The 72,089-nt window shown below is 39.9% G+C and overlaps 1 protein-coding gene and 1 non-coding gene across 2 annotated transcripts; both read left to right on the top strand.

The window, feature by feature from the left end:
- Positions 1-46,237: 46,237 nt before the first annotated feature.
- On the top strand, positions 46,238-46,344 carry LOC133793367 (small nucleolar RNA R71). The gene has a single exon (XR_009874812.1). It is a non-coding gene; the product is annotated as a small nucleolar RNA R71 (small nucleolar RNA).
- Positions 46,345-51,441: 5,097 nt separating this feature from the next.
- On the top strand, positions 51,442-60,880 carry LOC133788884 (kinesin-like protein KIN-12E). The gene is made up of 22 exons (XM_062226520.1): positions 51,442-51,879; positions 52,167-52,322; positions 52,413-52,496; positions 52,635-52,754; positions 53,192-53,305; positions 53,417-53,509; positions 53,808-53,897; positions 54,025-54,095; positions 54,360-54,434; positions 54,530-54,617; positions 54,758-54,816; positions 55,393-55,456; positions 55,598-55,663; positions 56,293-56,451; positions 56,531-56,635; positions 56,750-56,985; positions 57,476-57,545; positions 57,641-57,691; positions 57,802-57,864; positions 58,041-58,100; positions 58,184-58,263; positions 58,582-60,880. The coding sequence occupies exons 1-22, from the start codon at positions 51,607-51,609 to the stop codon at positions 60,629-60,631; spliced, it is 4,227 nt and encodes a 1,408-aa protein (XP_062082504.1). The 5' UTR covers positions 51,442-51,606; the 3' UTR covers positions 60,632-60,880.
- Positions 60,881-72,089: the final 11,209 nt, after the last annotated feature.

Genomic DNA, 72,089 nt, shown 5'->3' with positions numbered 1-72,089 from the left:
TCCCTCCAACCAGCATTCCCCTTGCTAGAGTCAGCCTCATTATAGTCATGGTTATCTCTAAACTGTGGCCGACTATGGCGCGATCAGCTGCTCACGCTGTTTCCTCCTCGGGCTGGCATCTCTCGAGCATCAGGGGGAGGCATGCACTGGTCATTGGCTCCCCGTGCATTATTATGTCGTGGGGGCCCCTGACTGCAGAATCTGAATCGTTGTTCCTTCTGTTGGCAGAAGGATGCTGCCCCCTGCTCGGTGGATTTGGCTCTTCGTCCCCTGGGCGTCTAGGGTTGCGGGGCAGTTGCCCGGCCCTATTTTGCCTCTGGCATTGGGGATTTCCTCGACCAGCTTGAGATGGAGGATGCTGCTCAGAATCTCGAATTGGGACATCATCCTGAGCGACAGGTGGCTGCTCCGGCCTTTGAGGACTTGCTGGCTGGAGTGGAGGACTTGGATTGAGAGCCCGCTGAGGTGGCGCACTCAATGGCTGATCCGGTTGAGAGGCCGGTGCAGCCTGTCCTCGAGCCAATTAAATGGCTGCTTCAAGAGCAGTCATGGCATCCCTCTGCTGACGGTCCATGTCTGCCTGCCACTCATTCAGCTCTTGCCGCTGATGCTCAATCTCCCTTTGCTGCAGTGCCATGGTCTCCGCTGCATTCTCCTAATTGGCCTTCATATTGGCCAACTCGTCCTACAACACCCCCAGTGTTTCCCTCAGTGTCTCCGAGTCTAATTCCTCCTCCCCGAATTCCAAATGTGGTTCATTCTCAGCCACATTTGGAGGAGGAGGTTAAGATAGTGCAGCGCCAGCGGTCTGTCTAGCTTTCTTGGATGTCTTCACCATTTGATTTTCTTAAAGCTTCTTGATCAAACTCTCAATGAAAGCACCAGAATGTTGACCCTCGATTTGGCCAACGACACGGAGTCAGAATAACGACAAAGAAATAAGAAGGCAATCAAGAATGTAATCCAATGGTAAGAAATGACACAAGTAATTTATAGTGGTTCGGCCCCAACAATGTGGTAACAACCTACGTCCACTTAGTGTTATTATTGATGTTGAATCCCAATGTCGTGATCAAAGAACTAGGGTTCTTGAGTTTCACAAGCCTTAGGAGAATTACAACTTTTTGGTGGATAATTACACTATGCTTTTCTCTCTGAATACAAATATTAAAAGTGTCAAGAGTCAAAAAGCCCCTTCCTTCAGCCTTCTCATTCATATTTATAGGCTCAAGGGGGTTACATGGGCCAATGGGCCTTAATTATCCTTAATATCAGCATATCAAGGCAATAAAGAAAAAAGATCATAAATGTAATTATTACAAGATTACATATCTTTAAAAGAAATAGACTGAAACATGCGACTAGGTTGGTCACATCTAATCGCGAAATCTGATGAAGCAACAAGGAGTTGGTCGATAGTCGAACAGCACCTCTTTACCTCGATGCCGCCACGTGCCAACCACGTGTAATAAATTCTTGCCACACCATCAGGAGCCATTTTTGGGTAAACAATTTTATTTTAAAACATGAGCTCATTTATGTATTACAAATATTACTTTAAAGTTTTCAATAAAGTTATGAATTTTTCTCATGTATGTTCTCTTCAAAGTAGTAGTTATGCCTAGTAGGGTTAATGATCTAAGTTTTAGAAATAGTTGGGTCATTACAGTTGGTATCAGAGCAACGGTCCATTTACATGAAATTCTCCTTAATACACACGCTCAAGGTCCGAATCTAACCGCCAATGCAAGTATTTATGTTTTAGTTATTATGTTTATGTGTTTTAGCTAACAGTTTAGTCTTATGTTTTCAGTTAAAGATATGGATGGAGCTTTATCATATAACGATATCCGAGCCATTAAGGCCTTAAAAAGGATTAAAGAACCAAGAAATGCAGCAGGAATATTGGAAAGAATCACTCGAAGATTTCTTTTATTCCATAATCAAATAGTTCATCTCCAAACAACTAAGCAAATAATGATGAGAGCTAGAAGCAATATATTTTAGTAATTATGCTTTTTAGAGATTTTCCTTTTGTAAATGCTGCTTTGGAAGAAATATGAGAGACAATAGATGTTGAAGATGAAATACCACCGGCTATGAGATATTATTTTCTCATAATTTGGTTTACCTCTAAGATGGAATTCCAATTCACACAAGAACAAAAGAATATAATTTTTACGAATCTTCCAAGAGGAATTTTTTAGGCTCACGAAAATGATGACTATGAAGAAATAGATGATGATATGTTAGATGAAGGATCTGATGTAGAAGATCCTGATTTTTAGAATATATTAGTTTCTTTATTTATTTTATTTATTATTTTGCCTTTATGATTGTCCTTAGTGAAAACTGTTTTTCCAAATTAATATCATTGTTATTTTGATGACATGTATGAGTTTGATTTTATTTTGCAATCATAATAAATAATAAATTTAATAAATAATGACTAAGTTCGGTGAGGGTGGATACAAATCAATGAACCAGGGTTCTATATTGAGAGTTAGGGGGCCATAGTAGTGGGAACGATTTTACTGATCCCAGCCCTCCCTCAATATGGTTAACTTTGGAACAAGTCATATAGGATAATTAGAAACACACTTAGAAAATAATAAAGATGACTTATTTTTCTAAGTTTAGAAACACACCGTAATTGTAAAAAAGGCTTATATAATTTTTTTTTTCATAAGAAGTCATAATTAATAGATTTGAGTTATGTTTGCTTAGATTAAGTTTTAGAGCCTATTAAGGTAAGTTCTAACATGTTTTTCTCGACTATTAGAACTCTGCTGAAGATGTCGTTCAGAAGATCTGCTTGCAACAATGGCAATGCCTCCAACATTGTTCCTGAGACGAATGAAGCCCCTCCAGTTTGAAGAAGGGGAAGGCGTGCAACCAATGCTGCTGTTAATGAAGGTGCGCCACTGCCGCCGTTCGACAACACTGCAGAAATTGCCAGGCTTCGATAGCAAGTTGAGGAATTACTGCAGCAGCAGCGACAATAGGCTCAACCTCAGCTGCAACCACAGCCTCAACATATGGCTCAAGCACCCCATTAAGTAGGTCCTTATGTGGGATGGCCAATGGCGAACTATGTGCCATATCCAGCTCAGCACATGGAGCCAATTTACGAGTGGCTTTGAAAGCAGCACGCTCCAAACTTTGAAGGGACAATCGACCCCTTCAAGGTGGAAGAATGGCTCAGAAATGTAGAGCCGATCCTTGTACACATGAATCTCGGCAACGTGGATTGCATATCCTGCGTTTCGTCTCTGCTCAAGAAGGATGCTAGAATATGGTGGGACCTAGTGCAGCAGACTCGCGATGTCGCCACCATGACTTGGACCAGATTTGTGGAGCTGTTCCACAAAAAGTACTGCAACTCAGCTGTCATCGCTTCAAGGGTCGAGGAGTTCTCTAGTCTAAAGCAGGGCAACTTGACGGTAGAAGAGTATGCTCGGCAGTTCGACCGATTAGCTAAGTTTGCATCAGAAATGGTTCCAACTGATTTTCTGAGGGTGACCAAGTTCATTAGAGGGCTTCGACCAAAGATTGAGCTAGGGGTTAAGCTTGCAAACCTGGGAAATACTACTTATGCCAATGTTATAGAAACGACAATAGAAGTGGAAAGGCTATAGGCGAATGTTAGTAAATAGGAGGCTAGTAAGCCTGAGCCTAAATAGTCAAATCAACCCCAGAATGGTCAGAACAGCCACAACAACAACAACCAGCAGTCCAACAATAGTAATGGTTAGAAAAGAAGGCATCCTCACAACAAGCAGTCCGACAACGATAAAAGGGCACAGACAAACAATGGAGGCAATAGGTCGGGTTATGTAGAATACCCGCAATGTGTTAAATGCCAAAAGAAACATCCGGGTGAATGTCGTGCAAACACTAAGGGATGCTAAAACTGTTGTCAGGAAGGTCACCAAAAGAAAGAGTGTCTGCAGCTCAAGTCAGAAGGAAAAAGAGACGATAAGATGGTTCCTGCCAGGGTTTTTTCCTTAACCCAAGGAGAAGCTGATGCTAGCAATAAAGTGGTTACAGGTCAGGTTTCTATCCTCAATAATGTATGTTTTGTATTATTTTATTCGGGAACCACTCATTCATATATCTCGTTAGGAATGAAAGGAAAATTAGACAAACCTTGTGAAAGATTTAGAACTAGGTTTGAAACAGAATTACCTTCGGGTGAAATAGTCCTATCATCACGGGTAGTATGAGGCGTACCAATCAAGATTGAGGATGTAGAATTAGAAGGAGACCTGATAGAACTAGAGATTAAATACTTCGACGTGATACTGGGAATGGATTGGCTAGCAAAGCATAGCGCAACCATCGACTGCAAATGCAAGAAAGTAACGTTTGAGACTCCTGGCAGCCAGAGACTATGTTTTATGGGAAAGGTTCCAGGTCTACACACACCGCTTATTTCATCACTCAAAGCTCAGAAGATGATAGAAAAAGGATGTCAAGCATTCTTAGCCAGTATTACGGATGTGGTAAAAGAAACACCGCTAAAAGCTGGAGACGTTCATATCGTAAAGGAATTTCCAGAAGTATTTCCTGACGACTTACCAGGGTTGCCGCCGACTCGGGAAATTGACTTCACAATCGAACTAGTATCGGGCACTGAAACTATCTCCAAGGCACCATACCGGATGGCACTTACTGAACTCAAGGAGTTGAAGACGCAACTACAAGAACTCTTAGACTTGGGATTCATTAGACCAAGCCATTCGCCATGGGGAGCACCGGTTCTATTTGTGAAGAAGAAGGACGGGAGTATGCGGATGTGCATAGATTACCGCGAGATGAATAAGGTGACGATTAAGAACAAGTACCCACTATCGCAGATTGATGACTTGTTTGATCAATTCCAAGGAGCGACCGTGTTCTCAAAGATTGACCTACGGTCCAGGTATCATCAGCTCAAGGTACGGGAAGAAGACATTCCTAAGACAGATTTTAGAACTCGTTATGGGCATTACGAGTTTCTAGTCATGTCTTTCGTTCTTACCAACGCTCCAGCTACGTTTATGGATTTAATGAATAGGGTCTTTAAGGACTACTTGGATAAATTCGTCGTAGTATTCATTGACGATATCTTGGTATACTCAAAGGATAAAGTCGAGCATGAGAAACATTTAAGGTTAATCTTGTTGCGACTAAAGGAACATCAACTATACGCCAAATTCAAGAAATACGAATTTTGGCTTTCACAGGTAGCATTTCTCAGCCACATAGTATCCAAGGACGGAATTACTGTAGACCCATCTAAAGCAAAGGCTGTGAAGGATTGGTCAAGACCAAAGAATACGTCTGAAGAAAGAAGTTTTCTGGGACTAGCAGGTTATTATCGGAGGGTTGTAGAGGGTTTTTCCAAGATAGCCACTCCACTTACCAACCTGACCCGGAAGCAGCAAAGGTTCAACTAGACAGATAAGTGTGAAGAGAGTTTCCAGTTGCTTAAGGATAAGTTATGCTCAGTACTAGTACTTTGTGTACCAACACCCAATGACAAGTTTGTAGTCTATTGCGATGCGTCGAAGCAAGGATTGGGTTGTGTGCTGATGCAAAATGACAAGGTGATAGCCTATGCCTCAAGGCAGTTGAAGGATTACGAGCAACGCTATCCAACACACGATATGGAGTTGGCAGCGGTGGTCTTTGCATTAAAAATCTGGCGTCATTATCTTTATGGAGAACGGTGTGAGATTTATACGGGCCAGAAAAGCCTAAAGTACTTCTTCACGCAAAAGGAGCTTAACATGTGGCAGCGCAGGTGGTTAGAACTAGTAAAGGATTATGACTACAAAATTTTATACCACCCAGGAAAGGCAAACATAGTTGCTGATGCACTAAGTAGGAAGAATTATGGAAGTCTAGCAGTGATAGCTGGAATAGAAAAGCCGCTACAGCAGGAGCTGATCAATGCTGGAATAGAAGTAGTCATTGGTAAACTGGCTAACTTGTCCATTCAGTCAAGTCTATTATAAGATATACGGATTGGGCAAGTGCATAATGACACATTAGTAACACATATGGATGCAGTTAGAGAAGGGAAGGCCACTGATTTCTCAATATCAAGGCAGGGGTTATTAAGATATAAGGATAGGGTATGCATGCCAAACGATCAAGGGATTAAGGTGAAGATTTTAGAAGAAGCGCACAATACCCCATACTCAGTTCACCCAGGGTCGACTAAGATGACTCACGACATCAAGGCAATGTATTGGTGGTCAGGAATGAAGAAAGATATAGTGGAGTACGTGTCTAAATGTCTAGTATGACAGCAAGTGAAAACAAAAGTGAGCAATGTAATGATGAGCTAGAATTATTAATTCATCCTATAATGCAAATGCAATATAATGTCTTAGAGGAATGCATTAATAATAAAACTTTGTCAACCAAAACTTTAGAAATGAACATATGATTTTTCCAAACCTATATTATATGGGTTCTTAAAACTAAATTAGACATATTCTTATGAAAATCTAGAATTAAGAATACTAATTAAGCATTAAAGCTCCAATGGGTCATACAAGGTAAATAGTATATCCCTATACCATCTACAAATCACACTTATTCAAGATGAAAATTAGGCAGCATTCAAGTATTTCCACTAATCCTATTTTCTCCAAAATCAAGATTAGCTATGAAACCTACAATTGGTGATCAAGCAAAGGTAAGTCTACAATATTGAGTATCACCTGAATGAACAAACTTTAAATACTAAAAACATTCATAAAACATTAATTAAATCCACAATCCAAGTTCATCAATAACTCTAGCTACAAGAAAATTAGTTCATGCTCAAAAACACAAAAATACCCATAATCAACATGTCCATGAGTTTACAAATAGAGAAAAATAGAAAAATAGAAATACAAAAGAGTAAAGGGAAAGAAGAAACTATGTAGATGAATCATTCTTCCTTATCCTTCTCTCTTCTTCTTCTTCTTCTTCTTCTTCTTCTTCATTCTCTCTTTGTGCAATTCTTTCTTTATTGTCAACTCTTGAATCATTCTTCTATAAAATGGTGGTTGATTTCTTATTATGGTGCAAGGGTACAATCTTTGTCCAAAATTAGAAACCCCAATTCTCTTCATGTCCACTTTTAGGCCCACCTCCAAATGGTTCATCACTATTCAAACATAAGCACGCCCATGTGGCAATTTTTACACTCCATGCCAGCTGTCAAAGCCACTTTGCACTGACTTTTTCCAACTAGGCTATAGTTGTCCACGTAGCTCCAGAATGTTGCAGCAATATTTTTAGCAATTATGCACATTTAAGCATTTTCCAATTTCTTCTTGCTAACATTTCTCTCCTTTTGCTTTCCTTGATACTTTGAACTCCTTTTACACAACAAATGAAAGCAAATTAATTATTTAATTCCAAAATAGCTAAAAACAAAACTCAACTCTAAAATTAAACTACACAAGACATAAAGATGAAATTAACTAAAAATTCAACAACTAAATGCTCAATTCATCCCTCTTTTCTTATAAAATCAAGTTTAAAAGTATAATAAATAACTCTATATCATAGAGTTATCACACCCCCAAACTTATGTCATTACTCTCTGCAAGCCCACGCCCAATCTCCACGAGGGCTCGAGAGGCATTCTGTCCAAATCATGAAATGGCACACTCTAACTGCCCAGAATGCTAAAATTCATGCTACAGCAAACTAGGCATTTTTCCAATTGTGAGCCATCACCAATTTTCTCCAAGGGCTCATGGAGCCTGTTGTCTTGCAGCCCCAAAACTACATTTTTTTCACCCCCAAATCACCATCTTTTTACACCCTAACATCTGCAACACAAAATTAACACCAAAGACCAAGTGAAAGAACATCAAGAGAGCAAGGAAACCCATTTTCAAATATTCAATAAAGATAATGTAATGAACTTAACTAAAATACTAAAAAAAATAATAACAAAGTTTAGAAACTTGGGTTGCCTCCCAAGAAGCGCTTGATTTAAAGTTGCCAACTTGACTTTTGGAGAGTTCATCATCAAATAGTGGTTTTCTCCCATAGAGAGTGGCATACGCCCTCACACATGGGTCTCCATTGTGGGTGCCCTCAAGCTTGGCGAGATTTGAAATTGACGAGCTCCAATGCTCAACGTGAGTTTCTTTGGAAGAATAAGCATGATGGATGCCAATGAATGATGCTAATGGAGGTGGAGGTGGTGGTGGCCAATAAGGATCGTCATATGTGTACTCTTCCATTACCATGAGCTCACTATATTGAGGACTTAGTACTTCTTTCATGAAGGGTGGTGGTGGATTTAGCCTTTCTTCACTACTTTGCTCCAACAATTTATCCACATTTTGGGTAGATATATCATTCAACATTACTATTTTCTCTCCTTTTTCTTTTTCACTTTGGATTGAAGAGGGCTCCACTTGATGCCTTCTTTCATTGGTAGCTCCATCTCCTTACCACTCCCCAAATTGACCTCCTCACTTGTGTTTCCCCCCTTGAATTTTTCCAATCATGAAGTACAACACCATGGGGTCTATTGCACAACTCATTGGCCAATAATCCCATGTGATTCTCCAAATTCCTCAAAGATGAAGCTTGGCTTTGGATCAAAGCATCGTTTTTAGCCATAAAATTCATCATCAATACCTCCTATGAACTTAATTGAGTCGCTTGATGAGGTTCCTCTATGATGACGTTTTGAAAATCCTCCAATGTCTCCTCCCATGGTTCTTCAGTGAAATCTTCAAAAGTAGGCTCCATAAGGCTAAAATTGATCAAAAAATGGGATTGCTTCTTATGGACTCATTGAGAATGATTCTGATCTAGAGTAGAGGACTGAAAATCCTCATGTCACCAGGTGTGGACGGCAGGCATGCCTATATTTCTTAGTTCTCCAAAACTTGGCTGGTTATTGGAGAATGCAAACAATACCACTCATCATATTCGTCCATGTCTTCCAACATCCAATAGGCTTCTGTTGATGGTGAGAACTCGTCAAGTAAGTTGAGTTGGAAAAAATTATCAAGTAAAGATAGTCAACAAAAAAGCTGTAGAAATTTAAGTAATAACTCAAGAACAATGACAGAACAACAATGGAGAAATCAATCTTTCATTCACTCTCAAGCACTTGCTATAGTAAATTTTCCAACCCCCTCCCATGTGGGAGTGGGGTTCATTATATAGTGGGCTCTAATGGCCCTGGGTACATGGTGGTCCAGGGCACCAGATGGTACAGGAGTACACTATCAGGAGAGTGGTATCAGGCGTAGTGGTGTCGGCTCTAGTACACCGTCAGGGTCCATGGGAGCACCTCAGCTTTTGTACCCGGACCTGACTCCACTACTTGTCTCGTATGGGTGTCAGAGACGTGGTGGTGGTGTATCCACTCCTTGTACTATTCCCAACCGCCACTACTTGTCGGGTACCGGTGTCAGGCCTGTCCCATGATCCTTGCAGGCATGTACGTACCCCTTTAGAGGTACCTTGTTCGTACTCTTTTTGTCTCTTGTGGGCCACCTTGAACACTGGCATCATGCACGCGTGGCCCTTGGGTCGTGGCCCTTTGGGGCGAGGCCACTGGGTGTGCTTAGTCCTTGGGTGAGGCCCTTTGGGGCGAGGCCACTAGGCACACGTGGCCCTTGGGTCGAGGCCCTTTGGGGTGAAGCCACTGGGCGTGCTTAGTCCTTGGGCGAGGCCCTTCGAGGCGAGGCCACTAGGCATGCGTGGCCCTTGGGACGAGGCCCTTTGGGGTGAGGCCACTGGGCATGCTTAGTCCTTGGGCGAGGCCACCCTATGCTTGCATGTTACTTGGGCGTGGCCCTTGAGGGCAAGGCCACCCTGCGCGCGGATCAGGTGGTGTCGCGCAGCCAGCGCGCGCAGATCCTGGTGGCGTCGCGCGCGTGGAGCAGGGGCGTCGCGCGGAGTAGAGGCATCCTACAAGTACCATATTTTTAGCATTCACACTTCCCCCCCAGTCTAGGAGAGTATCTTTAGGTGCTCTTGTAGACTATTCTCATTGACTCTTATAAATAGGCCTTCATGCAAGGCCTCTTATTTTCACCTTACTTCCTTGGCTTAGTGGTTTGGAGAATCCTTCCTCTTTCAAGAGGTAAGGGGTTCTATCCCCCACAACCTCACTTTTGCCATAGTTTCATTTGTTTTATTTTTTTCACTTCATTTTCATCATTCACCTCTTTTTTTTTTCTCTTTTTTTTTTATATATACGCTAATTTTTGGCATGTCTATTTGGAAGCTAACACATCTTTCTGGTCTATTCTTGCAGACGTGTACCTTCGACCCTTTGGTGCTTTTTGGCCCTCGACCTCCTCTCGACCCCGAAAACACTCCATCCTATCCGCTTGAGGTATATATATATATTATTTTTTTTACATTCATCGGGTCCAAATTAGCATTACTCAGGATGGGATCCTTAGCCTGAGCTTGTAGTGAGTTTGACCATATGCATGCCCCTCTTTTTTACACCCTGTAGTGGGCCATTTAGGACGTTTGTATATAGAGATATTAAGTCTATTCCTTTGTGTTTTGTAGCCATCCCCTCGGTTATACGTGAACCCCTTTTTGCTGTTGGGACGAGGTCTCATGGCCAGTGACGACCCATCCGACATACCTCCAGGGGTTGAATTTATTGACCTATCCTTAGATTCAGAGTCCCCTAAGGAAAACCCCCACCAGGACTATGACTCCTTAAGGCAGGCCCGTATCCGCCATCTTGAGTACATGGCCGAACTTAGGCGTAAAATTTGGGTGGTGGAGAGCCAAATTGACTCGGTGTCGAGAGGAGACGGAGCACCTTTCCCCCCAGACCTTAGTGACCATGTAGCGAGCCTTAGGATGACCCTTTTTGAATTGCAGTGGGAGTTGGAGTTTATGGAGGGACACCTTCCGCCCGAACCTCCCAACCCATCCACGCCTGATAACAGTCATGGGGCTACCTCCGCTTCTCCTCAGCCCCTAGTCTCAGTTTTTCCTAGCCCAGCGCTTCCGCCGTCGCTCCCTCGATGGAAAACTCTTGCTAGGAAGAAAAAATGGAGGGTCAAGTGTTCTGTCTCTTCCTCACATTTTTCTTTTGATTTTGCAGATATGCCGAAGGCACACCGACAGGTATCTATCCAGGAACAGGACGACGCTCCTTTACTGGCGTCCGGGCTGGTGTCGCATGTGTCCGAGAATAAACTGAAAGAAATTATGAAGCATTATCGTGTTCCCCTAGAATACGCCTTGTACGCTCCCCAGGAGGCATGCCGGGCCGACCGCCCTAGGGCCGGCCTTGTGGCCTTGAGCGAGCACATTTTGAAGGCGGGTGGCACCATTCCCTTGCACCCGTTTTTCATAGCGGTCCTTAACTACTTCGACCTGGCCCCCCTTCACCTGTCACCCAACAGTTGGTTGACCCTAAGTTGCCTTTTTGTGGCGTTCAAGGAACTGGCTAAACGCGCTCCTACGGTGCAAGAGGTGCACTTCCTGTACAACCTCATGGCATCCCCCAAGTCTAAGGGCTTCTACTATCTGCAAAAGGCCAATAACGAGCTCCCCTTGATAGATGGCTCAGTGTCCAATACGGGGTCTTGGAAGCAAGAATTTTTCTTCGTAGAGGGCCCTCTCTCTGTCCGTGAACATTTCCGCGCCACCCTCAGTAAGTACCCTGGTCCTTCTTTTCTTCTTGTTAGAACTTACTGTTTTGTACTCACACTTGCACTGACAATGGCGTGGATCATGCAGAGCAGTTTGTTGTTCCTTCGGTCGTTGGGTCGGAGGCGGACACCGTGAATGACCTCATTAATGCTGACCCCGCCATGAAGAAGGCGACATTCTTATTCACCATGGCAAATCTCAACCGCCACCAGCTGTCCCCGATCTCGGACCCCAAGTTCCTGTGGTCGATTCCTGGGTCTAAGAAGACAATGGCTGCGCTGGCTGAGCCTTTCCCAGACGATGGTGAGGCTGAGGAGGAGCCGGGGGAAGCCCCCCTTGAATGCGGGGGACCTCACCAGCGATCCTTGTCCCCCGAGGGATGCCCCCCTTATGACTCCTATGACCAGGACATGGCCTTCCAACCTCGAGACCAGCATGTCGCACTGGGGTGTTATGTTTCCCCTGACCCTGAGGGCTACGACGCCTTCCCTCAGGCTCCTCTCGACCCTGGATCATCAGGGACTTACTATGCCGACCTTGCGAAGCCTCCTTCTGATCTACCAGAGCCTCAGTTTTCCACTTTCACCGCGCCCCCTCCCGCTTCGGCAAGCGGGTCGTCTGTCCTCATCCAGCCAGGTGCCCCTGGTACGAATGGGGAGCCCTAGGTGACTCGGATGGCAACGTCTTACGAACAGCAATACACCCAACTTGCCTCGAGCCTCCCCGTATCCGACTGGAATGGCCTTGGGAACGTGACTCAGTCTGACCTTGGGGAGAACCTAAGGCGCTCCATGACTTGGGTGAGTCCCCGCACCTTGCGTCAGCCCAATTATGTATAGGTGTTTATGCATATATATATATTGTCACTTATTGTTGTTGTTGTTAACTTTCTTGTGCAGGCCTATACTGTGGCTTTGCGGTTTGCCGACTCGGCTGGCCATCTCTCCGTGTCGTGCACCGAGAGGGACCATCTTGCAGCACGGGTTCAAGAGCTTGAGAAAGAGCTTAATGAAACCAAGGCTAAGTTGTCAAGGGTCCGGACCAAATTTTCCAACTTGTTACTAAAGAGGAAGAAAGTAAGTGCCAAGGCCAAGGAGCTACAAGACCAGGTTACCAGCTTGGAGCGTGAACTCCAGGGAGCCAAGGCCCTCGCGGCCGCGTCGTAGCAGAGAGTTACCCAGTTGGAGGCCGAAGTCAAGGCCCTCAGGGCTGAACTCCAGTCGTCGCAGGAGAGAAATGCTTCCTTGGAGGTGGAGAAGGCTACCGTCGAGCACAAGTCCATAGACCGTGCCCTTTATAACGTGTGGAGGCAGGATCCTAATTTCGATTTCTCTTCTTTCGGTGAGCACGCCGTCGCTCGAGCGGCCATGTGGAGTGCCCGTGGTAGGAGGCCCTAAAGTAGTTATTTCATAACATTTGCCAGCTAGCCCTCCATGGGTGTACGCTCTCTTCCTTTTTTTTGTACTTTGGGCCTTTGTAATATGACTGTCATTACTATTTTTCTTTGGTAACTCTTGTACTGTCTTCAAAACTTTCTTTTTCAATGTATATATACATGTGTTGCTATTTATCTTTTATTCTATTGCATTTGAGGTCCTTTTGAGCCTGTATGATGGGGTTTGGTTGGTTCCCCTCTTTTATTCACCAGGCTGGAGGTCCTTTGGAACCCATGTGAAAGGATTCACTGGGACCCCTTTTGGCGCCTCTTGATTACTTTTATAAGGATATTTTGACCCCTTGGGTCCTAACTATCCTTTTATATATTCTTGCGCGCGCTTATTATTTGTTGCGAGAAGCGTCCTTCTCGTCGTTATTCATAGTACTATTTTTGCAAGGGTCTCTTTTGGGACCCTTTTTGGCTAGGCGGCTTGGTGGCCGCTCTAGACTTATTATTGTCATTACCATACATTTTTTTTTTGTAAGTCCCTATGGCCTCCTTGATGTTCACAAGGGTAGCTAATCCTTGTGATCCCAGGAGATGCCTTGTCAGGACTTCACTTAGGGCCCTGATATAAGGGGTCCTCTTTAAGGTCATGGTCTCTTTTTTAGGAGGGCGAGGTTTAGGATCCTCTATTTTAGGAGGGCAAGGGGTCCTTTTAGGATCCTCCGTAAGAGGGTCCTTTTGAGGTTCCCCCTGCCAGTTGCATGTTTTCGCCTCCTGTCCTGCCCCCCAAGTGCTTGGTGAAATTTATTTCGGCAGGCACTTTGGCTCATGCCCGTGTAGCGAAGAAAAGTACATACGAAGTTGCAAACAGTTTCATTCATAAAATTCTGGCTACAGCGATACATATGAGATTTTCATAGAAAATAAAATAAAAAAGACTCACACCTACTCAGGAGGTTATCTAAGTAACCTCTTTGATTCTTCTCTACCATACTAAGATAGCGTGCAACACTTGTCCTTTTAGCACCGGGCGTGGGCGTCTTACTGGTAGTACTTCCTAAGGTGCTCCGCGTTCCATGCTCGAGGTATGATTGTGTCGTCCATGCGCGCCAGCTTATAAGTGTTCGGGGGTATGCACTGAGCAACCTGGTAGGGCCCCTCCCAGTTCGCCCCTAGCACTCTTGCTCCTGGGTCTTGCGTGTTAGGGAGTACCTTCCTCAGCACCAAGTCGCCAACTCTGAAAGTTCTCTCTCTCACCCTTGAATTGTAGTACCTTGCGGCACGCTGTTGGTATACTGCCACCCTCATTTGTGCTTTTTCTCTCTTCTCTTCAAGCATGTCCAAGCTCTCGGCCAGAGCTACGCGGTTGGCCTAGTCTCCATACGCCTGTACCCTGAGGGACTCAACCTGCATCTCAACCGGGAGTACAGCCTCGCATCCATAGGCCATGGAGAATGGGGACTCTCCAGTAGTCGTGCGTGGGGTGGTTCTGTAAGCCCACAGCACATGTGGTAGCTCCTCTACCCAGGCTCCCTTAATCTTTTCTAGCTTTGCCTTCAAGTTCTTCTTAAGGACCCTTTTTATGGCCTCCACCTGTCCATTGGCATGTGGGTGTACGACCACGGAGAAACTTCTCCTTATGCCCCTTCCCCTACAATACTCCTCGAAATCTCCCCCCTCGAACTGGGTACCGTTGTCAGAAATAATTTTGTAGGGTACTCCATATCTACAAACAATGAATTTTTTGACGAAAGAGGTGATGTGCTTGGTTGTTATCTTCACGAGGGGTTCTGCTTCTACCCACTTAGTGAAGTAGTCCACTGCTACCACCACGTATTTCGCTCCACCCCTGCCTACAGGAAGAGTGTTGATCAAGTTTATCCCCCACATAGCGAAGGGCCAGGGGCTGTTCATGCTGGTCAGTTCACTTGGGGGTTTCCGAGGGTAGTTGGCGTGCCTCTGGCATTTGTCGCATTTCGTGGCAAAGTCATGCGCATCTCTCTCCATGGAGGGCCAGTAGTATCCTTGTCTAATGGCCTTCCTAGCTGTGGCGGGTCCGCTCTCGTGGTTGCCACACTCTCCCTCGTGTATCTCATGCAACACTTTCAACGCCTCCTCCCCTTCCACACATCGCAGGAGTGGCATTGAGAACCCCCTCTTGTATAGAACCCCTTCTACCAAGGTGTATCTAGCGGCCTTGTACACCAACCTCCGGGACTCGTTTTTGTCAGCAGGCAAGGTTCCTTCCTTCAGGTATCTCTTAATCGGTTCGATCCATGACACCTTCGGGGCACTAATCATATGCACATCCGCGTTCCCGATGCTGGGTTTGGGCAAGTACTCCACGGGTATCGACTCCAAGACATCACCGTCCCTGGTGGAAGCCAGCTTCGCGAGTGCATCAGCATGGGAATTCCTTTCTCTGGGGATTTGCTCTATGCTATATGCCACTAACCGTTCTAGATAGCCCTTTACCCTTTCCAAGTAGGATGCCATCTTGGGTCCCCTCGCTTGGTATTCCCCCTTTACCTGGTACACCACCAACTGAGAGTCGCTAAAGATACGAAGGCGCGTCACTCTCAGCTCCTGGGCCAAACGCAAGCCAGCCAGGAGCACCTCGTACTTCGCCTCGTTATTGGAGGCCTCAAACCCGAACCGAATCGCGCAATACATTTTGTGTCCCTCGGGCCCTGTCATCATGATGCCTTCTCTGGATCCTCCCTCATTGGACGCCCCATCAACATGCAAACTCCATTCCTCCAGACCCCCTCGCTCTTCCTCTATAACAGGCTGCTCCCCTTCTTCATTTCTTCCTCCATTCGGCTGATGGGTGAACTCCCCTATAAAGTCTACCAGCACCTGTCCATTGATGGAAGCTCTTGGGGTATACACAATGTCAAATTGACTCAACTCGATCGACCATTTCATCAGCCTCCCTGAGGTCTCAGGTTTATGTAAGACCTGCCTCAAAGGACTGTCCGTCAGGACTTCAATCACGTGCGCATGGAAGTAAGGCCTCAACTTCCTCGAGGCCACAACTAACGCATAGGCCAACTTTTCAATCTCTGGGTATCGGTTCTCCGCGTCCACCAAACGCTTGCTGATATAGTACACGGGTTGTTGCTGCTTCTTCTCCCCTTTAACCAAGGCTGAGATTATGGCGTGCCCAGACACTGCCAAGTACATGTATAGCCTCTCGCCTTTCTCAGGTTTCGCTAACAGGGGTGGCTTCCCCAAGTGTTCCTTCAGCTTGATAAATGCCTCTTTGCATTCCTCATCCCAAGCGAACTTTTTGCTCCCTTTGAGGATGTTAAAGAAGGGGAGGCACTTATCGGTGGACCTTGAAATAAATCTATTAAGGGCCGCCACCCTTCCCGTTAAGCATTGCACTTCCTTCTTGTTCTTTGGCGGGCTCATCTCTATCATGGCCTTTATCTTATCGGGATTGGCCTCGATGCCTCTAGAATTGACCATGAAGCCCAAGAATTTTCCTGAGGATACACCGAAGGTGCACTTGACGGGATTCAACTTCATTCGGTATTTCCTAAGTGTGTCGAACATCTCACCAAGGTCCTTGTTGAGCTCTGTTGCATTCTTGGTCTTTACTAACATATCATCCACATACACCTCCATGTTCATCCCTATCTGGTTGGCAAACATCTTATTTACCAACCTCTGATAAGTGGCACCCGCGTTCTTCAACCCGAAGGGCATCACCTTGTAATAGTAGAGCCCTTTATCTGTAATGAATGACGTGTGCTCTTCATCTGCTGGGTTCATTGGGATCTGGTTGTACCCCGAGTAGGCATCCATGAAACTCAGTAATTCATGTCCTTCCGTCGCGTCTACTAGCTGATCTATCCTTGGGAGTGGGAAGCTTTCCTTAGGACGAGCTTTATTCAAGTTCAAGAAATCGACGCAGGTCCTCCATTTCCCATTTGGCTTCGGAAAGAGTACTGGGTTCGACACCCACATAGGGTAAAAAGACTCACGGATGAACCCGTTGGCCTTCAGCTTGTCAACCTCCTCCTTTAATGCTGCGTACCTTTCTGGGTCTAGCGCTCGCCTCTTCTGCCTAACGGGCCTTGCTTCTGGGGAGATATTCAGATGGTGGCACATCACACCGGGGTCTATACCCACCATATCCTCATGACTCCATGCGAATACGTCTAGATTATCCTTGAAAAATCTTATCAACTCCTCATTCACGTCATTTTGCAGGCTTCTCCCTATCTTCAATTTTCTTAACGGTTCCTCCGTCACTGTAACCTCCTCTACTTCCTCCACTGGTTCTGCTCTTGACTCATCCACGACTCGAGGGTCCAGCTCCTGTGGACCCCCCGCGGGCATACGTAGTGCCTCATGTATCACCATGGCCATTGTTTCCCGCGGTTTCACAGGCGCACGGAGTGAGGTGTTGTAGCACTCCCTTGCCTCTTTCTGTTCTCCCTTCATACTAGCGACCCCTCCTAGAGTTGGAAACTTGACAACCAGGTGATATATTGAAGTTATGGCTTTTAATTCTCTTAGGGATGGTCTCCCCAATACCGCATTGAAAGCTGATGCACAATCTACTACGACAAAGTTAGCCATGATTGTAGTCTGTCGGGGTTGCTCCCCCATGGTGAGTGCCAATTCGATCATCCCTAGGGGTTGCACTGAGTCCCCCATGAATCCGTATAGGGATGATTGGCAGGGCTTCAGGTGACGAATGCCCAGTCCCATCTTTTCCAAGGCAGGGCGATATAGGATGTCCACCGAGCTCCCGCTGTCCACTAGGACTCGATGCACGCGCATATTTTCCAACTGAACTATCAGCACCAGTGGATCATTGTGGGGAAAATGTACCCCCCGCGCATCCTCCTCAATGAATGTTATCGAGTCATTTTCCCCCTTGAAGCTCTTCGGGGTTCGCTGTTCCAAACTCATGACACAGGGTGGTGGGCTTCGCCGAGCCTCTCTTGCATATTTATCTCGCCTCTTCCGAGAGTCCCCCCCAAATCCTGGACCTCCGAAAATGGTTCGGACCTCCCCCTGTATTTCTGGGGCTCGCCCTTGTGCCTGGGGTGCCGCAGGCTCGTCCTCTGGCTTTGGCCTTTCTCTCCTGACATAACGGCCTAGGTGTCCCCTGCGGATGAGCTCCTTAATTTCTTCCTTCAAATGGATACACTCTGCAGTGGTGTGACCGATATCCTTGTGGTATTGGAAGTATCTATTGGGGTCCCTTTTGGACCAGTCCTTTCTCATTGGTGGGGGCTTTTTGAAGGGAACTCGATCTTCGTTGGTGAGGTAAATATGCTCCCTGGTATCTGTGAGGTTCGTATAGTAAGTATAAGCCGCTTGCCTATGATCATTCCCCCATTTGTTCTTCCTCTGTTGGTCATCTCTCGACCCATCGTACACCCTTTTCTTCTTTGTTACATTCATCCCGTCGCTAGCTGGGGGCTTCGCGTAGGGCTCCTCCTTTCCTGCCTTCAGGTTTGCGTGGCCATCCTCCACACAAATGTACTTCTGCGCTCTCTCGTAGAATTCATCTAGGTCGGTGACTTCCCTCTTCAACATGTTGTCCCACAACTTGCTTCCTGGGAGCACTCCGCCTGTAATGGCCATTTTTAACTCTCGGCGAGTTAGGCTCCCCACTTTCGCGGCCTCCATATTGAACCGGTGAATATAGCTCTTCAGGCTCTCATTCTCCCCTTGCTTCACGTTGACCAGGCTGGTACCTGGCATCGTGTAGTCCCACACGACATGGTGCTGTTGGAGGAATTCGTCAGAAAACTGCTGCCAGGACCTGATGGACCCCGGCCTTAATCTTTTGAACCATTTGTAGGCGGGTCCTTTCAAAGTGACAGCAAAGCAGTGGCATCTCGCACCACTTCCAATCCCTCTTAGTTTCATCAGATCGTTAAACGCATCCAAGTGGTACTTTGGATCCGTATTTCCTTCGTAGGGGGTCATATTGGGTTCCTTAAAGTTGGCAGGGAGCCGGATGGCCTGAATCTCCCTCACAAAGGGCGAATCATGGTTGAATTCTTCCTCAAAGACCTGGCCGCCTGATGCGGTGATGATCTTGCTTCGCAAGCTCCTCATTTCCGTGTCCAGGTCCTGCCTCTTCTTGCTTAGAGAGTCCCTCAAAGCGGACGGGCTAAGATCCGCCTTTCCCTTGCCCTCCTGAGGCTCCATAGGGGGCGTGGTCCCTTTGCCTGCCCTCTTTTTATTAAGCTCCTCCCATAAATCCGAAGGTGCTCTTTTAGAGGTGACCTCGTCCTCGTTGCGAGGGGCAGCATTGGTCCTTGGCGCTGGTTTCTGGGCCTGCTTAGGTGGTTCAGGGTGCTCGCGTTGCTTCGCTTGGGAGGTGTTACTGGTAGAGTGTCGGGTTCTCCCATCATCTACTGGTACGGTGGTCTCCACCCGCTCCCGGCCTTTCTCCTTCCTCTTAGGCAAGGTCACGCTTGATTTACCCTGCAACAGGCCATTCAGGACCTCTTGCATGTTCTCCAAGGTGGTCTCCAACCTTTGGTTCTTACGGTGGAGCTCACATATTTCCTCTTCATAGAATCGAGATTTCGAACTCGAGCTCACGGAATGGACCCGGGGATGCTTATCATGCCTACGGGTAGAGGGGCCCGGGTCCTGCCGGCCGGAGTTCGGTACCTGTGGTGGTTTTGGGAGAGGGAACTCATTAGCATTTCCTGGTGATGCTCTTGGAGGACTTTCTCCAGGTGGAGCGGCCGGTGACGAGGCCACTCTGTCACCTCCGTGGACTTCAGGGTCCTTCGGGGGCTCCGCGTCTCTGGGTGGAGTAGCGTCCTTCATGGAGGCCTTCAGCTGGACTCCGTTCAGGTGAACCTCTACCTCTCGTGGCTCCCTGAGTCGCTTTGAACGTCTTGGCATTTCTTCCTGCCGAAAACAATGGTGGAACAGTAGCTTGGAACTAACGTTCCCACAGACGGCGCCAAACTGTTGACGGTGAGAACTCGTCAACTAAGTTGAGTTGGAAAAAGTTATCATGTAAAGATAGTCAACAAAAAAGCTGTAGAAATTTAAGTAATAACTCAAGAACAATGACAGAACAACAATGGAGAAATCAATCTTTCATTCACTCTCAAGCACTTGCTACAGTAAATTTTCCAACCCCCTCCCATGTGGGAGTGGGGTTCATTATATAGTGGGCTCTAATGGCCCTGGGTACATGGTGGTCCAGGGTACCAGATGGTACACGAGTACACTATCAAGAGAGTGGTATCAGGCGTAGTGGTGTCGGCTCTGGTACACCGTCAGGGTCCATGGGAGCACCTCAGCTTTTGTACCCGAACCAGACTCCACTACTTGTCTTGTACGGGTGTCAGAGATGTGGTGGTGGTGTAGCCACTCCTTGTACTATTCCCAACCGCCACTACTTGTCGGGTACCGGTGTCAGGCCTGTCCCATGATCCTTGCAGGTATGTACGTACCCCTTTAGAGGTACCTTGTTCGTACTCTTTTTGTCTCTTGTGGGCCACCTTGAACACTAGCATCATGCACGCGTGGCCCTTGGGTTGTGGCCCTTTGGGGCGAGGTCACTGGGCATGCTTAGTCCTTGGGTGAGGCCCTTTAGGGCGAGGCCACTAGGCACACGTGGCCCTTGGGTCGAGGCCCTTTGGGGTGAGGCCACTGGGCGTGCTTAGTCCTTGGGCGAGGCCACTAGGCACACGTGGCCCTTGGGACGAGGCCCTTTGGGATGAGGCCACTGGGCGTGCTTAGTCCTTGGACGAGGCCACCCTATGCTTGCATGTTACTTGGGCGTGGCCCTTGAGGGCGAGGCCACCCTGCGCGCGGATCAGGTGGTGTCGCGCGGCCAGCGCGCGCGGATCTTGGTGGCGTCGCGCGGTGCGCGCGCGTGGGTCCTTGGTGGCACGTGAGGGGCTTTTGGCACTTGTTTTGGATCTCCTACAAGTACCAGATTTTTAGCATTAACAGCTTCATCAATGGATAATTGATAGAAATTGGTGGTACCATCTCCTCTTTCTATCCATTCTCTTGTGGTGGCATGCAACCCATTGTAAAAAACTTCAAGGAAACACTCTCTAGACAAACCATGGTAAGGGAACCTCATGAACAAATTTTTGAATCTCCACCATGCTCTATGTAAAGGCTCCAAGTCATGTTGAACAAAATTCAAGAGTACTTGTTGATGTGACATCTCAAGTACCTCACAAAAAGACCAAGCAAACAAAAGAGTAAAATAGAACTAGGAAAAACAAAAATAAACAAATGAAAAATAAGAAACCAAATTGACAAGAAATTGATTTTAACAAACAAAATTTCACTAAATTCAATCCCTGACACAGTGCCAAAAACTTTTTGTAATAAATACAATATACGCAAGTGTACGTAGTTAACAAGTAATATAATGATAAGTTGAGTATCGTCTCCACAGGGATTGAATTAGGAATAAATTGGGTAAAATCAGCACTTAACAATTTGGGTAAAACAAATGGTAATGATTTGATTGAACCTAAAACTAAACAAGAAAGTAAATAAAATAAAGAACAAAAGTGAGCAATGTAATGATGAGCTAGAATTATTAAATCATCCTACAATGCAAATGAAATATAATGTCTTAGAGGAATGCATTAACAATTAAACTTTGTCAACCAAAACTTTAGAAATGAACATATGATTTTTTCCAAACCTATATGCTATGGGTTCTCAAAAATAAATTCGACATATTCCTATGCAAATCTAGAATTAAGAACACTAATTAAGCATTAAAGTTTCAATTGGGCATACAAGGTAAATAGTATATCCCTATACCATCTACAAATCACACTTATTCAAGGTGAAAATCATGCATCATTCAAGTATTTCCACTAATCGTATTTTTTTCCAAAATCAAGATTAGTTATGAAACCTACAATTGGTGATCAAGCAAAAGGTAAGTCTGCAATATTGAGCATCACTTGAATGAACAAACTTTAAATACTAATAACATTCATAAAACATCAATTAAATCCCACAATCCAAGTTCATCAATAACTCTAGCTACAAGAAAATTAGTTCATGCTCAAAGACACAAAAATACACATAATCAACATATCCATGAATTTACAAATAAAGAGAAATAGAAAAATAGAAATACAAAAGAGTAAAGGGAAAGAAGAAACTGTGTAGATGAATCATCCTTCCTTGTCCTTCTCTCTTCTCTAATTCTTCTTCTTCTTCTCCTTCTTTCTCTTCTTCTTCTTCTTCATTCTTTCTTTGTGCATTTCTTTCTCTATTTTCAGCTCTTGAATCATTCTCCTATAAAATGGTGGATGAATTCTTTTTATGGTGCAAGGGTACAATCTTTGTCCAAAATTAGAAACCCCAATTCTCTTCCTTTCCACTTTTAGGCCCACCTCCAAATGGTTCATCACTATTCTGACATAAGTACTGTAACACCCCCACGTCACTATGGCTGCTTCCTGGAATGACGACTGGCCCTACAAACCAACACGATTATTTCCAGCATGCTTTGTCCTCACTCGCACGCTTCTTGGGAAAACTTCCCAGGAGGTCACCCATCTTCAGATTGCTCCAGGTCAAGCACGCTTAACTTTGGAGTTCTCAAGTGATGGGCTACCGAAAAGAAGATGCATCTTGTTGGCATAGGTAGTACCAATCAATCCATTTAAGCCCTCTTCAACTGTGTAGTCTCATACCTACACAGTCTTAGAATCATCACACTTGACCTTCCCCAGGAGGTGTGGGATTGCACAGCTTTACCCGGTCTTTCCCCTTACGGATCACGGGATTCTGACTGTCACAATTACCCCCCCTTACGGGCCTGACGTCCTTGTCGGGCATACTTCCGGCTGGGTCAAGGCTCTGATACCATTGTAATGACCCTACTATTTCTAAGATTTAGACCATTAAAACGACTAGACATAACTACTAATTTGAAGAGAACATACATAAGAAATATTCATAACTTCATTGAAACTTTAAAATAATATTTGTAATACATAAGTGAGCTCATTGTTTTAAAATAAAACATAACTTTTTAAATATTTTTGTTTACAAAGCTAAATGCGGAAAATACATAAAAACGTAATTTAAAGAGACTAAAAAAAATAATGTCATCCTTGAATCGACATGCAACCCATCCACTCCATTCACCTCAACGCACATGCCAAGCTTCCAAGAATTCTCCTGCATTTGTTCTCATATATCTCGGTTTTGGTAAGGAAAATATGATAGAAATTTATATGTTTATATGATACTATATGTTATATTATCTTATGTTATGTTATCTTATGTTATGTGATGTTTACATTATAGTATGTTTATAAACCTTGTGCATATGACTTGTCTAGTAAGCAAGCCCCAATAATTTATGGGCATACGACTTGTTTGGCTAGCAAGCCCCACAAATCTAATGGGCATATGACTTGCTTAGTTAACAAGCCCCTAGTAGTATAATGACCATTGTAGTATTATATGACATATGTTTATAGTATATCTTTATGATATAATTTATGTATATGTTTTATGTTGTTAGTAGTTTTTTCTTACTGGGCATTAGACTCACTCCTTTACTTTTAGTGTGATGCAGGAAAATAGATACAAAGGTGGAAGGATTCTTGGAAACTTGGCATGTGTGTTGAGGTGAATGGAGTGGATGGGCTGTGTGTCGATTCGAGGACGACGTTAGTTTTTTTTAGTCTCTTTAAATTATGTTTTTATGTATTTTCCGCATTTAGATTTGTAAACAAAAATATTTAAAAAGTTATGTTTTATTTTAAAACAATGAACTCATTTATGTATTACAAATATTATTTTAAAGTTTCAATAAAGTTATGAATATTTCTCATGTATGTTCCCTTCAAAATAGTAGTTATGTCTAATAGTTTTAATGGTCTAAATCTTAGAAATAGTTGGGTCATTACAAGTATGCCCATGTGGCAATTTTTACACTCCACGCCAGTTGGAAAAGCCACTTTGCACTGACTTTTTCCAATTGGGCTATAGTTGTCCACGTAGCTCCAAAATGCTGCAGCAATATTTTTAACAATTCTGCACATTTCAGCATTTTCCAATTTCTTCTTGCTAACTTTTCACTCATTTTTCTTTTCTTGATACTTTGAACTCCTTTTACACAGAAAATGACAACAAACTAATTATTTAATTCGAAAATAGCTAAAAACAAAACTCAACTTTAAAATTGAACTACACAAGACATAAAGACAAAATTAAACTAAAATTCAACAACTAAATGCTCAATTCATCACTCTTTTCTTATAAAATCAAGTTTAAAAGTATAATAAATAACTCTATATCATAAATTTATCAAAACGATAGAATTTTCTATACCTGAAATTCTAAAAGTTTCTATAGCCTCTCTCTTCTCAAACCTCTCTAGATCTCATGTGCTGAGTACATCTAGAGAACCTAAAATCAACCTGTGAATCCTACATGCCCCCACACATCCTTGTGTGTTAGATGAACAACTTGGAAGGCTAAGGTGTGAGCTATAATAAGGATTGGAAGATCGTTGATTTTACTAAAAGACTCAAGGACACTTGATAGGCTTCGAGAGGTAATTTGTATTCCTTATATGTGTTATTTAATATATCTATATATGTATGATTCTGACTGGTATCAATGTTTTTTTAAAAATCTCTTTCTATACATTCCACTGTGTATTTTGATATTTTTGTTATTTAATACCAACAATTATTACAAGAGCAATCTACATATATATATATATATTAAATGTTGTGTGGGTTTCTTGCATTTTGTTATATGTATGTTGATATGTATATTGAATGGATGGATATGGTTGAATAATGGATCGTTAATTATATGGTGCTACTAGGTTAAAAATTGAATTTTATTTTTTCTTAGATCTTTGTAAGCCATAATGGAGCATAAGAATTTTGTAATTTTATTTATGAAATTTGGTTGTAAAAATTCTGGTTGCACAAGAGGAGAAATTGGCCCGAGCCACCTGCACACGCCAAGGCACCCCGCAACCCAACTACCCAAGCGAGCCCCTCACTACGCACTCACCACTCTGGCGAGCCCCTCCCTGCGCGCGCACAACCCTGTGGCCGAGCCCCTCCGCCAGCCGCCTGGCAGGAACCACCTGAGCCCCTAAGGGCTTGCCCAACCCGCCGACCCTAACCCTAGGGCACCAATTTTTGGTGCCCAACAAATCCCTAATTTTGTGATAAATATCTTTTATTTAATTAATTTAAAATTGTTTGAATTTAAAAAGATAATTCTCTCATTTTATTTTTATTAGAAAAATAAAATATATTTTAGTTGGTTAAGATCCATTATCATAGATTCTATGGTTGTGGATAATTTTTTTTATTTACTTACAACAAAATTGTAAACAACGAGTTTACTCTTTACTATTTATTTTAATGAAATTGCAAACAACGAGTTTAGAATTTAGTAAAGTAAGAGTAAAATATCTATGAGCCTATAACCTGTAGAGACAATATAAATTTTTTATTTAACGAAAATGTAATTAATGAATTTAATCTTTAATTATTTAAATAAAATTGTAAGTAATGAGTTTATTTTGCAATAATTTATTTTTAAAAATTATAAACTTTCTTAACATTATATTTAAAAATATTAATATTAATTGATATATCAAGTTTTTTATTATAATTGGGAAATTTCATTTTCTATGCTTAATGAGTGTTGCTAATAAAAAATGATGTTGGGCATTATGTAAATTAAAAATTGATGTTAAACTTTCCCAACTTCCCCAAAATACCCCTCCCATCTCCTTTTCTCTTCTCTTCTACCTCTCTTGGTTCACTCTCACGAGAACCACCATCACACCATTCTTCTCCCATGGCAGCCACCACGAAGCCTCCATAACTTCGGCCATCTTGTAGAAATCAACACAATACCCAAAGCAACATACATTTTGAGGATTTTTGGAGTATAAATGTATGGGTAAATATTTTTTTCTCAAATATAGTTATGTTTCTTTCACGTAAGACACTAAATATTGCATTTTGAACAAAATTCGGCATGATTTTTGGGTTTTTTTGAAAAAAATTTTCCAGATCTAAAACTCTGAAATCTGTAGAAAATCGACCTTGTGATCTGTAATTTATGTACGCAAGTATACGTAGTCGTGTCAAGTAGTAAATTCCGTAAGAACGTATATCGTCCCACAGAGACTATCTCCCAAGTACCACTAATTGATTTTCGAATTCTATTTGGTTAATTAAAATTTAAGTGAACAATTAAAAATAAAAGAAATACTATAAACTATGAACCAAAATTAAAGAATTGGAAACAAAACAATGAATCACTACTTAAGAATCAATAATAAAAACAACCTAGGAATTAATTTCATCAACTGTTCATCCTATTAATTTTAATAATCAAATCTAAATCTATTCTTTCTATTCTAATAGCAAGTTAATTTATTCGATTCCTATTATTTTTCAAGACATAAGATCACAATCTATATACAAGTTTTCTACATTTCTGTGATAAACTTAAACATATAAAAGGCATTAACCATGGAAACCTAATTACTACACAAGTCATATAGGTACTTTTATCCAATATGCACCCTATGTCTATACAATGATAGCATATTCAATTCTCATCTTTCGAATTTTGAATCAAAAATATTAAATCAAGCAAATAGTGATCAATTATTTACTAGCATTAAACACACATCATATAGATTAGAATAGAAAAGAAAGATCAATAGAAAATCATAATAAAATTAAATAGAAATCCCAGTGACTGCATTAATTCCTAGATAAAAGAAATTAGTTCATAAATGCCATGATGAAAATAAACTGCAAATAATTGTTCATAAAATTAACCTAAAGAATTCAGATGAAAAAGAAAACTAATTACAGCAGCCTCTGTTTATCTAGGGTTTATAAAAACTTCCCGTCTCCTGAAATCGCAGAATAATGTCCCTTAAATAGCCCTCAAGTGTTCCCAAGTGAAAAGACCAAAACACCCTTCAAAAAGTCGTATAAAATCTGAAAATCGCGTCACCAACGCTATAACGCTGTATTCTTGGCGTTGTAGCGCTATTGTCAGTGGCAACAAGTTCCAAAATCTGGGGCACCATCGCTGTAGCGCTCTTATTGTAGCGCTACTTCCAGAACCAATTCCCTGAAAAACTTCCTCCGAGCGCTGTAGCGCTATTGTTGTGGCACTGTAGCACTAAAGTCAGAATCATCCTTTCTTCAAAGTTCTTCCTAGCGTTGCGGCGCTCCCTTAGTAGCGCTATAGCGCTACTTACAGCACCCAAAATTGCACAAATCCGTCCCGATTTTGTTCCACTTTCACCCTTTTCACTATTTGTACCACTTTAGCATTAACAACCTGAAACATGAACAAACGAACATAATTCCAAAATAAAATAATCCTAAACTAACGAAAAACACCCTAAAAGCTAGACCATAAACGAGCCTAAAACTCGTTTATCAAACTCCCCCAAACTAAACCTTTACTCGCCCTCGAGTAAATACTCTAACTAGACTCAACTTTACAAACCAAGTTAACATAACAAACCAATTCAAACACTCAAGACTGTTATGCATATATAATTCTCAGGAAAAACAATCATGCAATTTAAACATTAATCTAGATTTTCAGTCTCAACCACTTCACAATTCACTACAATATCTCAACACCAAAACTCATTTACTCATAACTCACAAATAAAATAATTGAACCACTTTATGCACATCAAATTCTCACCAACTAACCACAAACTCAAATATTCCATATGCCTGCATTACTTACAATTCTCCATTAATATAAACAAATACACAAATAAGAATCAATAGGACTTTATAAGGGTTGTAATAGAAGGCTTAGGTATAGGTAGATAAAGAGACAATTTTAGGCTTAATCATACCACAAGCATTCCACTAAACAAGCTTTCCCAACAATTTCACACCACTCATCCCTTGTTACCCCTTTTTTTGTGCAATGATTGAGAATATATATTATTTATGTATATATATATTAGATTAAACTCCCCCAAACTTCGATTTTTCAATAAATAATCATTTGGAAGCATAATCACTTTTCACTTTTTTTTTCTTTTCTTTTTTCTCAATCAAAAGAAATTTTCTGAATAACACATAATACAAACATCCCATTACACATTCACTCCCCTCATATAATAATTTTCATGCTCATGGTATGGGTCAAAAAGAGTAAATGGTATTTCATTTTACAGTTAGGCTCAAAAGAATGTGTTAATCAAGAAAATGGTTATAAGGCTCAAAAGGGTTGACTAAGGATAAAATTTAATAGGGTTAGCTTGAAAGGCACAACCAGTCCAAAAATTGCCTATATCATTTTCCTAAATGTGTATTTTTTTCAAATTTCATCTCAAATAGTAAGCAAGCAGGTTCTAGAATTTTTCAAACTTTTCAACCCACAATCCAAATTTGACATTTATAAAATAACTCAAGTATAACATTTGCAATGTATGAACAATAGATCTCTGATGTCAACAAATCACAGTGAAAAACAAAGTAATCTAACCAAGCACACATATTATTTTTTAGAAGCACATCAATTTTTCCTTTAGATTATACTACAAAACAGTCAATCATATTGAAATGGCAATTATTATCAACTTAATTTATACTCTAAAACATGACTCAAAATGAACAACAAACCGAAAAAAGCATCAAAGAACACCAGAATAAATCTCTCCCCCAAACTTAAAACCGAACATTGTCCCCAATGTTAAGTATATAAAGAATGAGAATAGAGACGTACCTGACCAGGCACGTCAATATGGCAGTGGTGGTGGCTGAGACGAAGGTCCCTCGAAAGGTTGAGAATATGGAGGTTGAGGCTCTGAAAAACCAGCAAATGACGGGTGTGGAGGCGGAGAGTAAAAGGGAGAATACGGCGGATAAGGCGGTGGTGGAGCAAAATAAGTTTGATCTGATTCATCTAAAGACCAGCGACTCACCAGATTATTTAACTGAGCCACATGATTCACCTCATAGTCGTACCGTTGGCCCATATACTGATTCATCATATGCTGTTGTTGAACCATATATTGATTTTGTTGGATAAGATAATCCAACTTAGCATTGACTTGCTGCATACGTGAATCACTACTACCACCCAACAACACTGAATCAGCTTCTTCATCCACCTCAGTTTCCACACGGCGCTTACCCTTTTCCTAGTTTGTGGCACATAGAGAACAGGCTCAGGATAATCACTCATCAAATTGATGGACAATAGTTGTTGCAACGACTGATAAATATCAGTAACGAATTCCGGAACACCAGCCTTGCAGCACAACATAGTAATGACAGATCCATGGCCCAAACCTCCAGTGGTATGGCCCTTTTCAATAAAATTAATATTTTCCTTAATCCATATCCCCGGATTAATACTTGTACGCCCTGTTTTTCCCACGGGCTGGTTAGCGAGCCGAGCTGCGGCCTAATCATAATTATCTCATGGACATCCCACAGACCGGAGCTTCTGTCATTAGGTCGTACATCCTTAGCTCGAGGAAACTCAAGGGTTCGCCAAGATTGCCCAAGACTTAACCCCGGATTCTGAAGGCCTATGGTCGAGTTAAGTATCCAGTTCGCGGTACGAACTGAGTATGGAGGCTATGACCCTTTGTAAATTCAACACACGCAAGGTAAACGTGCATATATCAGACATCACGTGTCTGATATGCCCCTGACTTCTCGGACACGCAGCAGGAACGTGCGTATTCAGACACCCACGACTGGGTTGGGCCGTGGCGCCCATTATCTCCTTACCTATCGATTTGACCATACTTATGTGTCAGGTTTAGGAATTAATCATGAATGTCACAAGAGTTGATGTGATAGGTAAGAAGGTCACGGGATGACCTTCTTACCAACTCCCAGGTGCCTTCTCCTATAAATATGGAGACCCTGGGACTTAATAAGGGTTGGATTCTCTATTGTAAAAAAGGCCCTGTAATCAAATATCCAGTATAAAGCAATAATACTGACTAGTGGAGTAGAAGGATTTTAACCTTTGAACCACTCAAAAACGTGTCTTATGTCACCTCTTTCTTTTTCTAAGATCTTATATCTGTTTCGGTTCACATTTAGCACTAATCCATTTCTCTTCATTTCTTAATTACCTGTTGGCGAAGAACCGCGTCAACAGTTTGGTGCTTTCATTGAGAGCAAGTCTGATTCAGTGCTGTCGCAAACATCGGACTATGGTGATGACTCGATCCAGGCACGGTAACGAGGCAGGGCAACATGATGGGCAAAAGGCTCATCATACTGCCACCCCTGGTGAACAAGTTCCTGAAGTCCAGCAGCGGCCAGGAAAATAGCCGGCGGGCCAAGATGATACTGGTAGTTCGGCGCCTCGACCGCCTAATCCGAACCCATGTTATTATACTGCGGGTGGAGATGGAGAATGCTCAGCTGAGGAGCCAGTTAGCAAAAGATAGCCAACAAATCAAGGATATGCTGGCCCGACTACCCCCTCTCACAACCGACGGTAACGTCGGAGAGAGGCAAGGTGAGGCTCCTAAGTCTCGCCGGGGTAATCGGTCCAGGCATAGCCGTTCGGACAGACTTCCAGCAGCGAACTCCACCCCTTCATCACACCATCAAGAGGCAGATTCCGGAGGAATGCCTAGAGCCGAACAACAGCAATACAGCCGTTCGGTCAGGACGTCGACTCCTAGCTCCCAACCATCCTCGAGGACGCCCAGGGGAGCTCAAGGAAATTCTCGAAGGAGATCCGGAGCGGGCTCGCGACATCAGCCCGTTCCCAACAACCGTCCTGCGCCTCGTCCAGATTGCCAGGCGCGGGACCAGCAGGTTGGCAGGGCCGAAAGGCCCCCACCAAACTTGATCCGTCCTAACGGAACTAGGATCGCCTCCCCAGTCAGGCATCCTCCTTCTCCAATCAGATATCCGTCTCCTCCTCGGCCCGTCCAAGACATCCCCGCCTATGGGAGTAGTAGGAGAAATTCGCCATTGGCAGGACCTTCCTGGCGTAGCAGGGCGCCGAGGGAAAGCCCAGATCCTCAGCACCAGAGGCGGGCTACAAGCCTATCTAGCAGGAGCCATTGGACCGGCAGTCGCCGGAGTGATCTCTCTGAGGGAGACCTGCGCCAGCGTCTGAGTTCGGCGCAAAGTCATCAAACCACCCAGGGAGGCGACCTGCGAGATCGCCTCAACTCTCATAGAGGAGAACAAGCAGGAAGAGATGACCATACTCGTTCAAGGGGGGCTCTGTCTGAAGTACGTAACGGAGGGAATGTCCCAAATAACCTATCTCAAGATAGGAGGGGCAATAACCCACCAAATATGTACAATGGATCTGGAGCTGTTGAACAGCCCCGGAATAACCAAGGACATCAGGACCAAACCCTCGAGCGCTTGACTCAGATGGAGGAGCTGATGAGGAAGCTCCTGTCAGAAAAAGAAAAAGACGAATATGATTCAGGGGACGAGATGGAACTCTTCACCCCCAGTATAGCTGCAACGGCGTACCCATCTAGTTTCCGTATGCCTCACTTGTCAAAGTTCAATGGGGACGGAGACCCATTGGACCATCTAGGGATGTTCAACACCTTGATGATGGCCCATAACATTGGCCCCGAGCTGAGATGTTTAATCTTCCCTTCCACACTGACTGGACCTGCCAGGCAGTGGTTCAAGCAAAGTAAAAGATAGTCAATCAGTTCCTGGAAGACCTTCTCAGCTGACTTCAAAAGGGCATTCCGAGCCTCCCAGGCCGCCCGTGTTCAGGCCGACTCCCTGGCTAACGTGAGGCAGCAGCTCGGTGAGACTCTGAAGGCCTACCTGAGCAGATTCGTGAACGTTTCTGCTCGAGCCAGAGACGCGGATGATAGCTCCAAGCTCATGGCCATGAGAACTGGAATCCTCGTTGGAGGAGACCTCTGGAAGGATATACAAAGGAAGGGAGTCAGCTCGGTTAACGAATTCCTTAACAGGGCCCAAGAATGGATAAACTTGGAGGAAGCCGAAGCTTCAGCTGCGGGAACCAGCTAGGTCCCCGAGCAGCCCGCTGGAGTAGGGACGGAGGTCGTGGCAGCGACCCAAAACGTCACACAGAACAACCAGCCCGGTGGAGGCAAAAGAAAGGGGAATGGCGAAAACAATCCGCACGGCCAAAAGAAGAACAAATCCATAGACAAGTTTAAGCCCGTCTTCGCAACTTATACCGAGATAACCCAGTCTAGGGAGAATATCTTCCTAGCCAACTCTACTCGAGTCCCTTGGAAGAGGCCGGAGCCATTAAAGCACCACAAAGGGAAGAGAGACACTTCTAAGTTTTGCCGTTTTCATAACAACGTCGGCCACAATACCGACGATTGCAGACATCTAAAAGACGAGATCGAGACTCTCATCTGAGCCGGCCCCTTGGCTCAATATGCACGGAACAGGGTTCCAGCAAACCGACCTGCTCCGGAAGTCCCGGTCAGTCAGCCCAGGTCTCGGGTAGACCAGGATGTTCCTCCTCCTGTGGTAGGAGGAGAGATATCCACCATCTCTGGAGGTCCGCACATGGCCGGCACGAGCAGAGGTACCCAAAAGAGCGTCCCGGAACAGCGTCAGTCCAAGCAGCAGCGATTGGAAAGGTAACCAATCATTTTTACGGAGGAAGATGCGGGCCATGTCCAGCTCCCTCACAATGATCCTCTAGTCGTAGCCGTCCAGCTCACCAACCGGAGAGTAAGGAGGGTACTGGTAGACAATGGGAGTTCGGTGAACCTCCTATTCCGATCCACCCTAGAGAAGATGGGTTTAACTATCGCCGAGCTGAAGGCAACCTCCCTGATGTTGTATGGTTTTTCGGGAGAAGGATCAGCAGCGATAGGGATGATTGAGTTAGTAATCACCCTAGGTGAAGGGTCTCGGACAGTCTCCAAACTCCTCGAGTTCGTGGTCATTGAATGCTCCGCTACCTACAACGCCATTTTGGGCTGACCTATTCTTATAGCTTTCGAGGCCGTCACGTCCATTCGCCACCTCGCGATGAAGTTCCCTACTTCAACGGGAATCTGCACTATCCATGGCGATCAGCTCACTGCCAGGGAATGCTACAGCATTTCCATGAAGGGAAAATCTAAACCCGGGTAGCTGGCGATGGCCATTCAGGGTGAAGAGGAATCTCAGGAACCCTTAGCTGATCCTGACATTGAAAAACCTCAAAGCGCCGAGGGGGAAAATGTCATCTTAAGTGAGGACATTGACCGCCGAATAGGCGAGGATAGATCCGAGCTCCAGGCTATTGAGGAGCTCGAGGAGGTGAGTATCGATCCGCAGAACCCTTGTCGGAAGGTCAAGCTCAGAAAAAACCTCTGTAGCAAGAGGAAGGCGGAGCTGACTACGTTTCTGCAGGATAACTTGGACGTGTTCGCGTGGTCGCACGAGGACATGGTGGGAATTAGCCCAAGTGTCATCATGCACACACTTCATCTGGATAAAAGCGTTCCTGCCACGTCCCAGAAGCAAAGGCGTTTAGGAACAGCTCGAGCTGAAGCCCTAAAGGAAGAGGTGGCCCGGCTCAAGCAATGCGGCTTTATCTGTGAAGCCAAGTTTCCAATATGGGTTGCCAACCCCGTGCTGGTCCCGAAGCCTAACGGGAAATGGCGGACCTGCATCGATTTCTCTGACCTAAATAAAGCCTGCCCCAAGGATTGCTTTCCATTGCCCAGGATCGACCAGTTGGTGGATGCCATGGCAGGGCACAAGCTCATGTCCTTTATGGACGCGTACTTAGGCTACAATCAGATCGCGATGAATCCGGCAGACCAGGAACACACCAGCTTCATGACCCCGACTAACATCTATTGTTACAAGGTCATGTCGTTCGGTCTGAAGAACGCCGGAGCTACCTACCAAAGGCTAGTAAATAGAATGTTCGCGGACCAGATCAGAAAAAACATGGAAGTGTACGTTGATGACATGCTAGTCAAGTCGAAGACTGCCGATAATCATGTTTCCAACCTGGAAGAATGTTTTAAGATCCTACGGGAATATGGCATGAGGCTCAATCCACAGAAATGCACTTTTGAAGTCGCGTCAGGGAAATTCCTGGGGTTCATAGTCAATACCCGAGGAATCGAGGCGAACCCCGACAAGATCAGATCACTGCTCGAGCTTCCTTCGCCCAGGTCGCGAAAGGATGTCCAAGGCCTGACAGGAAGAGTGGCGGCCCTCAACCGGTTTATTTCCAAGTCCACCGACAAGTGTTTGCCCTTCTACATCCTGCTCCGAGGAAACAAAAAGTTTGAATGGACAGTAGAATGCGAAAGTGCATTCCTCGACCTGAAGGCACATCTGGCTGAGCCGTCCATGCTGTCCAAACCCAAGGCAGGAGAGCCTCTTTTTCTCTACCTGGCTGTCACTGAGGACGCAGCTAGTGTCGTACTGGTACGAGAGGAGGACCAAGTTCAGAAACCAGTCTACTACATCAGCAAGAGACTTCTCAGGGCTGAATCCCGATACCCGCTGATGGAGAAATTTGCGTTCTGCCTTATCACGGCCTCGCGAAAGCTCAGGCCGTACTTCCAGTCCCACTCGATTCATGACTGATCAACCTTTAAGGCAGGTTTTGCAAAAACCTGAAGCGTCGGGGCGTTTGTTAAAGTGGACCATCGAACTCAGTCAGTTCGAGATACTATACACTCCGCGAACTACCATAAAAAGTCAGGCCCTGGCCGATTTCATGGCGGAATGCACGGGATTCCAGAAGGATTCCGTAGAAAGCTCACCCCAAATGAGCTCGCCTCAGGCTTCGTGGAGGGTCTTTATAGATGGTTCATCCAACGAGAATGGCTCCGTGGCTGGAATCATTTTGATATCCCCCGAGGGACATAGATTCCACTCGGCACTGAGATTTGGATTCAAAGCCTCCAACAACGAAGTCGAATACGAAGCTTTGCTAGCAGGACTAAGGATAGCCCATGAGCTGAAGGCGAGCTCTGTCCAGTGCTTCAGTGACTCCCAGCTCATCGTAAACCAGGTTCTGGACGAATATCGAGCACGGGGACCCAAGATGGCCACCTATCTGGCAAAGGTGAAATCTGAGCTGTCCGTGTTTGAATGAGGCTCGATCGAGCAGATACCTCGGGAGCAGAACGCTAATGCAGATGCCCTTGCCAAGCTCGCCACCTCTGGGGAAACGGAGACATTGGGGCTAGTACCAGTCGAATTCTTAGAGAGACCAAGCGTAGAAGATGTCAGGGTGGAGGTCGAGATGATCGATGCCAGGCCGACCTAGATGACCCCCATCATTGAATATCTCGTCGAAGGCAAGCTGCCTAAAGGACGTAACGATGCACGGCGAGTCCTTTATCAAGCTCCTCGGTATGCGATAGTCGATGGGGTGTTGTACCGACGTGGGCACTCCCTACCTCTCCTCCGGTGTGTTCTTCTAGGCGAGGCAAAGGCCATCCTACAGGAAGTGCACGAAGGATTTTGCAGAGACCACACTGGGGGGCAGAGCTTGGCCTTAAAGGTCCTGAGGCAGGGGTATTACTGGCCAACTCTATCCAAAGACTCGATCTCATACGTGAAGGAGTGCGACAAGTGCCAACGATTCACCGCAGTTGCCCGAGCTCCTCCAGTCGAGCTGAAGATGATCTTGTCCCCATGGCCGTTTGCCGTTTGGGGAATAGACTTGGTTGGCGCCCTCCCCACTGGAAAAGGCGGGGTCCGTTACGCCGTGGTAGCCATCGACTACTTCACTAAGTGGGCTGAGGCAGAACCTTTGGCAACGATAACGTCCAAAAAGGTGCTGGACTTCGTGGTTAAAAGCATCGTCTGTCGGTTCGGCCTGCCTAAGAAGATCGTTTCCGACAATGGCACTTAGTTCGACAGCGACCTGTTCACTGGGTTTTGTGAAAGATACGGAATCGTAAAAAGTTTCTCCTCCGTGGCCTATCCTCAGGCTAATGGCCAGGTCGAAGCTGTCAACAAGACTCTAAAGACGAGCCTCAAGAAGAGATTGGATGAAGCAAAGGGGGTCTGGCCAGAGCAGCTCCCACAGGTCCTATGGGCATATCGAACCTCTCATCGGACTCCTACGGGTCATACTTCCTTTTCCCTAACCTTTGGGAGTGAGGCAATCCTCCCTGTGGAAATTAAGGTGCTTTCACATAGAGTCCAGTCTTACGACCAAGATCGAAACCACGAGCTCCTTTGCAATTCCCTTGACCTAGTTGATGAAAGGCGAGAAGATTCGCAACTCCAGCTCGCCCACTATCAGCAAAAGATCACTCGCTATTTCAATTCCAAAGTCAAAAATGCGCCTTTAGCGTTGGCGACCTGGTCCTAAGGAGAGTTTTTCTGGCCGGGAAAGATCCCAAAGATGGAGTTTTAGGACCAAACTGGGAAAGACCATACCAGATCATCGAAATCATTAAGGAGGGAACTTATAAGTTAGCTCGACTTGACGGAGGGGCAGTCTCGCGGACTTGGAACGCCATCCACTTAAAGAAATATTATAAATGATTCACTTGTAAGCCCTGGAAGGCCACTTTTTTTTTTGTGTATGAAGCAATGAGAATCAGCTTTTTGTTTATATTTGTACATGTTTTCAAGTGTAATCTAAAGTAACCACGAAAGACCCTTTCCCAGTTACTTGGGGGCATATGGTACCTGGATATAACCAGGTCTCCTTAATGACTTAGAAGTTGATTCATATCGATTGACCGTTTTTTTCTTAAAAAACGCGAGATATTAATAAGGGTTAACGCCAACTAAGTCCTATTCTAGTCCTAACCGGGTCATAAAACTTAGAAGTTGATTTAAATCCATTGATCGTTGTTCTTCTTGAAGAGCTCGAGATATGGATAAAAGTTAACATGAACTAAGTTTTCAAATTAAGTTCCTGGTCCTAACCGGGTCATAAAACTTAGAAGTTGATTTAAATCCATTGATCGTTGTTCTTCTTAAAGAGCTCGAGATATGGATAAAAGTTAACACGAACTAAGTTTTCAAATTAAGTTCCTGGTCCTAACCGGGTCATAAAACTTAGAAGTTGATTTAAATCCATTGATCGTTGTTCTTCTTAAAGAGCTCGAGATATGGATAAAAGTTAACACGAACTAAGTTTTCAAATTAAGTTCCTGGTCCTAACCGGGTCATAAAACTTAGAAGTTGATTTAAATCCATTGATCGTTGTTCTTCTTGAAGAGCTCGAGATATGGATAAAAGTTAACACGAACTAAGTTTTCAAATTAAGTTCCTGGTCCTAACCGGGTCATAAAACTTAGAAGTTGATTTAAATCCATTGATCGTTGTTCTTCTTAAAGAGCTCGAGATATGGATAAAAGTTAACACGAACTAAGTTTTCAAATTAAGTTCCTGGTCCTAACCGGGTCATAAAACTTAGAAGTTGATTTAAATCCATTGATCGTTGTTCTTCTTGAAGAGCTCGAGATATGGATAAAAGTTAACATGAACTAAGTTTTCAAATTAAGTTCCTGGTCCTAACCGGGTCATAAAACTTAGAAGTTGATTTAAATCCATTGATCGTTGTCCTTCTTAAAGAGCTCGAGATATGGATAAAAGTTAACACGAACTAAGTTTTCAAATTAAGTTCCTGGTCCTAACCGGGTCATAAAACTTAGAAGTTGATTTAAATCCATTGATCGTTGTTCTTCTTAAAGAGCTCGAGATATGGATAAAAGTTAACACGAACTAAGTTTTCAAATTAAGTTCCTGGTCCTAACCGGGTCATAAAACTTAGAAGTTGATTTAAATCCATTGATCGTTGTTCTTCTTAAAGAGCTCGAGATATGGATAAAAGTTAACACGAACTAAGTTTTCAAATTAAGTTCCTGGTCCTAACTGGGTCATAAAACTTAGAAGTTGATTTAAATCCATTGATCGTTGTCCTTCTTAAAGAGCTCGAGATATGGATAAAAGTTAACACGAACTAAGTTTTCAAATTAAGTTCCTGGTCATAACCGGGTCATAAAACTTAGAAGTTGATTTAAATCCATTGATCGTTGTTCTTCTTAAAGAGCTCGAGATATGGATAAAAGTTAACACGAACTAAGTTTTCAAATTAAGTTCCTGGTCCTAACCGGGTCATAAAACTTAGAAGTTGATTTAAATCTATTGATCGTTGTTCTTCTTAAAGAGGTCGAGATATGGATAAAGATCAGCATAAACTAATTTTTTCAATGAATTGTAACCGAAATGCGTAAAGGCAAAAAAGAGAAGATCAATTAAAAGCGTTAAAGCAAATTGTCTCGAGGTGAAAGCACCTCATGCAAAGGTTACATAAAAATTATTTAAAAAATATTGGGGGGCAAAGGAAAAGAAATGCCCTAAGCTCCGCCAGGTGGTCCCTTGGAGGTTGCCGTCTCGCCTTGCTCGGCGGCGCCAGAGCCTTCCCCGGTCTCCGAGGGCGCCTCTTTATCAAGGCGAGCTTGGAACTTCACCAGCAAGCGCGCCCAGAGACTCGCTGACATGAAAGAGAAGTCTACATCTGGATTGTAGACCCAGCAATGGTAGAACAGATCTTCCATGGACTTTTCCGAAGTTGTCCGCTCGGCCTCTAGGGCAGCCTGGGCAACCTGGACCTCAGTCTTCGTGGCATCTAGGTTCGTCCTCGAGGTGGCAAGGGAGGTCTCGAGCTCTTAGACCTTCGAACGAGTTTTCTCCAGCTCGACCTACGAGGCCGCCAGGGCATCCTTGGCCACTTGCAGGGTAGTCTGATGATCGTCCCTCATGTCCCCGAGCTGAGTTTTGGTCCTGATGATGCTCCGATGAAGGGCGACAACGCTCTGCGAAGACGGAAAGACAATTGCCTTAGAAAAAAGCAGGGCAAAATACGACAATGTAAAAAACCACAAAAAGGGTATGGTTAGCTTACCGTCATGGCCATGCCTAATGAAGACTCCAGCACTCCCACTGGGCTCATTGTCTCGATGGCCCGGAGCTCCTTCTCGGTGAACTTGTATATGTGGCTGACGGCGTAGTTCGCCGACTCATACACCGTTCCCCGAAAGGCCTCGGGGATCTTCTCCAGATCCTAGGGATTGACTGGGATGCGTACATTGGAGGGTATAATGGCCGAAGTCCTGACCTCCGTTCCTACGTCCCGGGCAGCGAGTGGAGCTCGCGGAGCCGGTGGAGGCATATTGCTTCCCCTTGCAGCAGGAAGGACCGCTCCCGCGACCTGTGCAGCTGGGGCTTGATCCTTCTCCTTCGTAGGGGACTTGGTGGGGGTCCCGACGGCGTTCTTGGACGTCCGGAGCCTCTTCGTCCTTGGCCCAGCGGCGGCGTTCCCTCCGAAGACCGCACCTCGCAGGCTCTCCTCGGGCTGAGACATCTCTTCTGCCAAAGCAAAAACATGGTTAGTATGAGAATTAATGATCATGCAAAAACAAAAGTGAAGGGGTAAAGAAAAATTCAAGTATGTGTACTAAGGGAATCCTACCCCCCGAGCTAGAAGAAGAATCTAAGTCGATTACTTCCCGAGCTGGTGCAAGTTTTGGGTCTGGGTCTGACTCAGGGCTAGATTCCTCTACATATTGCCTAATCCCCAGGGCTACGACACCCCTCCGGAGTGATGGCCATGTACGAAGGTTGGTCCCATACTCCTCGAATAGGATCGACCTAAAGGCTAGGGTGTTATCTACTACTACGGTACCCCTAGGCCGGCTATCTTGGTAGTCCAGTACAAGCCGGTCGACGCAATGGAGCAGGGTTGTGTTCAAGTCCGGATCACTTCGGTGATGATGGACGAGCTGCCTAGGATTGAACCTAGCCAGCCAGGGGTCTGCTGTGGCCCTATCTAGACTCCTAAACATATAAGGGTTACCTTGGCCAGAAGGACCCGCGGCATCTCCAGATTGGATCCTCTCCTCGCCCGTCCCCGGGACGACCTCCAAGGTCCGCTTCCTATTCCTCACGAGGGGAACTTCGTCGCCCTCGTCCTCGTCTTTCGCGACCTCCTCCATGATGATGGGCCTGGTGTCGCGAGCTGGGGGAAGCCCCCGGGGCCTCCTGAGGTTCAAAGTCTGATTTGGGAAAATCAGCTTGCAAGCCACCATCGTCTCGTCCGTTACGAGCGCGCGGTAATCTTTCTCACTGGGGGGCAAGCCCGCCAGTGTCTCGTATTAGGCCTCGAGGGTCACAGATTTCTCTGTCCTCACGAAGATGGCTGCATGATTGGTCTAAGTCAGAAAAGGATGTGGGAGGAGAAAAAACGACACTTAACTTACGAGCTAAGGAGAAAAGACACTTACGAGGGTGATTGAAGTGGTGGAGCTCACAGTTTCTAAACCCCGTCGACATGAAGAACTGGTCCTTGAAGTCATTGGGGTGGCTGGGAAGCTCGATGACCGCAGCCGTATTGGGAAATCGGGTTAAGTAGTAAAACCCGTCGCCTCACCCCCACTGATCTGGGCTGGCCTTGAGGCAGAAAAAGTATAAGATGTCCGCAGGAGTGGGGACCTCCCACTCGTGCTTCTGAAACAAGTATTTCAACCCCGCCAGCAAGTGGTAGAAGTTGGGGGGGAGCTGAAATGGGGCTAACCCCACGTAGTTAAGGAAATCAGCAAAATATTGATCCAGCGGGAGGAAGGCCCCCGCCTTAAAATGTTCGCCGCTCCAGGCCGCGAACGATTCGTCGGGCGGCGCACAGCTCCGCTCGCCCTCTGCGGCAGGTCGGGCCACCACGGATGCTCTCCCCAGGGCGATGTTTTGGGAGAGAAAGATTTTGTTGATCTTCGTCTGGTCGGTGACCTTTGAGATGATCCTCTCCGCCTCAAAGAAGGCATCGGGGGCGACCTCGACCTCTTGCTCCACCATCGGCCCAAAGTTGGGGATTGGGGAGTCCGGCATCACCGCCTTTCCTTTGTCCTGCTGTGAGGCCGAGCTGCTGACGGCCTTCTTGGGAGCGTTCCTTTTCGGTGCCATCTGGTCGCCTAACAAACAAAAGAAAACATTTCAGAAAAGGCGACCTAAGCGTGAGGAAAAATCAAATGTTATTTGCATGAGCTGAGGTAAGCCCAGCCCGTGGAGAGTGGGACCACGCGGTTCGATGAACACGCGCCTGTGCTCCCAACAGATCCCCGATTACTCGGAATTCGTGTGTCAGGAGGGTCAGGATAGAATTTGCCTTGGGGGGAAAGTTTCAGTAGGCAAAAATTGCAAAACCGCCTGTGAAGCGTGTTCCCTAAGCTACCCGGTTTTGCACCCAAAAGTTCCAAAGCTCCTACCCAGAAATTTTCCCCAGAAAAAGCATCCTGTAAACCATACTCTTAAATGATTTCCTACAGCAAAGATACCCTAGCCTAAAAAGGGGCTTTCACCCTCCATATCCAAAAAACCCAATACAACCATGCATGCGGCTACAGTAAAATATTTACCTAAGCTACAGTGAAATATATTTTCAAAACACACATGGTCAGGAAACTTACAGTGTTTGACTGGGAGGTGGATGAAAGTATTGCCTGGGTAAAAGCTTCGTCGGAGTATTGGCTTCCAAAGCTTTGAAGAAATCCTCGCGTCTGAGCCTCTTGAACGCTGAGTATAGCAGTCACGGAGAAGAGGGTTTTTTTGTCTGAAATGAAGAGAGAAGAAGAAGAGAAATTCGGAAAAATTTCAAATGAAAGGGTGGCCCATGCGTAGGGTGGCCACCCCTTTTTTATATACGTGAAGGGTCACGTGTAGAGGGCTGTTGGATGGCCCTGGTGAGGGATCCGAGGCCCTCCACTCGAAATACGAAACGACGGCTGGGCATAGGCTAGGCCATTAAATGCGGTTCTCGTAAGACGTATCGTCACCAACCACGATGTTCCACGTATCAGGCGCCTGCGTAAGAGGGGGAATATGAAGAGTTCATGGGGAAGCCTAAAAGCCCCTACTGTGGTCTTACCCGGCGTGGCGTACCACGAGCAGGGGCTTGGGGGGCAGATGTACACCCTGTTTTTCCCACGGGCTGGTTAGCGAGCCGAGCTGCGGCCTAATCATAATTATCTCGTGGACATCCCACAGACCGAAGCTTCTGTCATTAGGTCGTACCTCCTTAGCTCGAGGAAACTCAAGGGTTCGCCAAGATTGCCTAAGACTTGACCCCGGATTCTGAAGGCCTATGGTCGAGTTAAGTCAACACACGCAAGGTAAACATGCATATATCAGACATCACGTGTCTGATATGCCCCTGACTTCTTGGACACGCATCAGGAACGTGTGTATTCAGACACCCACGACTGGGTTGGGCCGTGTGGCCCATTATCTCCTTACCTATCGATTTGACCATACTTATGTGTCAGGGTTAGGAATTAATCATGAATGTCACAAGAGTTGATGTGATAGGTAAGAAGGTCACGGGATGACCTTCTTACCAACTCCCAGGTGCCTTCTCCTATAAATATGGAGACCCTGGGACTTAATAAGGGTTGGATTCTCTATTGTAAAAAAGGCTCTGTAATCAAATATCCAGTATAAAGCAATAATACTGACTAGTGGAGTAGAAGGATTTTAACTTTTGAACCACTCAAAAATGTGTCTTGTGTCACCTCTTTCTTTTTCTAAGATCTTATATCTGTTTCAGTTCACATTTAGCACTAATCCCTTTCTCTTCATTTCTTAATTACCTGTTGGCGAAGAACCGCGTCAACAATACTCATTCCCATCATCAAAGCGTAAATCAATAAGATCCAATCTTTATTCATATTAGGCACATGACTAACCGGCATAAATCGAGCACACACAAAGAACGCCCAAAATCTCGCCTCAATGTTTAGCTGGCACGATGCTATACTTTTAGGTAAACTGCCAGATAAATTCCAAGGAGCACCTTCAAAGCATAATTTGTCAGCCACCGCATTAAAATCTATAGATCCATTAAAAAACTTAGCATATTCCTCCTCCTCCTGTTTGATGTGTGGGACTTTGAACACCTTATTAATAGCTTCTGCAGTAAAAGGCACACGCTTACCTTGAACAAAAACTGTATCATTGTGCTTATCTTTTAAATTGGCATAAAACTCGTATACTAATGATATGTTAGCCTATGCCAATTTGGTCACAAAATTTTCCCACTTCCTACCTTTAAAATTAGCCCAAATCAATTCAAAAATCTGATGAGGAAAAGGATTAGACTGATATTCCACCTCACGCTCAGGAATCAAAGTTTTTCTAACAAATTTCTCATAACGCTCTTGAGCCTTAAAATTGATAAACCTAGTTTCATCGTACTCTTGCTCTGAACTTTCATCCCTTGGTTGAGAAGCAGACGCTTGTCCTTTCCCTTTATCCTTATTTCTACCTGCTCTACTCTTAGGAGCCATTATCCACACTCTCACCAACTCACAAGACAGAATTTTTACAGCACCTCCCCTTTAAGCGAACCCTTTTCCTCTTCACAACCTCTCAAAATATGCAATCTTACAAAAAAATGAACTAAATATCCCAAATCAAAACCACAAATTCAATCCACCCTCAACAATCAATCAAAGCAATCCAATCCCAAATACAACAAAAATCTGAGAATAAAAGGGAAAGGAACCACTTACCAAACCTTGCAATGTACTCCTTTATGCTTGAATTAGAACAGCCCCTTTAAAATTTCCATCTTCATCAAGAAATTAAATCATTGAATTTCTAGGGTTTCAAAAATGATTGGGAACATTGGAATGGATTTGAGAAGAAAGAAATGAAAGAAAGGAAAAGAAAACTAAAATGAAAGAAGAAATGGAAGAGAACGAGAGAATGGGTGGTGCAAATTCTGGGGAATAGGCTCAAAGGGAAGATCTATGGGGCTATGGAGGAGAGAACACAGAAAAGGGGAAAAAAAATTAGGTTGAATGAGATGAAAATCGAAACCCCCTGGGTTTTTAAAACAACATCTGGATAGAGTGCTGTAGCGCTGGATATATAGCGCTGTAGCGCTCTTTAAATCTCCTGGGCTTTCTCGTCTGGAAATAGCGCTGTAGCGCTCCCAGACCAGCGCTAGAGCGCTGGTTCTTCAAAATTTCTTTTTCTGAGATAAGCGTTGTAGCACTACTAATACAGCGCTGTAGCGCTATTGCATCTCCACTCACCATATTTCTAACCTTTTTCTTAAAAATTCTTGCATTTTTTTTTCACGATTTTCACGGTTTACGAGTTACAACACAATTGTTCCAGAATAAAACTAAAAACAACTAAAACAAAATCTCTAAAAACATTGTTCCAAAAACAAAAAAACAAAAACAAAAATGAAAACAAATATCATAAAATTAAAAAATAAAAATAAACATAGGAATGCCTCCTAAGAGCGCTGTCTTTAACGTCTTTTAGCCGGACTCTTGTTTTCATTCATATTCAATCTTGGATCAAGTCCTCCCCTCACATCCTTGAGAGCAATAGTGTCATGAGTTGGCCCTCGTTTCTTGTGATTAGAAATTGGTACTTTCCCCCGCTCATATAACATTCGAATTCTTTCACTAAAGTACTTTTTTAATCGGTTTCGCCCCTTCCTCATTCTGGTTTTCACTATGGAGCTTGTCTTAGAGCCTTCCAACTTGTTCTCTCCTTGGTTCACCACTTAAACTCTACAACACGTTGGAATTTCTATTGTTGCAAAAACTTTAAATATAACTTCCTCTTTTTGCACTCACAGCTTTAATTCACCTTTTTGTACATCAATTAACGCCCTACCAGTCGCTAAGAATGGCCTTCCAAGTACTATTGGAATATTTTCATCTTCCTCCATATCTAAAATAATAAAGTCCGCGTGAAAGATAAATTTACCCACTTTTACCAATACATCCTCAATAACTCCATGAGGATGATTAACTGTCCTATCTGCCATCTGCAAAGACACTGTAGTTCGCCGAGCTTCTCCCGAATTCAGCTTTTGAAAGATTGATAGCGGCATCAAATTCACACTAGCCCCTAAATCACATAATGCCTTTGTTTATACTAAACTCCCTATAGAACATGGGATATTGAAACTACCAGGATCTTTAAGCTGTGGACGTAGTTTCTTCTGTAGTATTGCGCTGCACTCTTCAGTTAATGCAACCGTCTCATAATCCTCTAGCTTCTTTTTCTTTGACAAAATTTCCTTCATGAACTTCACATAGCTGGGCATCTACTCTAAACCTTCTGTGAACGATATATTAATATGTAGCTTCTTGAACACCTCTAAAAACTTTGCAATCTGCTTATCCAAATTATGCTTGCGAAGCCTTTGTGGATATGGAATTCTAACATGGTGCTCAATGCTCACTGGTGGTACCACTTCTTCTTGTTAAGGTCTTCAGTAACCTTTTCTTCATTAGACTTCTCTTTCTTTAGAAAATCCACAGTAGCCTCCTCTTGTGTTGTACTAGTGCCATATCGATCCTCTAACTTCTTGCCCTTGTTTTCTACTGTAGGCCCCTCATACTTAGTCCCACTCCTCAAGGATATTGCATTACACTGCTCTTTAGGATTAACTTTTGTAGTGCTAGGCAAATTTCCTTGAGCTCTATTCGACATTAAAGTAGCCAATTGCCTTATTTGCATCTCCAAACTCCTTATGGACGCCCTGGTTTCAATCATGAATTGGTTGAGTACTTCAGATTGAGGTTCAGCTGGTTTCATTGGCATTTGGTGAGGTGGTCTATTTTGTGGTTGATAATAACCAGGTGGAGGATTTTGGTGTGCATATTGCTGTGGATATGGTGGCCTATTTTGGGTAGGTTGATATGGTGGCTGAGGTGGAGGATAAGGTTGTAAGGTGTTTTGATTGTTAGACCAGGAAAAATTTGGATGGTTCTTCCAAGCTGGGGTGTAGGTCATGGAATGGGGATTATTAGGCTGTCTTTGGTAATTTCCTATTGCTTGGACTTCTTCCATGGGCATGTTATTCATATCTATAGCAGAGCATTGGTTTGGTTGATGGTTTGTACCACACACTTCACAAAGGTTTTGAACTTGCATGGCTTGAGATGGGAGTGTAGTCTTTTGTAATTGCTTCGTCAAGGCTGCTACTTGAGCTGTAAGCATGGATATAGCATCCAATTCCATCATTCCAGCCACTTTCTTTGATTGTCCCCTTTCAGTTGGCCATTGATAATTATTCATAGCCATCTCCTCTAATAGCTCATATGCCTCATTAGCACTTTTACTCATAAAGGCACCTCCCGCTGCGGCATCTATAATTGTTCTAGTCACCCCATTCAACCCATTATAAAAATTATGCACCAACATCCACTTTTCTATTCCATGGTGTGGACACTTCCTTAACAACTCCTTAAAGTGCTCCCAAGAATCATACAGTGGCTCTCCATCCAGCTGATAAAAATTATTAATCTTACCCCTTAACTTTGCAGCCTTTGCTGGAGGAAAGAATTTGGCAAGGAATTTCTGAGCTAACTCCTCCCACGTAGTGATATAATTCGCTTATAGAGAGATCAGCCAACTCTTCGCCCTATCCCTCAGTGAAAATGGGAATAGCCACAGTCTTATAGCATCATCACTCACCCCATTCATCTTGAATGTTGCACATAACTCCAGAAAATTAGCTATGTGTAAATTGGGGTCCTCCGTTGGCATACCTCCAAACTGAACAGCTGTTTGAACCATCTGAAGGATGGCTGGCTTAATCTCAAAATTGTTGGCAGCAATGTTTGGAGGTCTAATGCATGAATGCACTCTTGTAACAGTAGGAAGTACATAATCTCTTAAGGTTCGTGCTCCTTGCTCCCTTGGAACCTCTGCAACCCCTTGACCATTATTAGCACCATTTCCCATATTTTCAGCCATGGTAAAATCCAATCTCCTCTTCATTTTCTGATTCTGTCTGCACGTTCTTTCAATTTCCCGATCTATTGGTATAATCTCCTTTTGTCTATTGCTTCGCATATACCAATCAGTCCTAAAACACAATGAAACCTTGATCCAAATAAATTTTAACAGAAATTAAATAAAATAAAATAACCAAATTAGAACAAATAACAATAACTATGATATTGGAATATAAGTCCCCGGCAACGGCGCCAAAAACTTGATCTGTAATTTCTGTACGCAAGTATACGTAGTCGTGTCAAGTAGTAAATTATGTAAGAACGGATATCGTCCCACAGAGACTATCTCCCAAGTACCACTAATTGATTTTCGAATTCTATTTGGTTAATTAAAATTTAAGTGAACAATTAAAAATAAAAAAATTCCTATAAACTATGAACCAAAATTAAAGAGCTGGAAACAAAACAATGAATCACTACTTAAGAATCAATAATAAAAACAACCTAGGAATTAATTTCATCAACTGTTCATCCTATTAATTTTAATAATCAAATCTAAATCTCTTCTTTCTATTCTAATAGCGGGTTAATTTATTCGATTCCTATTCTTTTTCAAGACATAAGATCTCAATCTATATGCAAGTTTTCTACATTTCTGTGATAAACTTAAACATATAAAAGGCATTAACCATGGAAACCTAATTACTACACAAGTCATATAGGTACTTTAATCCAATATGCACCCTATGTCTATACAATGATAGCATATTCAATTCTCATCTTTCGAATTTTGAATCAAAAACATTAAATCAAGCAAATAGTGATCAATTGTTTACTAACATTAAGCACACATCATATAGATTAGAATAGAAAAGAAAGATCAATAGAAAATCATAATAAAATTAAATAGAAATCCCAGTGACTACATTAATTTCTAGATAAAAGAAATTAGTTCATAAATGCCATGATGAAAATAAACTGCAAATAATTGTTCATAAAATTAACCTAAAGAATTCAGATGAAAAAGAAAACTAATTACACCAGCCTCAGTTTATCTAGGGTTTATAAAAACTTCCCGTCTCCTGAAATCGCAGAATAATGTCCCTTAAATAGCCCTCAAGTATTCCCAAGTGCAAATACCAAAACACCCTTCAAAAAGTCGTATAAAAACTAAAAATCGCGTCACCAGCGCTATAGCGCTGTATTTTTGGCGCTGTAGCGCTATTGTCAGTGGCAACAAGTTCCAAAATCTAGGGCACCAGCGCTGTAGCGCTCTTATTGTAGCGCTACTTCCAGAACCAATCCCCTGAAATACTTCCTCCGAGCGCTGTAGCGCTATTGTTGTGGCACTGTAGCGCTAAAGTCAGAACCATCCTTTCTTCAAAGTTTTTCCTAGCACTGCGGCGCTCCCTTAGTAGCGCTATAGCGCTACTTACAGCACCCAAAATTGTACAAATCCGTCCCGATTTTGTTCCACTTTCACTCCTTTTCACTATTTGTACCACTTTAGCATTAACAACCCGAAACATGAACAGACGAACATAATTCCGAAATAACATAATCCTAAACTAACGAAAAACACCCTAAAAGCTAGACCATAAACGAGCCTAAAACTCGTTTATCACCTTGCTTGATGGTTGCTTGAAGGTGCTTGATGCCAGTTAGATGGGGCCTTCAAAATCAAGATTTTCATGACAAATTGACTTTTCTCGATGGTTGTTCGATAGTTGCTCGATGTGATTCTTGAAAGATGCGTACTTTTTCACTTAAGTGTCTGTTTAGAGTGATTTTTTTTTCTAATTTGGGTATTTTTTCGAGATCTATGCGTTTTAAAAAAAATTATATACACATTAGGAAAGTGTAAAGCTTGAAAAAAAAATACAAAAATGCAAACATACCTCATGTTTATGACATGTTTTGGTATATTTTTAAGTTTTAAATTTCACAAATGTGTATATGCACATCTTAAATGTGTAGATCTTGAAAAAAATACCCAAATAAAAAAATCACCCAAAACGGACACCCGAGTGAAAAATTATGTCTCTTGCAAGAATTGCATCGAGCACCATTGAGCAATATCGAGCCACCATTGAACAAACATCGAGCCACCATTGAGAAAAGTCATTTTTTTTCTTCATGAAAACTTGATGTTGAAGGCCTCATCGAGCTAGCATCGAGCACCATCAAGAGAATATTGACTTGAGCATTACTTTTGGTTTTTTTTTTCTTTTCAAATTTGAAACTTAAATTTGCAAAAAATTTGACCTTGCTCGATGGTTGCTTGATGCCATCTTAATTGAGCCTTCAAAATCAAGATTTTCATGAAAAAAAATCGACTTTTCTCAATGATGGCTCGATGGTTGCTCGATACTGCTCAATGATGCTCGCTGCGATTCTTGCAAGAGACACAATTTTTCACTGTGATGTCTGCTTGGGGTGATTTTATTAAAGATCTAGACGTTTGAGATGTGCATATGTACATTTGTGAAGTTTAAAATTTGAAAACATACCAAAACATGTCTTAAACATGAGTTATGTTTGCATTTTTGTATTTTTTTTCAAGCTTTACACTTTCCAAAATGTGTTAAACGTGTAGATCTAAAAAAAATACCTAAATTCAAAAAATAAATCACCCAAAATGGACCCCCGAGTGAAAAATTATGCCTCTTGCAAGAATCGCATCGAGTACCATCGAGCAACTATCGAGAAAAGTCATTTTTTTCATGAAAATCTTGATTTTGAAGGCCTTATCGAGTTGACACCATCGAGCAAAGTCAATTTTCTGTAGATTTCAGAGTTTTAGATCTGAAAAAAAAAAAAACCCAAAAAATCATGCCAAAATCTGTTTGAAATGCAGTCTTTAGTATCTTAAGTGATACTTGTCATGAGTTTAAGTTCTAAATCCTTTAAAACTATTATGAGTCTCTTTTGTGTAGCTTCTATGGAGAAGTTAAGAGAAAGAGAGATGGGATTTGGAGGGGTAGAGAAAGAAAGATGTGGTGTGTGGCTGCCATTTTCAGAGAGGGATGGTGCAAAAATAATGAGAGGGACATTTTTGGAAACAATGGAAAAAGAATAACACTAAAATGTAATGTGAATACACCAAGAATTTTTTTTTTTAATTTGAAGCCCTTATGATGCATAGAAATTGAAATTTCTCTTATAATTTTTGCAAAAAAATTGAAGAAGAATAATAATTTATATTTAAAAGTGTGAATAAATAAATTATATTTATTTGAATAAAATATTAAGAGAACGTGAGAGTATATGAAATTGAGAAATTTGAAAAAAAAAATTAAGTGTAAGAGTTTGAAACAATTAAACTATTAAAAAAGAACAATTTGTAAATTTTACTATAAAAAACATGTATTTGTAAGGAAAAATAAAAATGTGGAGTGATGTGAAAAAAGAGGTATTTGTGGTCATTGTATATTTTTCAAAATGCTTTGCACATACATATAAGTAAAAATTACACAAAGTACCAATTTTAAGTGACTCTCATTTCATTTGTAGTCCTATTTTGAATCTTTTTATTTTTATATTTAGTATTTTAGTTACTATTCATGTTTTTTCTTGCTTAAACATTCACAACACAATGCGGTACTATGAGAAATATAATTATAAAAATAAGTAATATTAAACTACAAGTATTTAGCGGCTAATTTTGGTTGATTAATCTTAAAACTTTTCAAGTTATACCTTTACATAATGAGAATGGTTTTGTAATGGGAGCCTCTTTTAAGCATAGATGCCTAATGGTGTGATTGGTAGTTGATTTGGAAATAATTTTATGATTTTGAAAACTTAAAATTTGTGGGACCTACCAAAATATTTGATTGGTAAATTGTTTTTGAAAACTATATCCTAATCAAAATTCTAATTTTGTGTTGTAATTTAGAAAACAACAATTTTGTGTTTTCTCTGTTTTGTGATTTTTTCTCCAAAAACTTAAAATCAAAATCATGATTTGTTTGTTCTCTCTACTCCTATCCTTTGTATCATTGCTTGTATTTATTTATTTATTTTTGCCAATTTTTATGACTTGAGTATGTTCCCACTAGTAATAAAGTATTTATGGAATATTTTATGACATTTATGCACAATTAAAAAATAAGCTGTGCTGGTATTTTTATAGATGACAATGCAATATTGTTATGAATTTAATCAATTATTATTATTAAATTTTAATTTATTAATATAATTAAATTTTACTTAATTAAATCTATTGATAAATCAAAATTTAATATTATACAATCTATGTATATAAAATAAATAAAATTAAAATAATATTCAAATTCAGCTGTTCGAATCACATATTCAGTTTCTGTTATATTTTCAAATTTAATACCAATCACAGATTCATTTTTTTAAAACTTAAAAACAGTTTACTGACATTGAACCAATCACATTTTCAGAAACATGATTTTAGTCACTAAATTCACATTTTCATTTTAGAATCTCACTTTTAAAAAATACAGTTTTCTAATCGCGAACCAATCGAACCCAAAAAATCTGAGTAAAGTCGCAGTCAACATCAAGGGAGCTTTTCGTAATTGAAGACTTACAAGAATTGGCTCTGTTCAAAATTTTGAAATCCAGCCCGCAACGGTCTTCTACGACTTTTTAAACCCCAATCTCATCTTGATCGTCCATTTTTACACTTGGATCTTCTCAGATCGTCATCATCCCCACCATTTTCATCTTTCTTTCCTAAATTCAAATTCTTTTCTTTGTTTCCCCCCAAACCAGTCACAGGAGTTCTCTTTTTCCCTACTTCTTTCCCAGCCCTAATTTCATTCGACCCGACCTCCATTTCTGAACTCAAGCTTTCTTTTCAGTAAAAATGCCCTTCATATCAGACGCCGCGAGTGCCATTAAGAGCCGGTTCGGATTTCATGACCACGCGCCGGAGACCATCCCTTCAGTCCGGAGCACTCCTGATATTTTCAAATCTGCATCCAAAGAAAATTTCAACCAAGCTTCGGCCGTACGGAGCATCCGTGACTGGGATGACGATGACACTGCTAGTGTCGGTGGCGCTATGGCGGCGTCTTCATCCAGCCAGTGCTTCGAGATTTCTGAGGATCCATCGTTCTGGAAGGATCACAATGTGCAGGTAGTTAAATAACTTGTGGCTCTGGTGGTTACGTGTTCTAATGCTCCTATTACTGGATTTTGTTGTTACATTTGGATAAATGTTTGTTTAAATGTTCAGTTTTAAGATTTTTGGTTGTTTATATGGTTTCATTTCTGCATTGGTTAAGCTTTGATGATTATTGACTTTACTAATTGTGAATGGTTAAAAAGAAAAGTTTTTATTTCAAATAGGTATTTTGGGTCAAGCTTGTTTTTGGGTTTTGTTTCGTCATGTGTGCTGAACTAGTAACTTTTTTTGGTGTGCAGGTTATAATTAGGATTCGGCCTCTTAGTAGTGCCGAACTGTCATTGCAAGGTTATGGAAAGTGTGTTCGTCAAGAGAGCTGTCAGACAATTACTTGGACAGGGCATCCTGAGTCGCGATTTACATTTGATGTTGTTGCAGATGAGAGTGTTAGCCAGGTATTGTTTATAATTGGCATACTGTCTCTAATGGGTTTGTATTTTTTGTTTTATTTGGCTTCATGATTTTCATTTGGGATTGCCTAACAGGAAAAACTATTTAAAGTAGCTGGGCTGCCCATGGTTGAAAACTGCATGGGAGGCTATAACAGCTGCATGTTTGCTTATGGACAAGTGAGTTTACATATGATACTTTAGTATTTTTCATATCTTCTACTTAGATGTAGTATAGAACTTCATATGATTCTTCTATAATGGAATCATTGATCACGTGATACCGCTGTGTATTTTGTTCTGTATTTGTAACTTTAGACCGGAAGTGGCAAGACTCACACAATGCTTGGAGACATCGAGGGAGGCACTCGAAGACACAGTGTTAATTGTGGGATGACACCTAGAGTCTTTGAATATTTGTTTTCAAGAATTCAAAAGGTTTGTGGCTTTCAACTTTTGCAAACCCATACTACACTTCTATCATTTGATGACTTTAGAGAAATTTATTACGGATCTTATTTATGCAGTACAAGCCTAAAATCTAGGCCTTCTCCTTATCTTTTCTTGTGTTCAGTTATGTGAATTGTACAAAGAAACTCTCACTTTTCTTCCTTTTGAATCTATGAGTGGAATCTTATGCCATTATAATTGTCAAAAAGATTTTAAAAGGTGTCGATCATTTTTATATGAGATAGAAAGACAATGATTCCCACTGAACTGTTGTTCTACGTTGAAAAGCAAATTATACGGCTTCGTTAAATTCTCTTTTATATTTTAAAACATAGACATCTTGATCCTTTGCCTTTCTTTATGTGGAAACTGGAAACTTGTGCGAGAGTTTGATAGAAACTTTTTGGTGCAATTTTGGTGAGCAGGAAAAAGAAGCCCGCAGAGATGAAAAAATAAAGTTTAATTGTAAATGCTCATTTCTGGAGATATATAATGAACAGATTCTTGATCTTTTGGACCCATCATCTAGCAATTTGCAGGTACATTTGTAACACTAGTATTTCTTTTGCCGATATTATTTTCTGCTAAAATCATTTCTGATCCCTTAATTTACTTAATTATTCTGTACAAATATTGTGGATGTGTAACAGATAAGAGAGGATGTCAAGAAAGGGGTTCATGTTGAAAATCTCAAGGAGATAGAAGTCACAAGTGCTCGAGATGTTATCCAACAACTTATTCAAGTATAAGATAAATTATGTCCTTTGATTTCAAGATTTCATCTTTTCAGATTTTAAAGTGTTTATAATTGTCATCATTAATCACTAACTTATATGTCACGGTATTATCAAAAGGCTTGAATCATTTTTACTTTTCTTTTTCTTTCATTAAATATAATATTTTCTATATTCTAAATGATTTCACAGATTGTATAGAAAAATTATATAATAAAAATGTTTTTCGTTTTGGCTTTATTGTAGACTTTTAGTATAGTGTATACACGCACTACCACAATCTTACATAAATTTTGCTATGTTCTAGGGTGCAGCAAATCGAAAGGTAGCAGCCACTAATATGAATCGTGCCAGTAGTCGTTCACATAGTGTATTTACATGCATAATTGAAAGTAAGGTGAGCTACACAGTGGTTTTGTTGTTTCTGTACAATATTTTAGTTGCTTTTTTTTTTATCCTTTTTCTTAGTCAAGTGTTATTTTAACCATGATGTTTTCTATGCTAAACATGCCTTTTTTTATCAGTGGGAATCTCAAGGTGTAACTCACCATCGATTTGCCCGCCTTAATCTTGTTGATTTAGCAGGATCTGAAAGGTATAGTGATGTATAGTGTTATTTTTCAATTTATTAGAAGGAAAGCGGACAAAAGTAGGAAATGTGAATTGAATCCTCTTGTACTTATTTGGTTGGAAGAAAAAGAGATGATAATGCTCATATTATTAATTTATTTCCTTAATAAGAAAAGCGAATAATGCACCTTTACAGAATATCTTCATCTATTACCTACACTTTTCTCCTAAACTCAACTCCCTCAAAATAAATGAAAAGTTTTCTTTTTGGTTAACCTGTTGATCACAGACAGAAGAGTTCTGGTGCTGAAGGTGAACGTCTTAAGGAAGCTACTAATATCAACAAGTCCCTGTCAACATTGGGGTATGTCTTCTCATTTTAATTTTAAAATCTTTATGATTCAGCAATTAAAACTTTTAATTGATGTTTACGCAAGTGTTGAAAATCTCTATTTGCAGACTTGTTATTATGAACTTGGTAAACATGTCACATGGGAAATCACTCCATGTTCCTTATCGGGACTCAAAGCTTACATTTCTACTTCAGGTTGGTGGTGATGTATTAGCACATTTTCTGTTTTCTTTTTTAAAAATATCAAGTCTGCCAAGCTGGTTTCAGGGATTTCTGAGATATAGTGAAAGACTTAACTTTTAAAGAGCTTCTGATCTATATGATTTCCTCTGCAGGATTCATTGGGAGGGAATGCAAAAACTACTATAATTGCAAATATCAGTCCGTCTAGTTGGTGGGTGGATAAATTATTGTGCTTAGTTTTTTATGGATCAATACTTCTTTCTTTTGTATTGAGCATTTTTTTAATCACTGAATGCATGAATTAACTGCTTTTTGGATACGTATATTCACTGAATGCATGAGACATTGGTTCTTAACCATACTGGTTTATGTTCTTTTGGATACTTGTATTCTCTGAATGCACGGGACATTGGTCCTTGATTTTACTGGTTTATGTTCTTTGGCCACTTAACTTAACCTTACTGGTTTATGCCCTTTTGGATAATTTTATTCTCAGTATGCATGAGCATTGTTTATTGACCTTATCAGTAATCACCTTTGGGCCATTTACTTGTATTCTTTGAATGCACGGGACATTGGTCCTTGATTTTACTGGTTTATGTTCTTTGGCCACTTAACTTAACCTTACTGGTTTATGCCCTTTTGGATAATTTTATTCTCAGTATGCATGAACATTGGTTCTTGACCTTATCAGTAATCACCTTTGGGCCATTTACTTGATTAAAACTAGAGTTTTGCTGTCGATCATTTCTAGTTTATTTGACATTTTGTTTTGGGATCCTTTCAGTTGTTCACTGGAGACTCTAAGCACTTTGAAGTTTGCTCAACGTGCAAAATTTATTAAAAACAATGTATGTATTATAGTTTGAAGTTTCAGTACGACTGACTGGTTTTAGGCACAAATATTGTCATTGAATTTATATTGAAAATATCCAATATTACTAGTGATGGCATAGTCATAGCTTATCAGCTACTCTGGATTCCTTATGCAGGCAATTATAAATGAAGATGCTTCTGGGGATGTGATTGCCATGAGGATACAAATTCAACAACTTAAGGTTTTTATTTTATTTTATACAATTTTAATAAATTTTTTTATTGATTTATTTTAAAATTCTTATCTTCTCTTATATATACATACAAACATATTCTTTGATATCTCTTTTGCGAAAATTCGGGCATTGAATTGGGCAGTATATTTCTAATGAAAATTACTGGGTTAACAATTGCTACTGTATACCACATAACGTTGATGAATTCAGCATTTTGTACTAGTCATCATAACATATTTGAGTTGATTTTAGTTTATTTTCAGCTCATGCTGAACATGAAATCTACCCACATTTGACACTCCATCCATGTGCACCTTTCACCTTTTTTTAAACCTTTTTAGCTTAAAGACAAACAGTGGTTTGCACTATTACTAACCCTGTGACGTAAAATAAAGAGAACAGAAAAAGGATCGATTTGTTAAGACATATGGATTTCATGATTCATTACAGATTTTACCAACTGGCTGTTTTGCATCTTCAATTAACCATATTTATACCCTGTATTTTAATTATTGTAAAGTCAAATTCACCTTGTATTTCACATACAATAATTGCTTTCTGTGTTACTCGAATCAGAGTTGTGATTTGTTGATTTTTCAGATTTTATTTTTGCTTACACTTCTATTCATTTATAGAAAGAAGTATCTCGGTTACAAGGATTAGCTTGTGGAGGCGTCGAAAGTCATGATAATAATACATTGGCAGTGAGTTTTCCAGGATCCCCTGGATTTTTTAAGTGGGAAGGACTCAATGGGTCATTTAGTCCACTTAATTCTGGCAGAAGGATGTCTCAGGTACACTAACTTTCCTTGAGCTTCAAAATATGTATAGTTTGGTATTTCTAGTTTGTAATTGAGTTTGTTGTACGTTCAGAAAAAAGATTATGAAGTTGCCCTTGTTGGGGCTTTCAGGAGGGAAAAAGATAAAGACATTGCATTGCAGGCATTAAATGCTGAAAATCAGGCAGTTATGCAACTGGTATGTGTCAAAAATTGTCTTATGATATTTTAATAATAAGCTTGGTTGCTGCTCAGGTAATTTTCATTTGAAATAATGATTAAAAGGGTTATCTTTTTTCTCATGGTTCATTAGGCAAAGCAAAGGGAAGATGAGATACAAGGCCTGAAAATGAGGTTGCGGTTTCGTGAAGCTGGAATAAAAAGGCTGGAGGCTGTTGCCTCTGGAAAGATTTCAGCTGAGACACATTTGCTGAAAGAAAAAGAGGAATGTTTAAAGGAAATTGAGGTCCTCCGGACGCAGGTTAACCGTAACCAAGAAGTGACAAGATTTGCAATGGAAAATCTGAGACTAAAAGAAGAAATTAGAAGGTAAGGGCATTTGATTCAGATGAAATCCTCTTTATCAACAATATACAACTTACCTTGTTTAATCTTTATCTTTTGCATGAGTGCACAACCTTTTTTTTTAAGTCTTCACGAGTGCACAATCTTTTGCATGTTTACATGAAATTAAATTGGGACAGGTTTTGCTGTGGATTTACACTATATAAGAAGAAACTATTAGTCAAGGCTTTTACTTAAAACAAATTTTCCTTTACAATAACACACACAGAGGTTAATTCCTTCTATGGAATTCCTTTTAGCCTGTCACAGTGAATGGAATTAGTAGCTGTGTTGTCCACAAAGTTAGAGGTTCTAAGATTTGACATATATTCTGAACCTAAATGAAAAGAAAAACAAAACTTATACTTGCATCAATTTAATTGAACTCTATCATTTTCTTTTGTTTTCTTCTTCAATTAAACTAAAAGCTCCAAACAATTGATATTTATGCTGCTTACTTGCTAAATATCCTCAGGTTAAAGTCATTCTATGAGGAAGGCGAACGAGAAATGTTGAATGAACAAATCATGGCATTACAAAACAAGGTATACAATTTATGTTTTTTTTACTTGTCCTCACTTTGAAGCCTTATGATTTCTTAGAGTAATTGCTAATTTGTTTTATTGTGGGTAATATGCAGTTGCTAGAAGCTCTGGACTGGAAGCTGATGAATGAATCAGAATCCTTAATGGTTCGGGTTATTTCCAATGTTTGTAATGAATGTTGTTGCAAAATTATTCTATAAAATTTTTGTTCTTCAACTCACTTTTTTCTTTTTGGCATGTCAATTTTATGCTTTAGAAAACAAATTCACATCTGATGATAGAAGAACTTCGTGGGGATGATAATCTGGTTTCCAATAAGGTGCGATTTGAGCTGCTTTTTTTTTTAACTGAAGTTTTGAGTAAGCAATGTGCACTGGTGAAATTTTGAGGTTGTAACAGTGGCCACGTCTTTATGCTGTTTTTTGTTTTATAGCATATGATGTTTACTCTGATCACTATAATTTATTTTTTTATTAAATGAAAATTCTGCAACAGGAACCAGAATTGCCTTGGCAATCATCAATTAGCGAGGAGAATGAATTCCTTCGTATGCAGGTAAAGTACATAACTTCCTCTGTAATGAAACTGGTTTTCTAAACTTTGCTTAGGTTTTATATATAGCATTTTATACTTTGCAGGCCATTCAAAACCAAGCTGAAATGGATACACTTACAAAGAAGTTGCAAAGCTTCCTTGAAGAGAAAGAAGATTTGGAAAGGTAGTGTTTTCTATAGATTAATTATATACATTATACATACGTATCAGCCTAAAATACATATTTAGTTTCATTTATATTTTGTATGCAGTATTTTGAGTTTGTTATTTACTTTTCTTTTTCCCTTGCTAATGGTATATTGGTAGCTAAGCTTTTTGCTTTTGATTTAAAATAAAATTATCATTTTTCCTTAATTATCTTGGAAGCTCTTACAGACTCCTGCTTATTCTTTCCTTTTTGTTTTTCCTTTATCCTTAGAAGATGAGATGAGAGTTTTAGTTTAGCAGTGTTACTATCTGTATTGACAATTAAATCTTCCAGGCTTGTCAAAGATTTGGCGACAAAACTTGAAGAGGAAAGATCTGCGAAAGCTTTTAAAGAAGAAATCCCGCAAGTTGAGCTTAATCCTTTGTCAAGCGATATGCCTCTTATCAATTTCAGTGATCAAATGGAACTGAAAACAATGGTTGATGCCATTGCTGCGGCTAGTCAAAAAGAAGCAGAAGCACATGAGACAGCAATTGTTATGTCTAAAGAGAATGAGGAGCTGCGTATGAAGCTTAAGTTTTTGCTTGAAGATAATAACAAACTTATTGAACTCTATGAAAAGGCTGCAGCAGAAAGCAATAACAAAATTACTGCTGATCCTCAGAGTGCTCAAGAGGATATTGAAATGCACAACAATGATGGTATTGAACATGGAAAAGAGAGTGGGGTTGAGATGAACAAAGTAGTTGAAAACTTAGAACATCAGCTTATGGAAATGCATGAAGAAAATGAAAAACTGATGGGTCTGTATGAGAGAGCAATGCAGGAGAGGGATGAGCTCAAAAGAACGCTTTCTTCTTGTGGAGAGCAGAGTGTCAAAACCAATAGAGAATTTGATTGTGCAGAGAAGGTTGTTGAAGTTGATGGAGAAGGGTCTCCTATGTCATTGGAAGCAAGAAATTTAATTAACCAAATTCAACATCTTGAACTGAACACGCATGGTGCCATGATAGATGATATAGATATGTGTACCAAAGAGACTGATGACTTATTAAATGTACACGATATTGCTGGTTCAGCTGGTCCTCAACAAGATTCAGGAAATGGCATTGATATGGAAACACCCTCCACCTCTGAAGCAGAGACTGATGACTTATTAAATGTACACGATATTGCTGGTTCAGCTGGTCCTCAACAAGATTCAGGAAATGGCATTGATATGGAAACACCCTCCACCTCTGAAGCAGAGATGTTAGATTGCATTGCAGCTAAGGTGTCAGAAGATCAAAGATTGGTTAGAATGAAGCTGGAAAGTGCTGACAAGCAACTTTTAGATTCCACCCAATCTGTAACTCTATTTAGTTCACTTGAGAAATTAGTCATTGAAGTAGGCAAACTCTCAAGGGAAATTGAAGTCATGGAAGATGCCATTCAGGCCAAGCAGAAAACCTCTGAAGCCCTTAAACTCAACTCTGTTGAAATGCAAGACAGAAAGGCTCTAATTCAGAAAAAGTTAACAGCTCTCAAGTACTCTTTGTCCAGTTTTTCTTCATCAGTGGCTTACTTTGAGCAGCGAGAAGCTCGGGCAACATTAAGGGTAAAAGCTTCAACAGTTTATCTAGACCAAAAGAAAAAGGAGTTGGCCCATCTAAGTGCAAAGAAGGACGAAATTCAAGCTTCTTTGAGTAGGATTCAACAAACTGAAGTTGAATTGAGTAACAACCATGCATGTTTGAAATCGAAACTGGAGGAAGAAAATCGGAAACATGAGAATGAAAAGGTCCTTTTTGCCATAGATAACATTGAGAAAGTAGACCCCTCACAGAAAAGCTGGTTGGGAGGCAAAGCGACTGAGTTACTAAAGACGGAAGAAGAAAAAACCAAGCTACAAACTGAGGTGAAGCTTTCTCGAGAAAGACTTGGGGTCATAAGAAGGGAACTTGAGGATTTGAACATAAAGTCTGTGAAAGTGAATGAGGCAATGCAAACTGTTGAAGTGGAGGTAGAGAAAGCTTCTAGGTCTGTTGAAGAGATGGAGATTGCCCTTCAAGGTATAATGCAGGAAAAGAAGACGCTGTTGGAAATGAGAGATAATGGAAAGGCAGAAATCGAAAGTATGATTCTCGAATACCAGCAGCATCTTTTTATAGCAGATTTGAAGGAGGCAGAGATAAAAATTCTGGAGGAAGAATTGCTGGTAGAGTTGAGAAGAATGCAAGAATTACAAAAAGAAAGGGCTATGGCTGCTGAAAAGACATCCCAGTTACTGGACACAGGTTCTCCTCATTCAGGTTTCATATCAGAAAAGATGGAAGAAGAACTACTAAGTGTTAGAAAATCTATTGTGGAAGCCAAGCTACTGCTTGGAGAAAGCAGCACCTAGTTCCTTGGTCTATTGTGATTGCAATAACTGTATTTCCACAGTCTAGCATTCTTACACTTGTAATTAACAATCATTGTTCTTTTGATTTTAGATGAGCCAACAATGCTAGTTGTGCTCATAATTGTTTTCTTGATTTTGAATTCTGTTAACTGAATGAAGGCTTGTATCATTGTAAATTAATATCTGTTCAAAAGTATCAGTACTTGGTAGAACTATTCCCCTTGTTTGAAATGTTCATGGTTTTGGATGGGACAATGGCTTATGGTGAAACCCTTACCTCGTACTAAACATAGCAAGCACAGATAACTGAACTCGCCCTATATTTTTTTTATACATCTCTCTATACATATGAGGAAGGCATTTCAATATATGAGATTTACATTAACGCTATATTTTTTATATATCATTATTTATTTCAATATCAAGTTAGCATTGATAATGAATTATTATAGGAAGTTTCAAGAGGTTGCCAATATGCTTTATAGTAAATAAATGGTTGTACATGGAAAATCAGTTTAGTCAACTATTTTTTTTTTCAATCAATACGTTTTTCTTTTCAGTCAACATGGAATTGTTTTGTCAAAATGTGTCTTCATACGTTCTTTAGATCTGTTTGGTTTCCTTACCTTATTATATATATATATATATTATATATAAAAAGTGTGTAGATAAAGGAAATTTTTGGTTTTAACGGTTTTTTATTTTTTTTTATGTCAACTTTAATGGAATATTCTTATATCTAACAGAATATTCTTATATTTAACGGTAGTTTGTAAACATTTCTTAAACTTAAATTAAATTAGATAAATAATTAAAAAAATTAAGATAAGATATTTTTTTAGATATTTTACAATAATAATTATTTAAAAATAATAAATAATTAAACAAATTAAAATATGATATTTTTGAGATATTTTACAATCATAATTATTTAAAAATAATAAATGATTAAATAAATTAAAATATAATATTGTTTAGATATTCTACAACGATAATTATTTAAAAATAATAAAATCATACAATTTATAACTTAAATAAAATTTAATTAAACTTAAACTCACTTATTAGAATAATATCATATTAAATATATAATATAATCTAATGTGAATTAGTAACAAATTTCTTTTTTTTTAAAAAAAAAAACTAGCTAGAAACTTAAATTTAAAATACACGTATAATATTTAATATTACATTAAACATATAATATATAATCTCTTGTTGTCACTCCCAAATTCAAAAACTAAAACAAACATAAACTTAAACAAAAATAAATAAATTATTTAATTAAAAAAAAATATTTATTTCAAAATTTATATGATATTAATATAAATTTAATAAAAATAATTAATAAATTCTATAAATAAAACTAAGCAAACGTGCATATTGCACGTTGCTTGTATCTAGTATATATACTAAATACAAGCAACATATACGTTTGCTTAGTTTTATTTATAGAATTTATTAATTAGTTTTATTAAATTTATATTAATGTCATAAGTTTTGAAATAAATATTTTATTTTAATTAAATAATTTATTTATTTTTATTTAAGTTTATGTTTTTTATAGTTTTTGAATTTGGGAAGGACAATAAGAGATTATATATTATATGTTTAGTGTAATATTAAATATTATACGTGGATTTTAAATTTAAGTTTCTTGTTAGTTTAAAAAAAAAAAACAATTTGTTGCTAATTCACAATAGATTATATTATATGCTTAATATGATATTTTCTAAATTTGATTTAAGTTATAAAACATATGATTTTAGTATTTTTAAATAATTATCATTGTAAAATATCTCAAAAATATCATATTTTAATTTGTTTAATTATTTTAAAATAATTATTATTGTAAAATATCTCAAAAATATCTTATTTTAATTTGTTTAATTATTTATTATTTTTAAATAATTATCATTGTAAAATATCTCAAAAATATTATATTTTATTTTTTAATTATTTATTTTATTTTATTTAAGTTTAAATGTTTACAAACTACCGTTAAATATAAGAATATTCTAAAGTTAACATTAAAAAAATAAAAAACCGTTAAAACTAAGAATTTCCGTTATCTACACACTTATTATATAGAAGAGATATATATACTAGGTAGAAGCAACGTGCAATGCATGTTTGTTTATAAAAACCGGTTCACTGTTTTTTTTAAATATTTATATATATATATATAATAGAATGAATTATAATTCTATAGTATATGTAAATATTTATATCAATAATCTCCACATATATGACATATAAACACAACATTGACATAAATATATATATTTATATGACTACATGACAAATATATAAAATACAATAATATTTAAAAAGAAATTAATAATAGAAATAAAATAAGAATAGAAAAAGTCAGTGTACGTAGACAGTAATATACATGCATCAACTATTTTTAGTTTCTAATGTATCTCACAATGTCCTTTAGTGAATTTGATGAAGAAAAATAGCTCTAATCTCTTGATAAAAAATAAACTATCACACAAATTTATAAAATAAAAAAATGTATGCCTTTATTATTTGTAAATAAATATGATTTAATTATTTAAATTATCATAAAATATCATAAAATATATTTTTTTCAATTTATTTATTTATTTTTGTTTAAGTTTATATTTGTTCTAGTTTTTGAATTTGGTAGTGACAACTAAAGATTATATATTATATGTTTAATATAATATAATATTAAGTTTAAGTTTAATTAAATTATATTTAAGTTATAAAATATATGGTTGTATTTTTTTTAAATAATTATTATTGTAAAATATCTTAAAAATATCATATTTTAATTTTTTAATTATTTAATTTTAATTTATTTAAGTCATGTTTACAATTTACCATTAATATAAGAATATTCTGTTAAATATAAGAATATTATGTTAAAGTTAATGGTAAAAAATAAAAAACCGTTAAAACAAAGAATTTCCGTTATCTACACACTTATTATATAGAAAAAGATATATACTAGTGTTATACCCAAAAATTGGAGATCAATGACGTGGCAATAGATGTGACAAATGGCAGTACATGGTCAGTAAAAGACACATTAATAGTCAATAAATACATTGACTCCTTAGAGTTGTGATAAAGTGACCCGGTAAAGCTAAGGAGAGTGCATCCTAGGAGGCTAAGGAGAATGCATCCTAGGAGAGCTAAGGAGAGTGCATCCTAGGAGGCTAAGGAGAATGCATCCTAGGAGGCTAAGGAGAATGCATCCTAGGAGAGTTAAGGAGAGTGTATCCGAGGAGAACTCAAGAGAGTGGTCCTAGGAGACCCCAAGAGGGTGGTCCTAGGAGACCCCAAGGATTTGGCCCGAGGAGAAACATGGCATGCTAGAGGAGAGTGCCATGTTAGAGGAGAGAAGTGCATGTCCTACCACCATGCAAGTCCGACCAACAAATGTTTGTCCTACCACCATGCACATGTTCGACCAGCACTTGCATGGGTGGTCAGTAGGGGGTGGATCAACTAGCTAGAGGAGACTAAGTCAAGATTCCGAGAAACAACTTCAACAAGATATGCGGGAATCTCTCATTCTTCCCACAAATGAGAGGTTTGTTACATTTTGAATTTTGAATGTTTCTTTGTAATTTAAATGTAATAAATATAATAAAATATCCCGGTTCTAGGGGATACCGTATGTATGACCCTAAACCTATAAATAGAGGGCTTATGGGATTAGAGAGGGGTTCTTCTGCTTCTTCTTTCTAGAGAGAGAAAATTTGGGTCTGAGTATTATAGAGAGAGAAATTTGGGTATGAGTATTCTAGAGAGAGAAAGTGCTGGCATTTGAGTGAATTCTTGTATTTTTGCAATCTGTACTGAAGAAACTCAGTTGGCTCAGTTCATCTGATCTTGAGTACAGATCTATAAATCACAACTCTAAGTGGATTAGGCTATTACCGACAATCGGGGCTGAACCATTATAAAAATCTTGTGTGTTCTTTATTTTCTTTATTAAAACTATCTGTTGTCGTTTACATTCTCTTGAAGGCTTGTCGTTATTGACGTTCTCACGTCGTTGGCTAAAAACGCAGTCAACAACCAGATACAAACAAAGTTCAATATGCACGTTTATTTAGTTTTATTTATAAAACTTATTAATTATTTTTACTAAATTTATATTAATGTCATATAAATTTCAAATAAATATCTTATTTTAATTAAATAATATATTTATTTTTGTTTAAGTTTATAATTGTTTTAGTTTTTTAGGGCCTGATTGGTTCGTGATTAGAAAACTATATTTTTAAAAAGTGTGATTTTGAAATGAAAATTTGGATTTTGTATATGAAAATATGTTTTTTGAAAATGTGATTGGTTCAATATCTGTAAACTATTTTTGAGTTTGAAAACATTATATGGTTGGCATAAAATCTGAAAATACAACAAAAAAAATATATGAAGAAAATTATTTTAGTTAAATTAAATTAAATTTTAACAAATGTAATACAATAATTAATAAATTTTAAAATTAAAACATTAAATTCATAATAATAATTTATTCACATAAATTTATGTTTTTTTTAATTAATGTTAAATTTGTTTTAATTAACCAAGTTGTTTTAGTTTGTAAGTTAAAAAACTTCACAAGATTTTTTATTTATTGTTTAGAATTAATAATAAAAAATAGAGTTCAATTTAATATTAAAAAAAGTTCATTATAAAATCAAGTTGTTAATTATGACACGTTTTCTTTTATATATTTTACGTTATTTTTAATAAAACCAATTGTATTATTGTTTAATCTCGTAGACTAATTTTGGATTTTTTAATGATATTAATTGGATTTCAAAGTTTCATTTTATTTATCCAGAAATTATTTATTAATTATATTAGAACACAATTTTTGTTTCATTCATGAAAGATTACACTATATATATATATATATATATATAAAAGAAGACTATATATGCAAGAAAATAAATACACGAGGATGTAAATTTTATTACGTGACATGTTTAATCCAAAATCTTATAATTATTATAATAATTAACAACAACAAACAAAGTAAACAAACACATGGGGCCCATAGATTTAAAAAACAAGGAGATAATTTCTCGTTTTCCATTTTACTACATAAAACTAAGATACATATTTAAAATGAGTTTTAGAAAATAACCTACCAATTACTTATTATTGTGGGGTCCACATATTTTAAGTTTTCAAAAACATATAATTGGATCTAAATTGACTACCAATTAGACTCTTAATTTGGGAGTGACAGCAAGAGATTATATATTATAGGTTTAATGTAATATTAAATTTTATACGTAGATTTTAAATTTAAGTTTCTTGTTAATTTAAAAAAAAAACATTTTGTTGCTAATTCACAGTAGATTATATTATATGTTTAATATGATATTATTCTAATAAGTGAGTTTAAGTTTAATCAAATTTTATTTAAGTTATAAAACGTATGATTTTATTATTTTTAAATAATTATCATTGTAAAATATCTCAAAAATATTATATTTTAATTTGATTAATTACTTATTATTTTAAAATAATTATCAGTGTAAAATATCTCAAAAATATCATATTTTAATTTGTTTAATTATTTATTATTTTTAAATAATTATCATTGTAAAATATCTCAAAAGTATCATATTTTAATTTTTTTAATTATTTATTTTATTTTATTTAAGTTTAAGTGTTTACAAACTACCGTTAAATATATGAATATTCTGTTAAATATAAGAATATTTCGTTAAAGTTAACATGAAAAAAATAAAAAACCGTTAAAACCAAGAATTTTCGTTATCTACACAGTTATTATATAGAAGAGATATAAATATATACTAGATACAAACAACAGAGCATATTTACTTAGTTTTATTTATAGAATTTATAAATTATATTTATTAAATTTGTATCATTGTCTTATAAATTTCAAATAAATAAACAATATTATATATAAAAGAATAACATAGACATTTACATGAAAAATTAAACCATTTAAAAAAAATATTTATATATATAATATGATAACTTTTTAAATAATATTTTTAATAAAAATTAAGATTATGTATTATATAATATTATTATAATGATATTTTATAATATTTAAATTTATATTAATATAAGTATTAAATATTATTATTATAATAATATTTTATAATATTTGAATTCATATTATTATAATAATAATATTTTATAAGATTTTGTTACACCCAAATTTCGAGAATAGAAATTTTGATCTCGAAAGTCAGGCTCGTATAGTGCCAGCTCAGAATGAGCGGGTTCGTCATCATCAACTTTAATGAAAATATCAAGAACAGCCTCGTTGTGTAGTAAGTGCAACATCAGAATTGGTGAGCTCGGAAACTACGTGGTCTCAGAGGTGTTCCGAGATTATAAGTCAAGCTCAAAGTTACAATGACAGTGGTTCAACACTTGTATAAATTCCTTGATTCCTCTCCTGCCATCAGACAAGACGGTTCGAGCTCGGGCATTGTGAGCTCGAAAAGGATGATCTGAACCATGTTACTTGTTAAAGTCGAGGCGAACCGAGGTAGCGAGCTCGTGATTGTTGATCGATCTCGAAGGTGTGTGAATTGAATGTTCAAGATTGCGAGCTGAGTGTGAACATCTTTATTGTTAAAAAAATCCCTATGTTTAAGGGATTGGTTGTAATTTGTTGTTAAATCCCAAATATCATGGGATTCATACGCGTACGTAGTAACTATATGCATTTAATTGCATTTATTTAATTGATTTGTATGATAACTCCCCGAAATATGAGGGGAGATATTCAGTTAACCACTCTATAAATAGTGTGGAACAATTCATTTGTGGACAAAGAAATTTGTATTGGGAAGACTCTGTAAAATTGCTTCCAGAAAGCTTTGAGAGAATTCCATAAAGTGAATAATACTGACTCGTGGACTAGGCAGATTTTAACTGCTGAACCACGTAAAAATCGTGTCTATTATTGTTTGTTTCCTCTGGTATTTTGTTTAATTGCTCTTCATTTCTAAGTTGACGAAAAACGGCGTCAACAATTTGGTGCTTTCATTGAGAGCCATTAAACAAGATGTGAGCCTGTTTAATCAGAAAGCCTCCTGAATCGTCAATGGCCGCTGCAAGCAATCCCAGTACTGGTGGGCGACCATTGCCCCAGATACCCGAGGAACAGACTCCTCGTACTGAGGAATATCCCCGACGACCTGGAAAGTATCCCATGGTGGACCCAGATCTTGAGGAGAGGAGTGATTCATCCAATTCTTGTGGGCCACCTGTTCCCAGGCCTGATGAGGATTTATACTACAACCCTGAAAGATATGTTCCTATTGTGGAACTTGAAAATCGTCAATTGTGCAAACAATTGGTAGAGGCGACAAAACACAATGAAGAATTAGCCAGACAGGGGCCGCCCAGGTACCTCCCTGGAGGCCTAGAGGACGCCCCCGTGGGAGCATGGCTGCTAGGAGGGTGGAACAATCTTCATAGCCGAATCAACCAAGGCCCCAGAGGAGTACCCGGGCTGAGGCCACTGCCAACCCGACTATAGAATTGCCTACAGGAACAGGCAATAACCGAGCCCCTCCAGTGGCTCGGAAATCGAATCCTGATACTGCAAGAAACAACCCGGAGCCTGTCCGGGCAAACTCTGGGCCATCCAGGCCCGAAGTACTCGACCCATCAGCTCTAGGGGTGCTCGACCCAAGCCTAGGCTCTAAGGGAGTGCTCGGCCCAAGGGCTCTAAGGGAGTGCTTGGCCCAAGCCTCTAAGGGAGTACTCAGGCCATGCCAAGGAGGTGCTCGACATCTCCCTGGAAATCGCTCAGTATAGGGTTTATAACCCTGGAAATTGCACAGGCTAAGAAATTTTACAGAGAAAGCTTGAACAAAGTGTTTCTTATGAATCTAAGCACATACAAATTAAATGATGTGATGATTAGAAGATAATACTTACCAAATATCTGAGTTTGATGAGGACATGGAAAAACCAGATCTAGATCCTTCTGAAAGTGGTGCATGAAGCAGATGAGAAGATGAAAGTGGCCCATAAAGTAGTGATGAAAGAGTGATCTATTTATAACCTCTCAGGCAGACAATATATTTTAAGATATTTTTAGGAATTCAAATTTCCTTGAAAAAGATCTAATATGGTTTAAATTTAAATTTAAATTCCTTGAAAAATATTTATATTTTTAGGAAATAAAATTCCTTGAAAAATATTTATATTTTTAGGAATTAATATCCTTGAAAAATATATTATATTTTTAGGACCTTAAAAACTCCTTGAAAAATATATTATAATTTTAGGAAGTCAAATTTCCTTGAAAAATATATTGGATTTTTAGGAAATTAATTTTCCTTGAAAAACCTAATTATTTTTAGGAATTGCTAATTATCCCTGAAAAATTAGTACCGAGCAAAGTATCAGTAGTAAAAAGTACTATGTAATGTCTCGAGGGACTTGACTATCTAAGTACTGCTACAGTATGTTTCTCGGGCCTGGATCAAGTTTACCGTAATGTTGAGTACATTACAATAAACTTTTGGGGGGGGGGGGGGCAAATGTTACTCCTAAAAAATACAAGGATGATGTGGTGAATGAGAATGTGACATAAAAAATCAGGGAAAAATGACAAAGTATTGAGAAAAGACCAACGGGCAAAAAGGATAGGTCTAGGACCTATAGGAAAGTCGGCCCAAGCAGGCCCTATACCCCCTAGGGGTGGTCGACCCAAGCAGGCCCTGTACCCCCTAGGGGTGGTTGGCCTGACCTTACCCTAGGGTGGTCGGCGTAAACCCCCAAGTACACTTCGCTGAGTTGAAACCTTTCATGTCCAATCATCTCACTTATAGTCTAATGTGGTCCACTCCTACAATCCACTACTATACCATGTTACCTTCCAATATACGAATTTTAAACATTATCACGCATTTAAACTTCCTGACTACCATATGCCTAAGAAGGTAGTACAATGTTCATTTAAGACTTTCATCTCCACACCAAATTCCATCGGATCACTCATCCGATCTTTATATCTGAACTCATATTATACTGGAGGGTTCTTCACCATTTCCACAAGATCCTCACTCTGGATTTCATTGTCCAAAAAGTTATATCTGTCCATAACCAATCACAAGTACTATACCAATCTCATTCATTACCTTGTCTAACCTTACTGTAGTCCGTGACGTCTTATCCAACCGGTACTATACCAATCTTCTTTGAGGTGATTGTGGCTAGAGGCTCGACCTCGGTCCATTTAGTGAAGTAATCAATAACAACTATGGCATACTTGACTCCCTTTTTTTCTGGTTGGAGTGATCCTATGAGGTCTATTCCCCATACCACAAATTTTCATGGGGAGCTCATCATGGTGAGATCGATTGGTGGAGCTCGCGGGATTGATGCAAATCGTTGACATTTATCATAGCATTTGACATATTCGAATGATTCTGCTTTCACCGTAGGCCAAAAATATCCTTGCCTAATTACCTTCTTTGATAAACTATGCCCTCGGTGTGATCTCCGTAAAATCCTTCATGGATTTCTTCTAGGATTTTTCTAGCCTTGGGTGGAGTTACACACCTTAATAATGGCATAGAATATCCTCTTCTGTACAATCTCCCCTCCAAGATAGTATATCTTGGTATCTTGTACATTAGCTTTCTGACATCATTCTGTTCTGCTGGGAGGCTCTCGGTCTCAAGAAAGTCTATTATGGGAGTCATCTAAGTAGGCTGTGAGTCTATCGTGATGATGTCATCTTCGTCGGGCTCGGCTATGCTCGACATCGGTAGAAATTCAACTGGTACCACATATAGTGTGTCGGCTTCCTTGGTTGTGGCGAGTTGAGCTAGAGCATCTACATTCGAATTCTATTCCCGCGGAACTTGCTCAATCCCGTAAAATTCAAATTGTCCGACTGCCGCTTTGACCGTCTCCAAATATGCTGCCATTTTAACCCCCTGAGCTTGGTATTCTCCTAGGACCTGATTGACAACCAATTGGGAGTCACTATAGTAGTGAACGACTTTTGCTTTTAGCTTTTAAGCTATTTGAAGTCATGCTAATAGTGCCTCGTATTCAGCTTCGTTATTTGATGCCTCAAAGCCAAACTGTAAGGCTGAGTGAAACCTGTTTCCTGATGGGGTAGTTAGGATAATTACCGACCCATTTCATTTGAGGAACCATCAACATAAAGTCTCCACAACTTGCGGGTTGGGGTTACGACTTCCTTGTTCGAGATTCTAGTGCATTCGACTATGAAATCAGCCAAGGCCTGTCCTTTTATCGTCATTCTCGGGTGATACATGTTAGGAAAAAATAGATTGCCTCAATGGAAATAGTAAGATAATACAACTCTATGCAATAATATTACAAATAAATATTGATTGATTAAATAAAGTTGCAACTCTATAGCTGAAAATTACAAATAAACAAAGAAAAGGAAGAAGATGATGAAGAAGAAGAGAACAGTGAGAATACAACTCTAAGCAAAAGATTACAATTAAAGTAAAGGTGTTTGAAACAAAAGAAACGAAGATTACAACTCTAAACAAAAGTTACAAGTAAATAATACAAGAGGAATAAGAAGAAAGCAATAGAATAAAATGTAAGAACAGAAACAAAAGTAAACTCTCACTTACACAACCTAAGTGAAGAGGATTGGGGATCACCAACTTGAACAAGATTTAAAAAATTAGTCCAAAAGCTTATTTCCCCCTAACTCAAGCACTAAGGGATCTCTCTCAGATATTGGAAATGCTTTATGGAATTACAAGCCTCAATGTGTTTCTAGCCAAGTGCTCTAATGGATAGAAATGTTGTGTCTTTCAAGTGAGCTATAGGCTCCTATTTATAGAGTTTAGAGACACCCTTTGAATTTCAAATTCCACCAACCCCCATGGCTGTTACCAATGTTTAATTGGATTAATATGGAATTAAAAATGAGATTTGGGAGTTATTTGAGTTTTTTGAGTCGCTCAACAAAGATTGAAAAAACTGAAAAAATGGTCAGTTTTGGCCTGTGGCCGCGGCCACTACTCTCTATCCCACAGGTCGCGGCCACCAACATTCAGTGGCCACGACCACTGACCATTTTCAGCACTTACAAATGTGCTGTTTTTCCAAATAGTTCCAAACACCCCCCCCCCCCCCCCCCCGCCCCAATGATTTTGTAACTCCCAAAACACATTATTGGGGTTAAAATCATATCTCTAACAGCCATTTCACGTATGGCTTTATGAAATTCATCTCAATATTGTGTAACACCAAATTTACACAATAAAGGGTAATATTTGGAAGTTACAAATTTGTAACACCAAATATGTTACATTATTTGGATATATCTCATATATCTAAATATTGCAACTCTCTATTATATGTTACAATATGTGACACTCTTTGTCACACTTATTTAATCTAAAACATTATATTATAATATAATATAATATTACATTGTATTATAAAATAATATAAC

Source organism: Humulus lupulus, chromosome 7 (assembly GCF_963169125.1).
Source record: "Humulus lupulus chromosome 7, drHumLupu1.1, whole genome shotgun sequence".
NCBI lineage: Eukaryota > Viridiplantae > Streptophyta > Magnoliopsida > Rosales > Cannabaceae > Humulus > Humulus lupulus.
Note: the sequence above shows the minus strand (reverse complement) of the source record. Positions and strands in the feature narration are given on the sequence as shown.

What these genes read in the sequence shown, in the direction of transcription:
- LOC133788884 (XM_062226520.1), top strand. Translation starts at nt 51,607, where the DNA reads ATGCCCTTCATATCAGACGCCGCGAGTGCCATTAAGAGCCGGTTCGGA. An exon ending in CAGATGAGAGTGTTAGCCAG is followed by an intron (nt 52,323 to 52,412) that starts GTATTGTTTATA and finishes ATTGCCTAACAG; the next exon opens with GAAAAACTATTTAAAGTAGC. An exon ending in CATCATCTAGCAATTTGCAG is followed by an intron (nt 53,306 to 53,416) that starts GTACATTTGTAA and finishes GATGTGTAACAG; the next exon opens with ATAAGAGAGGATGTCAAGAA.